Below are 72089 nucleotides of genomic sequence, written 5' to 3' on the forward strand. Positions count from 1 at the left end.
GTATTTTTTTATAGACAACCCTATAATCTTAATTCAATTTGGTGTACCAACTTCATCTTTTAAAGTACTTGTTATTGGTATAGAAAACGAAGCCGAAAAATAATCTTCACGAAATCAAATCTCTGTTTTTTGGCCGTAAAAGTTTTGTGCAGGTATGAAAGTTTAACTCGGACATTTCCGCAAGACATTGCAAACCTATTGTTTGAATTGAATATGCAGCTCAATTTATTTATTAATTTGGAATTTTTTGGAGCTTACATTGAGTACAAAACGATTGGGCTTACAATTTAATAAATTATTTGTCAAAACTTTATTTTTTTAACTGAAATGTTTCAGGTTTCCAAACAAAATTTCCCATGGGACATTTCCGAACATCATATTCATTTCAAAATGTCTATGCATATTTTAAATGGAGACAGCAATGTAAACCAATACTGAAATATATCACGTCATAGAACATTCATGCAAAAGTTTGAAGAGTTGCGTGAACATTTCGCCAATTTTTGGAGTTTTATGTTTCGAGTTTGTTGCATGGGACAACGCTTTAAGTTAACGTTTTTTTTTCTGTTAATCTGTGTCTTCCGAAGCCTATAAATGTCTTATGTTTATTCTTTCTCTATCTTAATGTGAACAATAAATCTTTATTTTTATATATAATTTAAATTTCAGCATTTCTAAGAAAATTTCCCCGTTAAATATTTACTTAGCGCTATTTTTCGTGGTAGTAGCAATATCTAACGTTGCGTCACGGTCGTGGCTTTAGAAAGGTTAAACTTGTGTTTTGAACTTGAACAGATTTTACAATACTGTATTTAGGCTTCATGGTTCATTAGACAAAATACCTCACGGCTGTTTATTGGGAATAGTTCTTTTGTTCTAATTTGTGAACAGTTTATCACTGATAAGTGAGGGAATTCATTTCGAATTACTAGTTACACTAAACAGGCTGTTCACTTAGGTTACATATCACTTTGGTTGGAAAGTCTCTTGCATTAGGTAGGTTTTATTCTTTCTTTAATGATAACATGTTAACAAATTAAGGAAAAGTGATAGAAGTGTTGTACAAAATGAATGTCAAGTTTATTTTGGTGGCTGTCGAAAACGAGTTTATAATTAGATAATCCATAGAGAAGATTTAATATTCAGATTTCATAATTCAATAATCTGCTTTGAATTTGTTACACTATTATATTTTCCCTGGCGGGTCTACTCGACCCGCACGGCATGCATGTCAGTTTTTTTTTGTGTAAATCGATTTGAAATAACATATCTTTTCAGGTTGGGAACAACCCCTCAAATGAGGGGTAACCTCTCAATGTAATGACTATCCCTATTAAGATGGGTACACTTCAAGTGATATAAAAAAAATTGTTTTGTAAAAACCACTTAGTACAAATGAGCACATATTTATATTATTTGAAGAAACTTTACCCAAAGAACCATAGGCGGATTCAAGGGGGGACCTGAGCCCTCCCTTTCTTTGGAAAAATTTGGTTGATTATATAGAAAATCACTGAAGCAAGACTGGGGCAGGGCCCCCTTAGGACAGTCAGTGGGCCTCCCCTTATGAAAAGTTCTGGATCCACCACTGAGAACTCTACAACTATCTGGTATTATATGGTAAAACATGTCCAAACATTTTTCCCCTTTTAAGTTAAAAAGTCTGAAGTTTTTCTACAACAGTAAAATGTCACCCCATTGACTGATGGACAGTCCCTAATTTAAGGGGTATCTCCACCTGGGGTGGCAACCTGTATGTATACATTTGTGTAGGTCCTGCCAAAAACATGAATGATACAACAAAATCATATTTTATGGTCACTATGGAAATGAGCTACGTGCACAATATGTGAGGTAAGTTAAGAATTATTTTGAATTAATTAACTTGGCATGGTTTTTTTTCCATATGCTCTCTCTGTCTAAAAATGTCAAGCAAGCTATATATAGTCATGAAATTATAAATTTAACCTAATGAAAAGGAACAAATTACTAAAATGTCCAGGCACTGGTCATCAACAAAAATAACTTTTCAGGAGAACTAGATAAGTTTATTTAACATGACTTCATGGGAGAAAGTTTTAAACATTTTCCTTGTTAAATTTGGTGCAATGAAAGACCAAGTGTATTTCATCTTTTACCTCACCTAATCCACACTGGAAAATAAAAAAAAGAATGAATTTCTGCATTCAATTTCAAAGAATTAAGTCTCAATAAACCAATTAATTAAAAATCCTTGCCTTATTAAAACTCAAATTATTTTATATTTCACAAAAGTAAACACTTTCCTGAAAGAAATTCTTTTTGTCTGATAATATAAACCACCTGAATTTTAATAATAAAGTCAACTTATTTACACTGCTTGAGTTTCTGTGCAGAAAAAAAACTAAAAGTACTTTTTATTATAAAAGAAACTCGCGTCTTAAAATTTATAAAACCAAAATTTTAATCAGACTGATAATGCAATATGTTTTTAAGTGCTTCATGGAAGACCACAATTTGGCACTATATTAAGCACTGACGCCTCCAAATTATTTGGAAGATTTTTCAATGTCTTAATGACAATATAACATGGATGAAGAGATAATCCCAATGATGGCAGTCCAATGCATTGGAGTGGTACCGCAATGATACTATTATATTTGTTAATTTTTTCTGCACCACCTACAATAGTAGAGGGGCATTATAATTCCTGGTCTGTGCGTCCATTTTCATTGTCTGTCTTTTTGTTTGTCTGTTATGATAATGATAGTACGAATCCATGTACTTTGGACGCATTCTTGTTTTTGTCGAGCCTGTGACTTTTGTTGCAGAAAGCTCGACATAGGGATAGTTAGCGATCCGGCGGCAGCATTAGCTAACTTCTTAACAGCTTTATATTTTAGAAGGTTGAAGACTTGGATGCCTCATGTTACGAAGTTTCTGTCAGTCACATGTCCAATGTCCTTGACCTAATGTTTATGGTTCAGTGACTCCTGGAATAAAAAGTTAAGATTTTTATAATGTTAAATTCTAAGGTGTACATGTCTAGCTGGCAGGTGTCATATGACCTTGACCTCATTTTCATGGTTCAGTGGTCAAAGTCAATTTTTTGAGTTTTGGTCTTTTTTTCTAATACTATATGCAATTGGTCAACTATATTTGGTGCATGGAAATATTTTATGATCTATATGTCAGTCATGCAGGTTTTATTTGACCTTTATGTCAGTCATGCAGGTTTTATTTGACCTTTATGTCAGTCATGCAGGTTTTATTTGACCTTGACCTCATGTTCAATAGCAATATAAGCAATAGGTCAATTATATTTGTTGTACAGAAGAATTGTTAGCTGTACATGCCTGCCTGGCATGGTTCATCTGACCTTGACCTCATTGTCATGATTCATTGGTCAATGTTTAGTTTTCTTGGTTAATGTTTAAGTTTATGTTACAGTTGTAATAAAGCTTTATATTTAGGACTATCAACATAATATCAATGATTAGTAAAGAAGGCCAGACATTTCAGCATGTATACTCTTGTTAATCTTTTAAAAGTTTTTTTTCCCCTCTAAACTTTAATTTATATCTTTTAGTATCATTACAAAGTTAAAAAGCATGGAATTTGATAAGAAAGTGTTTTTGGTAATTGAAAAAGCACATCAATCCAACTGAACAATGTACTAAATCTTTTAAAAAAAATTTGTATGATGTTCAATGAGACAAACTTTCACCAGAGACCAAATTTGTTGAGGTTTGTAACCAACACAGTTCACACACAGTATGGCCTTCAACACAGAGCAATATATCCCATATACATAAAGATCTGATTGCTATTATATTTTTCTCCCCCCCCCCCCCCCTTGGGTGACTAGGGACTAGAAATATCAGGTCACCATAGGGCTTTCTCAAACTGGAAGTAAAACCCTCGCCAGAATGGGATATTCATATCACTGTGCAGTAAAAATATGAATGTTAAATATGATGCATTGTGTAAATACAAAAAAAATGTAGTTCAGAACTCTGTGAATTAAAAACCGTTGCTTTAACATTAACTTTTTGAGAGATTAGTAGGTGGCATAAAATGTTTTTCATAGATTTTATTTTTCTAACATTTCAAAAATAATATTGGTCACTAGTAAAAAAAATACTTTCTCCTGCCAAGAATTGAAATTTTGGAAAAAAACATTTTTTTTTTATTCTCTTGCTACCCTTTTTTAGCTCACCTGGCCCAAAGGGCCAAGTGAGCTTTTCCCATCACTTGGCGTCCGGCGTCGTCGTCCTGCGTCCATCGTCGTTAACTTTTACAAAAATCTTCTCTAAAACTACCAGGCCAAATTTTACCAAACTTGGCCACAATCATCATTGGGGTATCTAGTTTAAAAAATGTGTCCGGTGACCCGGTCAACCAACCAAGATGGCCGCCATGGCTAAAAATAGAACATAGGGGTAAAATGCGGTTTTTGGCTTATAACTCAAAAACCAAAGCATTTAGAGCAAATCTGACATGGGGGTAAAATTGTTCATCAGGTCAAGATCTATCTGCCCTGAAATTTTCAGATGAATCGGACAACCCATTGTTGGGTTGCTGCCCCTGAATTGGTAATTTTATGGAAATTTTACTGTTTTGGTTTATTATCTTGAATATTATTATAGATAGAGATAAACTGTAAACAGCAATAATGTTCAGGAAAGTAAGATTTACAAATAAGTCAACATGACCGCAATGGTCAGTTGACCCCTTTAGGAGTTATTGCCCTTTATAGTCAATTTTTAACCATTTTTTGTAAATCTTGGTAATCTTTTACAAAAATCTTCTCCTCTGAAACTACCGGGCCAAATTAATCCAAACTTGGCCACAATAATCATTGGGGTATCTAGTTTAAAAAATTTGTCTGGTGACCCAGTCAACCAACCAAGATGGCTACCATGGCTAAAAATAAAGCATGGGGGTAAAATGCAGTTTTTGGCTTATAACTCAAAAACTAAAGCATTTAGACCAAATATAACCGAGGTAAAATTGTTCATCAGGTCAAGATCTATCTGCCCTTAAATTTTCAGATATATCGGACAACCCGTTGTTGGGTTGCTGCCCCTGAATTGGTAATTTTATGGAGATTTTACTGTTTTGGGTTATTATCTTGAATATTATTATAGATAGAGATAAACTGTAAACAGCAATAATGTTCAGCAAAGTAAGATTTATAAATAAGTCAACATGACCGAAATGGTCAGTTGACCCCTTTAGGAGTTATTGCCCTTTATAGTCAATTTTTAACCATTTTCATAAAATTTGTGAATTTTTACTAACATTTTCCACTGAAACTACTGGGCCAAGTTCATTATAGATAGAGATAATTGTAAGCAGCAAGAATGTTCAGTAAAGTAAGATGTACAAACACATCACTATCACCAATACACAATTTTGTCATGAATCTATTTGCTTCTTTTGTTTAATGCATTTGTATTCACATATACCAAGGTGAGCGACACAGGCTATTTAGAGCCTCTAGTTTTTGAGAAGTGTCAGAAGAACTAGAAATTAATAAGTTGTGGCCTTAAGCTTATAATGTTTCCTGAAAATTGTAAATTATGGGCCATGCATGAATATCAAAACTTTTATTTTAGATCATTTGAATTCTCATTGGACTGTTTACTCATATTTATTAATGTCTTTTAGCTGCATGTAGGGTCTGAACACTTTTCATTGGCTTGTGATGACCAGAAGGTTTATTTGAAATACCACATCCTCCAGACATATTGTCATTACACAGGCTGTCTTATAGTTGTTAATTTCTGTGTCATTTGGTCTCTTGTGGAGAGTTGTCTCATCATACCCCATCTTTTTATTTTTATACACCTGTTTAAGGGACGTATTATGGTATACCTTGTCCAACAATAACTCCAAAATGCTTTAACCAATTTCCATTAAATCTTTGATGAATTATTTTTAAAATCTTTTGACATAATTAAGCTCCCTTTCAATTTTTATAAGTTTTAAATTTTGTGTTTTGTAAGTCATGAGATTTTATTCATAAAAAATTGGGGATTTTCCCATTTTTCAGACAATAACTCAAGTGCTTTGAGCAGTTTTCATGAAACTTTGGTGACTGGTTTCTACCTAACCTATTAAATAAAACCTCCTATAATTCTTTTTTATTTATAAAATTAAAACAGTGAGGACTTATGGAACTTTATTCTTTAAAAAGCGTCCAGCATATCATGCGCTAGTGGCAGTCAGCTCTTAATTATCTAACCATTGACAATTTGGAAACCTTTTCTCTAATTTCGTCTAACTGATTGAAAGAAAGATACTGATTGTCAATTTGGATATCTTCATATTACTTTAATTTAAGTATATTTTTATTTCAATTTACTATAACTGTTGTCTCATAAATATAAGAATAATTTTATTTTGTATTACAGATGGATGAGCCCAGATGAAAGTTCAGTCCTAGACCTGAAGGAAGACGGTTTCATTTTAGTTGCCCGATAATGATGATGTAAGTATATGATGGTCATTACAATTGTATTTGAAACTATGTTAAAATTTGTTAGATAATAAAAAAAATAGTTTTCAAATTGGTTGGAGAAACAGCTTGAAAAGAAGTTTTCAAATTAGTTGGAGAAACAGCTTGAAAAATCATTACAAATTAGTCCAAAATTTCTTTTTCAAATTTATACTTGAATGAAATATATTTTATAATTTATATAAAATATATACAGTAATACAATTCTTTATAATTACTTAATGTCTATAATATATGTTCTAATAACTTGAAATCTTAGATTTCAATAAATATTAAGATAATTGGTCCGAGTACACAGTTATTATAGAAAACTTCATCATCTCTAACTCAAAATATGGAAAATTTTATGTTAAGGGGGTCTTGAAATCTTTTGACAGCTTCCGAAGTGCTAATTTTTAACCTTTTTCAACTGGACCAAATCACTTCTTTACTCTAAAATTCATTACCCAAATTTTTTTACAGTGTCATTTCATCCCTTGACTTACTATATGAGGCATAAAACATGGAGAAATATATTTGGTAGGGGTATAAACAAAATTGGCAGTAACACACTGTCCACACTAGGGACTACATTCGTGGACAATGAAAATCAAGGGACAATAACTGTGTAATCGGACCAATTTCTACTCATTATACCCCCGCTTTGAAAAAGGGGGCGGGGGTAGGTAATACTGTTTTCAGTGGCGGATCCAGAAATTTTCCTGAGTGGGGGCCCACTGACTGCCTAAGAGGGGGCCCGCTCCAGTCACTCATCAGTGATTCTCTATATAAGCAACCAAATTTTTTCCCAAAAAGGGGGAGCCCAGGCCACCTAAATCCGCCTCTGGTTTTACCTCTGTCTGTCCATCCATCAGTTGATCCCATGAACATTTTTTGTCACATTTTTCTTAGGAACTACAATACAAGGATTTCTGAGAAAAAAAATTTTCAGGGTTTATATATATCAACTATACAGTGTGATGCGTTTTCAGATTCATCACCCAGCAACTTCCTGTTTACCGAATACGTGTATCATTTTACACCTGATACTTAGCCAAGTTGAAAATTTTCGTCACTTTTTTCCTAGGAACTCCAATACAAGAATTTCTGAAATTTGGTTTCAGGGTTTATACAAGTCGGCTATACTGTGTGATACATTTTCAGATTAATCACTCAACAACTTCCTATTTAACGAACACTTACATATTTTTAAGGTGGGTGTATCATCAGTGACCAGTAGCTCACAGTTTCACTTGTTCTGTCATCTGTAATTATAATGTACTATGTATAATTGATGCTCCTGTAGCGCAGTTACTGCGTCTGAGTTTGTTTAATAAAGAATAATAAGAATGTATTGTAATTTACTAATTGTAAATAAACAACTTGTCCTAGAATTAAGTATTTGACATAAACCATGCTTTCACATTAATTTCTAAATTAATTTCAACAGCAAATAGTCTCTTAGCAATGACAATTTGAAAACCTATTCTCTTATAAGTCTTACTAAAATTATCTGAATGCAAGTAAAGTTTCTGATTGTCAATATTTTTTTTAAGTAATTTGAAAAATATGACTTGATTAAGATTGTTTGAAATTCAGTTGATATTGAATCATTTTTGATCAAAGTATATATCAGATTGTTTTGGTTAGCCACCAACTTCTGATAATTTGACATGCACATTAATTTTAAAATACTGATTATATCATCTGATTGAAATCTATATTTAAAATGAAAATAGTCAATGATAAGTAAACAAAAGGGCAATTGACCAATGATGCATATGTAGCTGATTTAAAGCCACTTCTTTTTGTTAAGCCTACGACTTTTGTCGAAAAAGCGAGACATAGCAATCCTACATTCCGTCGTTGATGGCGTCATCCACAAACATTCACTCTGTGGTTAAAGTTTTTGTCGAGCATGCGACTTAGGGATAGTGATCTGGTGGCGGCGGCGTTAGCTTAGCTATTTTCTCAAAAGCTTTATATTTTAGAAAGGGAAGACCTGGATGTTTCATACTTTGTATATAGATGCCTCATGTTATGAAGTTTCCATCAGTCACATGTCCAATGTCCTTGACCTCATTTTCATGGTTCAGTGACTACTTTTTGTAAATTCTCCCTTATTATAAGTAATGAGATAACGGTAACTATATTTGGTATGTTCGTACCTTGCGAGGTCCTCATGCTAGTCAGACATTTTTCTCTTGATCTTGACATTTCATGGAACATTGAACAAGGTTAAGTTTTGCCGGTCAAGTCCATATCTCTAATACTATAAGCAATTATAGGTCTAGTATATTCAGTGATTGGAAGGACTGCAAGGTGTACATGTCCAACTGGCAGGTGTCATCTGACCTTGACCTCATTTTCATGGTTCAGTGGTTATAGATAAGTTTTTGTGTTTTAGTCTTGTTTTTCTTATACTGTTTGCAATAGGTCTACTATATTTGGTGTATGAAATATTGTAAGGTGTACATGTCTAGCTGGCAGGTGTCATATGACCTTGACCTCATTTTCATGATTCACTGGTCAAAGTTAAGTTTTTGAGTTTTGATCTTTTTTTCTTATACTATATGCAATAGGTCAACTATATTTGGTGTATGGAAATATTTTATGATCAATATGTCAGTCGCGCAGGTTTTATTTGACCTTGACCTCATTTTCACAGTTCATTGCTCATTTTTAAGTTCTTGTGTTTTAGTCTGATTTTCTTTAACTGTAAGCAATAGGTCAATTATATTTGTTGGAAGAATTGTTAGCAGTACATGTCTGCCTGTCATTGTAATTAATAATAATGTTTATCTATTTCCTTTTATATGTTTTTCATGTGTTTGGTTGTTTTTTTCCCTTTCTATTCTATAGGTAATTTCAAATAATTGATATGGAGGTTGGTTTATCTATTTCGTTTTATATGTTTTCATGTGTATGGTTGTGTGGAAAGACCTATAGGTTATCTCCTGATTATTTTTTCTTTTTTTTTCTTCTGCCTAATTTTTTCCTTAGCTGTTGTGTTGTTTCGCAAGATGTCGCTTAGATATTTGGAACGTGATATACAGTTTGTACACTTTTGTAACTACTACTGCCTAACCAAATACTTTTCCATGTAAGAGTTATCTCCCCAAACACTGTTTCTATTGTTATTTCGAAAACATTGCAACTGTATAAGAAACCAACAAACTTATTTTTCCAATTTGCTCTTTATATCCTCAGGATGTTTTCGTTTAATTTTGACCAAAGCTGTATAAAGATTCTATATGAGAGTTATTTCCCCTTTTGTATTTGATATGTTCAAAATTTTGATTTTGGCTTGTTTAGGCCACGGTTTTTTAATTTGTTGGTTTACGGATTTTCTCCATGAAAAAGTTGGGTCGGTCGTTTTTTTTTATTATCTATGAAACAAGAAAATATCAAATAATTTGTTAAAATTCAGTACTTTAACTTAATGTCTTGAACTTCCACCTGTCCACATTTGGACAAGTCTATTTCTATGAGAACATGCATCTTACGGACTGGTGACATATAAGGGAAACAAACTTATTGTGTAATTGGTTTTAAACACAGGTTTCGTTCCGCAAAATTATATGTGCAAACGACATTTCAAGGTCATGAATAATTGATTTGTTTATTTTTAGAAACGTAAACTGGAAGTTTTATTTTTTCACAACAGAAAGTGTCATCACTTTTGTTAGTGATTAATGCATTTCATTTCATAAAAAAAGGATCTTTTAATTAATTTTCAGGGATAATGCATTTGTTAGGGTCGGCCGGAATAAAAAAGCCTGAAAAGTCGATTTTATTTTTATTCTGGAAATCGACAAAATCTGGTCAGTAGATCTGTAAACCAACAAATTAAAAAATCCTGGCCTTATATTACAAACTTTCAAAAATCTTAGTTATAAGATATCAACAAAACATTTTTAAGAATTATTAGTTGCGACATGTCCTAATACATAAATTTGAGTTGAAAAAGTAGTCACTTAATGAGAGTTTTTTCCCCTGTAATATCTAAAATTACAGGTATGGTTATATAATTCATTTATCATATATAATTAAAACATAGGGTCTTTTGATTTGAGGCCCTTGTTTCGGACCTTTCACATTCTATAATTTGACCTTTGCTTTTTATATCTCATGTGTATACATAATAAAGTCGTGGGACTTTTTGCATTAGGTTGCAATCCATTTAACCTTGAAAAAAACAACCGGAAGTGACCTTTTCTAAACTGGAAGTAGCTATTTTTTCACTAAATTAATGTAAAAGTATATAGAACCATATATTTTTTAAATCAGTGTCAAGTAAACTATCAAACAATACCGGAAGTGACATTTTTCAAAGTAAAAAAATCTTTTTTTTTATGTTTCTTGGCTGCGCACATACTTTTTCAATCTAAAATATACGTAAAATTTGATGAAAAAACATAATATGCAAGTTAAGTCATGATTTGTTGCCAAGGTAACTTGTTCAATATCAAATTTGTTTTGTTTTTCTTAGTACCTTATACCTTAGTCAAGTTTTCAGTTATTTTAGACTATGTATGATAACTTTTAAATTTGCAGTAATTTTTGGGCCACAAAAAGGCCTTATTGCCCCTTAGTAACTCCTTTATTTCATTTTATGTTATAGGTTACTTCAAAGAATTGATAGTGAAGTATGGTTATCTATTTCATTTTATGTTTTAGGTGGCGTCCAAGGATCTGACTGGAAGGTATGTTAAGATAAGATTGTGTATATGTTTGTATGCCTTTTTGTTCAAATTTCCTCTAGGTGGCATCCCAAGGATCGGAACGGCAGGTATGTTAAGATAAGATTGTGTATATGTTTGTATGCTTTTTTGTCCAAGTTTCCTCTAGGTGGCGTCCAAGGATCGGACAGCAGGTATGTTAAGATAAGATTGTGTATATGTTTGTATGCCTTTTTGTCCAAGTTTCCTCTAGGTGGCGTCCAAGGATCGGACAGCAGGTATGTTAAGATAAGATTGTGTATATGTTTGTATGCCTTTTTGTCCAAGTTTCCTCTAGGTGGCGTCCAAGAATCGGACAGCAGGTATGTTAAGATAAGATTGTGTATATGTGTGTATGCCTTTTTGTCCAAATTTCCTCTAGGTGGCGTCCAAGGATCGGACAGCAGGTATGTTAAGATAAGATTGTGTATATGTTTGTATACTTTTTTGTCCAAGTTTCCTCTAGGTGGCGTCCAAGGATCGGACAGCAGGTATGTTAAGATAAGATTGTGTATATGTTTGTATGCCTTTTTGTCCAAGTTTCCTCTAGGTGGCGTCCAAGGATCGGACAGCAGGTATGTTAAGATAAGATTGTGTATATATTTGTATGCCTTTTTGTCCAAGTTTCCTCTAGGTGGCGTCCAAGGATCAGACAGCAGGTATGTTAAGATAAGATTGTGGCGTCCAAGGATCGGACAGCAGGTATGTTAAGATAAGATTGTGTATATATTTGTATGCCTTTTTGTCCAAGTTTCCTCTAGGTGGTGTCCAAGGATCAGACAGCAGGTATGTTAAGATAAGATTGTGTATATGTTTGTATGCCTTTTTGTCCAATTTCCTCTAGGTGGCGTCCAAGGATCGGACAGCAGGTATGTTAAGATAAGATTGTGTATATGTTTGTATGCCTTTTTGTCCAAGTTTCCTCTAGGTGGCGTCCAAGGATCATCGGACAGCAGGTATGTTAAGATAAGATTGTGTATATGTTTGTATGCCTTTTTGTCCAAGTTTCCTCTAGGTGGCGTCCAAGGATCGGACAGCAGGTATGTTAAGATAAGATTGTGTATATGTTTGTATGCCTTTTTGTCCAAGTTTCCTCTAGGTGGCGTCCAAGGATCGGACAGCAGGTATGTTAAGATAAGATTGTGTATATATTTGTATGCCTTTTTGTCCAAGTTTCCTCTAGGTGGCGTCCAAGGATCGGACAGCAGGTATGTTAAGATAAGATTGTGGCGTCCAAGGATCGGACAGCAGGTATGTTAAGATAAGATTGTGTATATATTTGTATGCCTTTTTGTCCAAGTTTCCTCTAGGTGGCGTCCAAGGATCAGACAGCAGGTATGTTAAGATAAGATTGTGTATATGTTTGTATGCCTTTTTGTCTAATTTCCTCTAGGTGGCGTCCAAGGATCGGACAGCAGGTATGTTAAGATAAGATTGTGTATATGTTTGTATGCCTTTTTGTCCAAGTTTCCTCTAGGTGGCGTCCAAGGATCATCGGACAGCAGGTATGTTAAGATAAGATTGTGTATATGTTTGTATGCCTTTTTGTCCAAGTTTCCTTTAGGTGGCGTCCAAGGATCGGACAGCAGGTATGTTAAGATGAGATTGTGTATATGTGTGTATGCCTTTTTGTCCAAGTTTCCTCTAGGTGGCGTCCAAGGATCGGACAGCAGGTATGTTAAGATAAGATTGTGTATATGTTTGTATGCCTTTTTGTCCAAGTTTCCTCTAGGTGGCGTCCAAGTATGGGACAGCAGGTATGTTAAGATAAGATTGTGTATATGTTTGTATGCCTTTTTGTCCAAATTTCCTCTAGGTGGCGTCCAAGGATCGGACAGCAGGTATGTTAAGATAAGATTGTGTATATGTGTGTATGCCTTTTTGTCCAAGTTTCCTCTAGGTGGCGTCCAAGGATCGGACAGGAGGTATGTTAAGATAAGATTGTGTATATGTTTGTATGCCTTTTTGTCCAAGTTTCCTCTAGGTGGCGTCCAAGGATCGGACAGCAGGTATGTTAAGATAAGATTGTGTATATGTTTGTATGCCTTTTTGTCCAAGTTTCCTCTAGGTGGCGTACAAGGATCAGACAGCAGGTATGTTAAGATAAGATTGTGTGCATGTGTGTATTCTTTTTTGTCCAAATTTCCTCTAGGTGGCGTCCCAAGGATTTGAACAGCAGGTATGTTAAGATAAGATTGTGTATATGTTTGTATGCCTTTTTGTCCAAATTTCCTCTAGGTGGTGTCCAAGGATCGGTCAGCAGGTATGTTAAGATAAGATTGTGTATATGTTTGTATGCTTTTTTGTCCAAGTTTCCTCTAGGTGGCGTCCAAGGATCGGACAGCAGGTATGTTAAGATAAGATTGTGTATATGTGTGTATGCCTTTTTGTCCAAGTTTCCTCTAGGTGGCGTCCAAGGATCGGACAGCAGGTATGTTAAGATAAGATTGTGTATATGTTTGTATGCCTTTTTGTCCAAGTTTCCTCTAGGTGGCGTCCAAGGATCAGACAGCAGGTATGTTAAGATAAGATTGTGTATATGTGTGTATGCCTTTTTGTCCAAATTTCCTCTAGGTGGCGTCCAAGGATCGAACAGCAGGTATGTTAAGATAAGATTGTGTATATGTTTGTATGCCTTTTTGTCCAAGTTTCCTCTAGGTGGCGTCCAAGGATCGGACAGCAGGTATGTTAAGATAAGATTGTGTATATATTTGTATGCCTTTTTGTCCAAGTTTCCTCTAGGTGGCGTCCAAGGATCGGACAGCAGGTATGTTAAGATAAGATTGTGGCGTCCAAGGATCGGACAGCAGGTATGTTAAGATAAGATTGTGTATATATTTGTATGCCTTTTTGTCCAAGTTTCCTCTAGGTGGCGTCCAAGGATCAGACAGCAGGTATGTTAAGATAAGATTGTGTATATGTTTGTATGCCTTTTTGTCTAATTTCCTCTAGGTGGCGTCCAAGGATCGGACAGCAGGTATGTTAAGATAAGATTGTGTATATGTTTGTATGCCTTTTTGTCCAAGTTTCCTCTAGGTGGCGTCCAAGGATCATCGGACAGCAGGTATGTTAAGATAAGATTGTGTATATGTTTGTATGCCTTTTTGTCCAAGTTTCCTTTAGGTGGCGTCCAAGGATCGGACAGCAGGTATGTTAAGATGAGATTGTGTATATGTGTGTATGCCTTTTTGTCCAAGTTTCCTCTAGGTGGCGTCCAAGGATCGGACAGCAGGTATGTTAAGATAAGATTGTGTATATGTTTGTATGCCTTTTTGTCCAAGTTTCCTCTAGGTGGCGTCCAAGTATGGGACAGCAGGTATGTTAAGATAAGATTGTGTATATGTTTGTATGCCTTTTTGTCCAAGTTTCCTCTAGGTGGCGTCCAAGGATCGGACAGCAGGTATGTTAAGATAAGATTGTGTATATGTGTGTATGCCTTTTTGTCCAAGTTTCCTCTAGGTGGCGTCCAAGGATCGGACAGCAGGTATGTTAAGATAAGATTGTGTATATGTTTGTATGCCTTTTTGTCCAAGTTTCCTCTAGGTGGCGTCCAAGGATCGGACAGCAGGTATGTTAAGATAAGATTGTGTATATGTTTGTATGCCTTTTTGTCCAAGTTTCCTCTAGGTGGCGTACAAGGATCAGACAGCAGGTATGTTAAGATAAGATTGTGTGCATGTGTGTATTCTTTTTTGTCCAAATTTCCTCTAGGTGGCGTCCCAAGGATTTGAACAGCAGGTATGTTAAGATAAGATTGTGTATATGTTTGTATGCCTTTTTGTCCAAATTTCCTCTAGGTGGTGTCCAAGGATCGGTCAGCAGGTATGTTAAGATAAGATTGTGTATATGTTTGTATGCTTTTTTGTCCAAGTTTCCTCTAGGTGGCGTCCAAGGATCGGACAGCAGGTATGTTAAGATAAGATTGTGTATATGTGTGTATGCCTTTTTGTCCAAGTTTCCTCTAGGTGGCGTCCAAGGATCGGACAGCAGGTATGTTAAGATAAGATTGTGTATATGTTTGTATGCCTTTTTGTCCAAGTTTCCTCTAGGTGGCGTCCAAGGATCAGACAGCAGGTATGTTAAGATAAGATTGTGTATATGTGTGTATGCCTTTTTGTCCAAATTTCCTCTAGGTGGCGTCCAAGGATCGAACAGCAGGTATGTTAAGATAAGATTGTGTATAAGTTTGTATGCTTTTTTGTCCAAGTTTCCTCTAGGTGGCGTCCCAAGGATTGGACAGCAGGTATGTTAAGATAAGATTGTGTATATGTTTGTATGCCTTTTTGTCCAAGTTTCTTCTAGGTGGCGTCCAAGGATCTGAACAGCAGGTATGTTAAGATAAGATTGTGTGCATATTTGTATGCCTTTTTGTCCAAATTTCCTCTAGGTGGTGTCCAAGGATTGGTCAGCAGGTATGTTAAGATAAGATTGTGTATATGTTTGTATGCTTTTTTGTCCAAGTTTCCTCTAGGTGGCGTCCAAGGATCGGACAGCAGGTATGTTAAGATAAGATTGTGTATATGTGTGTATGCCTTTTTGTCCAAGTTTCCTCTAGGTGGCGTCCAAGGATCGGACAGCAGGTATGTCAAGATAAGATTGTGTATATGTTTGTATGCCTTTTTGTCCAAGTTTCCTCTAGGTGGCGTCCAAGGATCAGACAGCAGGTATGTTAAGATAAGATTGTGTATATGTGTGTATGCCTTTTTGTCCAAATTTCCTCTAGGTGGCGTCCAAGGATCGGACAGCAGGTATGTTAAGATAAGATTGTGTATAAGTTTGTATGCTTTTTTGTCCAAGTTTCCTCTAGGTGGCGTCCCAAGGATTGGACAGCAGGTATGTTAAGATAAGATTGTGTATATGTTTGTATGCCTTTTTGTCCAAGTTTCTTCTAGGTGGCGTCCAAGGATCTGAACAGCAGGTATGTTAAGATAAGATTGTGTGCATATTTGTATGCCTTTTTGTCCAAATTTCCTCTAGGTGCCGTCAAAGGATCCAAAGGAAAGGTATGTTAAGATAAGATTGTGTGCATGTTTGTCTTATATTAAGATGATTTAAGTTTGTATTACAGATGGAGGAGCACAGATGAAAGTTCAGAAATAGACCTGAAGGAAAATTTTCATTATATTTGCCAGCTAATGATGATGTAAGTATTTGGTCATTACAATTAAATTTGTGTTTAAAACTATCTAAAAAAAAAAATTAGGTAATAAAAATCACTTTTCCTTTGAAAGACCTGTGACTTGAAATTTTATTACAAAATTGTCCATAATTTCTTGTTCAAATTTATTTGCTAATGAAATATAATTTTAAAAGAATCATTGTAATTGTATATGTAGACTGATCCCCCAATTTAGGATTTGAAATAAAACATCACATTTATTTCTGAGTTAATTATTACAACAAATATACTCTTAATATTGACAATTTGGATATTTACATAATTATTTACATTTTAATTGGGAAAATATGACTTTGTTTAGATCGTTTGTTCAAAATTGATACATCAGATTGTTTTAGTTAGCCACCACATTCTGATAATTATCTGCATACATTAATTTCAGAAATAATGATGTTATCATTAAACAGTCTTCATAATACTGAATTAAAGTTAAAATGAAAATGGTTAATGAATTATAGGCAAAAAGAGCATAGACACAGAAAATTGCGCCATTGACAAAGATCTGGAAAGAAGCTTAAAGGAAGGACCAAGTGTCAGTCGAGATGGCAGATGAGAAGCAACTCGATGGAAGATGTTTACTTAGATCTTCAACCAAGTCCAAGGCTTTGCCATGTAAGCAATCAAGCAGCAAGGATAGCAGCTGGAATGAAGATTAATTATTACATTGATCTTCAACCAAGTCTGAGGCTTTGTCATGAAAGAAATAATGCAAGTATATTCAAGCCAATTAATTCTGTACATTATCAGGAAAAATGTGATAGAGTCTATAAGCATTATCGATAAGGCAACACACATTTTTGTTATTTTGCACATTTACAACACACAAAAAAAGATATTTATCAGTTTGCTAAATGTTTTCCAGTACACGAATAAAATGTTATTCCATGAAAAGTAAATCCTGATAGAATTTTTACTTCATTAAGGGAGACTAGTACAATAAACAGCAAGAATGTTTCTTTCAGTGGGAGATAACTCACTATTACGCAATCAGAATACAGAGTAGATTAATAAAAATTTAGGCTGGCAATTTAACAAATTTGTAAAATATATAATTTGTGTCAATTTTAATTCCTTTTTAGGTAATAAAACAGTGCCAATGTTTTCATGAAGGGGAGTAAGACTTGTGGTATAAGATGTCTTAAATACAAGTATGTATATAACTCCTCTATTTAAACAAATTTTATCATCATCAAATAAGTTTACAGGGAAAATACGTTCACTAGGCTTAAAGTTGTAATTTTTAGGTCAAATGGTTTTTTGTTGTTGACTAAAGGTTCTAAAATTTTGACTTGATCACTCTGGTGTCATTGTAAAGACTTGTATGCAGGATTTGGAAAAATGTGATAAAGTTTATACTCAGAGTTTATAAGGATTATATATAAGTCAACACACATTTTTGTTTTTTTGCACATTTACAACACACCAAAAAAGATATTTATCAGTTTAATCAATGTTTACTTGTACACGAATAAAATTTGATGCCATAAAAAGTAAATCCTGATAGAATTTTGATCTCAAGGGAGACTAGTATAATAAACAGCAAGAATGTTTCTTTCAGTGGGAGATAACCTTCTATTGCCCAATCAGAATACAGAATAGATTAATAAAAATTTAGGCTGGCAATTTAACAAATTTGTAAAATATATAATTTGTGTCAATTTTAATTCCTTTTTAGGTAATTAAACAGTGGCAATGTTTTCATGAAGGGGAGTAAGACTTGTGGTATAAGATATCTTAAATACAAGTATGTATATAAATCCTCTATTTAAACAAATTTTATCGTCATAAAATAAGTTTACAGGGAAAAAACCTGCACTAGGCTTAAAGTTGTAAGAGGTCAAATGGTTTTTTGTTGTTGACTAAAGGTTCTAAAATTTTGACTTGATCACACTGATGTCATTGTAAAGACTAATGTATGCAGACTTTGGCCAAACCACAAAATGAAGTACCAACAAAATTACAATTGTTCACCAAATAAGACGCTGAAAATGGCTCCATTGATGCAGGTTAGGATATGAAGCTTGAAGGAATGTCTATTTCATTTATATTGACCAACAGCAGTCTTATAAATATAATCTAATTTATAGTTTTAGTTTTTGTTCCAGTAGCCGGCCGGTACCAAGTTTCAGTCCAGATGGCAGATGAGTAGCAACTCCATGGAAGATGTTTACTTAGATCTTCAACCAAGTCCAAGGCTTTACCATGTAAGCAATCAAGCAGCAAGGATGGCAGCTGGAATGAAGATTATTAATACATTGATCTTCAACCAAGTCTGAGGCTTTGCCATGTAAGCAATCAAGCAGCAAGGATAGCAGCTGGAATGAAGATTAATTATTACATTGATCTTCAACCAAGTCTGAGGCTTTGTCATGAAAGAAATAATGCAAGTATATTCAAGCCAATTAATTCTATACATTATCAGGAAAAATGTGATAAAGTCTATAAGCATAATCTATAAGTCAACACACATTTTTGTTATTTTGCACATTTACAACACACCAAAAAAGATATTTATCAGTTTGATAGATGTTTTTCCGGTACACGAATGAAATTTAATGCCATGAAAAGTAAATCCTGATAGAATTTTTACTTCAAGGGAGACTAATATAATAAACAGCAAGAATGTTTCTTTCAGTGGGAGATAACTCACTATTACCCAATCAGAATACAGAATAGATTAATAATAAATTAGGCTGACAATTTAACAACTTTGTAAAATATATAATTTGTGTCAATTTTAATTCTTTTTTAGGTAATAAAACAGTGGCAATGTTTTCATGAAGGGGAGTAAGACTTGTGGTATAAGATATCTTCAATACAAGTATGTATATAAATCCTCTATTTAAACAAATTTTATCATCATAATATAAGTTTACAGGGAAAAAATGTGCCCTAGGCTTAAAGTTGTAAGAGGTCAAATGGTTTTTTGTTGTTGACTTAAGGTTCTAAAATTTTGACTTGATCACACTGATGTCATTGTAAAGACTTGTATGCAGGCTTTTGCTAAACCACGAAATGAAGTACCAAAAACATTACAATTGTTCACCAAATAAGACGCTGAAAATGGCTCCATTGATGCAGGTCAGGATATGAAGCTTGAAGGAATGTCTATTTCATTTATATTGACCAACAGCAGTCTTATAAATATAATCTAATTGATGATTTTAGTTTTTGTTCCAGTAGCTGGCCAGTACCAAGTTTCAGTCCAGATGGCAGATGAGTAGCTACTTCGTTACAAGATGTTTACTAGATCTTCAACTGAGGCTTTGCCATGTTAGCAATCAAGCAGCAAAGGAAAGCAGCTGAAATGAAGATTAATTATTACATTGATCTTCAACCAAGTCTGAGGCTTTGTCATGAAAGAAATAATGCAAGTATATTCAAGCCAATTAATTCTGTACATTATCAGGGAAAATGTGATAAAGTCTAAGGATTATCCATAAGGCAACACACATTTTTGTTATTTTGCACATTTACAACACACAAAAATAGATATTTATACTGCAATCAGCTATTTTACTATACAGATAAAGCTATACGTATAAACATTAGCTTTATACGTCAATGACCTCAACTCACCTATAAGCCCCGCCTACTTACAACGTCACGTCACAACCATGACAACGTGTAGTAACAATGGTCAAACTTTTATGAATTTAAACCTGTTATGTCTTCAAATTGGTAATTTATATACTATGTTTATTAAATGCTATTAATTAAATTCATTTTCCCTTTCTAATTCCGTAAATTGTCAATGCTTACCGCCTAGACTACGCTCATAGGGAAATACCCCAAAATGGTACCCCAAGAGGGAAATTCCAAACACTTTTTTTTTGATAATATTTGTTTCATATTTTTATTATTTTTTTATTATTTTATCGATTTCAGTATAAAAACAATATACGTATAGTGTCTTGAAATATGAAATTTATTTGTGTTCGGCACGAAACGGGAAAATGCTCGGTAGAACCTCGCATTTTCCCGTTTCTAAGCCTCATACAAATAAATTTCATATTTCAAGACACTATACGTATATTGTCTAATTATCAGTTTGATAAATGTTTTTCCGGTACATGAATAAAATTTAATACCATGAAAAGTAAATCCTGATAGAATTTTTACTTCAAGGGAGACTACTAGTACAATAAACTGCAAGAATGTCTCTTTCAGTGGGAGATAACTCACTATTACCCAATCAGAATACAGAATAGATTAATAAAAATTTAGGCTGGCAATTTAACAAATTTGTAAAATATATAATTTGTGTCAATTTTAATTCCTTTTTAGGTTATAAAACAGTGCCAATGTTTTCATGAAAGGGAGTAAGACTTGTGGTATAAGATATCTTAAATACAAGTATGTATATAATTCCTTTATTTAAACAAGTTTTATTATACTGTCAATAAAAAGAAACAAACAATCAGCTACCCCTGGGCTTGAAAACTTTTGGTCAGTTGTTTTAATGTTTAATTTATTAGTACTGGTAATTGAAAATGTCAACTCCAACTAGATAGAGATCTTTGTCTGGTTTTATTGGTGTTTTGTAGATAAGTTTGTGTACAGGTCATATATTTAACTTCAAAATGTCATTAACGCAAAATCTCCCCCTAAGCTGTCAAGGCTGAGAGGGATTCTCACTGTTTGAGGTTTCAGAGGTTGGAAAGTATGTCATATTTGTTAGTGATGTTGGGATGTTGTCACATTGATGTTTTCTCTGCATCTTCTTTTACCTTAAAATGTTTATATCTATTTCTATATATAATGTACATAAGTATACCAACAGTGATTCCTTTTTCTACTATTTTGAATGACTTAGCATTTTATTTTTCAGGTTAGCATTACAGCGTGTCCTTACAGATTGATGTTGGAAATGGCTATAAGAGTTGACTTTTAAAGGTAAGAAAGAACTATTTTATAGATTTATAAAATTTTCGATTTAAGATCATGTGATTTTTATAATCTTTTTATAATTTAATATTTTCTGGAATGACCTGTCAAGTTTAAGGAAGGGAAAAATTACTGTTTTCAAAAGTTTCTCTGCTTTAATTGTTATTCCCAGTTTGCTATCTTCTTTTACCTTAAAATGTTTATATCTATTTCTATATATAATGTACATAAGTATACTAACAGTGATTCCTTTTTTACTATTTTCATTGACTAAGCATTTTATTTTTCAGGTTAGCATTACAGCTTGTTCTTACAGATTGATGTTGGAAATGGCTATTAGAGTTGACTTTTAAAGGTAAGAAAGAACTATTTTATAGATTTATAAAATTTTCGATTTAAGATCATGTGATTTTTATAATCTTTTTACAATTTAATATTTTCTGGAATGACTTGTCAAGTTTAAGGAAGGGAAAAATTACTGTTTTCAAAAGTTTCTCTGCTTTAATTGTTATTCCCAGTTTGCTATTTTTTGCCTATTTCAGTTTCTTAAAATATGACAGAAAATTGAAAAGTGTATTTCTTTTTCAGATTATGTGAATGTTCTTAACATGTTGACAGCTGAGCACTCTCTTCACAAGACATCAGATTTAACATCCTCATTCTGACACTGGACATGGCTGCCAATTTGTACATTCTGCACTACCAAACAGACGCCTTACATTTGCAAGGATTTTACTGCCAGTCTGAAGAAGACCAAGAGTGACCATATTTCCCTTTGCGGTCTTTCTAACTCTATGGAACAGTTTCCAATATGAATGGTTCATATAAATCTTGCATAAACAAGAGAAAGAATGTAGTTGATAAATTCTAAAATAATTAATGTAAAGATTCTCCATTTTCAACAAGAGTGGAAGTTTTAATTAAGGTTAGTGTATTGTGTTTTGAATTTTCACTCAACTTTCTTTTCCTCTCTACCATTAAATGCTATGGATTTTTTTTAACTTGTGGCTCAACAGATAAAATGGTTCTTATTAAGTTAAAATTTACATTTGTTAAGAATGGAGAATCTAAAAATAACAAAAATATTGTAAATATTTTTAGTATTAGCAATGGTTTTATATGGAAATCAAAAATATTATTGTCAAAATTGGTATAATGATACATTCAAGAGATTACACGTAGCAATATGTAAGTAATCCTTATTACTACCAGTCACAGCCATTTCTTGACTAAATATCAAGTCTATTGCTACAGGTACTCAACTCTGTTGTAATGGATCACAAGTCTAACAGGGTCAAGGGGAGGTAATGCACCTGTTTAATGCCTCATACTAGAAGTTTCTTTAGTGCACAGTTTACCAATATAACTTAGACATTCTCTTCTGTAATTTGAGCAGTACCAGAGTACTGGATCTGTTTTACAAAGCATCTATTAAACTTTTCATGCATTGACTGAATTTTTGACAAGTCCAAAAAATAGGAGAATATTGATAAAACAATGTCCTTACTTTCAGGGAATGTAAAATAATATAGTTTCTGTAAAACAATAATTTGTGTACTATATCTACTTAATATAATGTAAAATGTTGTATATTATTGTCGAGCCTTCGACTTTAGTCGAAAAAGCGAGACATAGCAATCCTACTTTTCGTCGGTGTCGTCGGCGGCGGCGTCGTCCACAAATATTCACTCTGTGGTTAAAGTTTTTGAAATTTTAATAACTTTCTTAAACTATCCTGGAAATGTACAAAACTTGGCCAGAAGCTTGTTTATGATCAGGAGATAGTATCCAGAAGTAAATTTTGTAAAAATAAAATTCCATTTTTTCCGTATTTTACTTATAAATGGACTTAGTTTTTCTTCCAGTTAACATTACATACAGTCTGCAGTTAAAGTATTTAAAAATAGCCTGGATTTTTACCAAACGTTGACAGACGCTTCTGACAATCAAAAGATAGTATCGAGAGGAATAATTTTATTAATTTTTTTTCATCATTTTTGATGAGTGTGTGATTAACAGCAAAAGTAGGCGAGACACTGGGTTCCGGGGAACCCTTACAAATTTTTGAATTATAGACCACCTTAACGTATAATTGTCCATATTTTGAGTTAAAGAGTCGATAGACTTTTCTATAATTTTGATATAATTTGTCCCATAAGTAGTGCACTACACCTTAAAAAACTGTTAAAACAAGTGTGCTTTTTTTATTTGTGTTTATTGTCTAAAAGAAATGCACTTTGAAATAACTGTTCTTGGGCCTAAGAGTTCAGTAAATGTAGATTCTGCAAATTCCCTGATCAGTAAATGTAGATTCTGCAATTTTCCTGATAAGGAGCTATGTACATAAAAGTCGAATTAGTTGAATTCCATTTTAAAGAGTTCACTTAGTCAGTAAAACAAATCACTTTACAAAGATTGCAGTGTACCTTTTTCCTTTCATATGAAACTTTTTTCTTCTTCTGTAGGATAGTTAGTGGTTCAAATATATGCCTGTTGAGAATAAAATTACATGCAAGTTTTCCAATAAAAAATGAAAATAAAATTTGCATCAGACTATACTGTCATCCAAAAAGGTCCAATGAAAGGGTCTTGTTGCGCTCAGACTTTTTGTATCATGTCAATTTAACATAGAAATTACCAAAAAGAAACAAATTGCTCTTTCCCATAGTTTCTATATGCACTTTTATATGTAAATATGTGTTACGGCCTAAATTGACCCCAACTTATTTTTAGTCTTGCATAGCCTATAGGACCATGTTATTACTGTGTGGTGTGCTATTTTTAACTTTTCATTCCAGTTAAAGCACATTGAAATATAAGAAAGAATTATTTATAGCAAAATTGCTTCACAAATTCTAATTCTGTTGAAAAATATCACAATTTGTTATAAGCACACCCCCCCCCCCCCAAAAAAAAAATTTTTATAAGTAATTTAGTTGCTGTTTTCCAGATTCCCTACAACATTATATATTTCACTTTCTATTCTTTGTCTGATATTATATCACAACACATTATTGTCATATTCTATGACTCTCCTCCCTTTCTTGAAGCCAAAACTAAACAGTATTTGATCGCTATATTGTTGACCATCAGAACTTCCCTTTTTATTATCCTTACAAAAATACGATGCTTTTCAATTAAAGATGACTTAAATTTGTACTTTTATTGACAATTACCCAGTGACTGGAATTCACGTGAACTACTTTTAACAAATGCGAACACAGATTTATGATTTTTTGCATCTTGTTTACATGTTTGTACTAGAATTATAGTATGCAGCTTATATCTGGAAACTTTTTAATTGAGAACAATTTTTACAAAACAAAAGCGAATTGTTTTACACCATGTACACTTAGGCGTTTTATAGCGGACTATAATATGGGCTTTGCTCATTGTTAAAGGCTGAACCTTGACCTAAAGTTGTTAATTTCTGTGTCATTTGGTCTCTTGTGGAGAGGTGTCTCAAAATCATACCACATCGTCTTTTTTATATATATTAAGTGAAAATACTTCTGGATCTTGAAGATGCCTAGGCATAAATTCCATTAAAAAAATATCCACAAAAAGATTGATCTTTTAAAAGCATAATTATGCCATGTGAATAAATTTATCAGTTTTCAAGAGTAAACTTGACAACATGTCATCCGTATATGTTAAAAGCAAGTAATTAAAATGACTGGTGCCACATATTTTTACATCCAAGATAATAGGTAGAAGTAAATTTATTTTCTGCTGCCCTGTAAACTAGAAATAGCGAGAACACTGGAGGAAACTCTCGGTGATGAGCAAAATTATTCTGTGTTCCATATGTGTTTTGCAGTTTTATTTACACCCAAAAGTGTTAAAAATTCAGAATTTGACAGATATTTCAAAAATCTTTACTTGTGAAAACGCAGAACCCAAAAAGGCTATCATTGTCGCCTATGTAAATAAATACTTCATTTAAACCTAAAGCGAAATAACAATTTCTGGTACATCACTATATTTTTCGAGATATATTAGAATTAGGATAGGTTAATCAATAAGCTACTAGGTAGTAAACTTTATCAGAAGAAAATTGCTGATCATAATGAACATATACCGGTCTATATCAAATTTTTACTGTTTTTTTATTCTTATGTTCTCTGTAAGAACCAGTATTCTGTCAAGGACCTTGTCTTTAGGCATTTCTCTTTGCATGTATTAAGGCATATAAAAAAGGAGGGGGGGGCATATTATTGCTAATTTAGTGACATTTGTGTATTTCTTATTGCATTATGTTTTCAAAATCTCCATAAAATATTAAAATAAGTTAAAAATTAAGAGGCTCTAAATTTTCTTAGTAACGTCAAATTGAATTTTCTGTACACGGTTTACATAAAACACATAACAGCTGTGATAAAATCTTAATTTCATCCTTTTCATATTTCATATAATTTTTATTTGCTCATACATTGGTGACAAACATATATAAATGAGTTATTAAATCATCAGCTTTAAGTTTTTAAATAGACCTAAATCAAACTTGATTTATCAAACACCTTGTTTTAAACTTAGCAGAACAGTTGAAATATGATGGTCAATGCCCCATGTCCTCTGCAAATGGGATAACTGTTAAGAAAGTCATTAAATGATGAACAATTGTTTCTTTGATCTAAAAAATTGAATATAAAAAGTAGGGATATACAGTAATCAACTAATGCAAAGGTTATCTGATTTTATTTCAGAAATAGTCAGTAAAATGGCTTTCATATGATTGACAAAATAAGGGGGTATAAAGGGGAGATAATTCTGACATAGTAGAAATTAGAATCCTGACTGCAAAAGTAGTAGTTTGATATGAAAATTTCCATATTATTTTCCAAAAGAGCATGCTAGGTTTATTTTGAATGGAAAATTTACAAAATAGTGTAAATTTCAAAAGTTATTGTTAATTGAAAAAATGAATGAGAGGTTTCCTGATGTTGATGTTAACTTGATCTTTTGAGGAATATTTTTTATGCATTTGGTTCTTGCATAACCTCAATAAGTAAATTCACAGTTTCCAATTTCTGTTGAAATTGATTGCATATAAGATAGACAAGTTTTGGTTCCTACGGCACCCTCATTAGTATTAAAACTACAGAAGAGTACAAAATTCCCAAGTGATAATGTGCACTTCACAATTTGTCACCATAAGAAGAAATTATAAATAGAAAGTGAAAGTAGGTATGAAAGTAAACTGGATCAAGAATGTTAAATGAAATTTGTTTTTGCAAATTTGGACGACAATTAATTGCAATTATGTACCATTTCAACAATAGAAGTAGTATAGACTTGCAAATCCGTACCATTACATCACAGGAAGTAGTATGGTTGTCTGAGTGAAGCCAATTGGAAGTATGTACCTCTTAGTGAAGCTAATTGGGAGCACACCCTCTGTCTTGTTGCGAAGCTAATTGGAAGCAGTACATATATACCTCTGTCTGCAAAAGCTAATTAGAAGCAGTACCCCTGGCAGAGTGGTCCCAATTAGAAGCACGTAACTCTGAGGGAAGCCAATTGGAAGCATGTACCTCTGCAAAATTTGATTAAACATTATTCAACAAATTTTATTTAACATTCTTTTTAAAGTTTAATTTCATACCAACTCTCATTTTATATTTATAATTACTCCCCTTGTTGACATTGTGACATGCAAATTATCACTTCACCATTTTGTACTCGCCTGTGGTTTTCATCCTGATGAAGATGCACTAGAAACAGAAACACGTAGATTTAAATTACTACAGCACACCCTCAAGTATTGTTATAATTAAGGGCCAAATTTTTTAAATTCAAAGGTGCATAATTTTAGTTTATGCACCTTTAAATGATAACTTAACTTACTGTAACTTTTTGACAGCCAAGGTTCCTCAAGATCTATAGGGAGGCTGATATAAGTTTGCTGTCAAGGGCATATGATACAGTAACAGGGGAGGTAATGATGTCGCTAATGTTAAATGTTACTTTTTACCATGTCAAATAGTTACATATTAAGAAAAGATTATTTTTTTGACTGATTTTTATCATTCAGACTGATTTAACTTGAAAATAAGTTCATGAACCCCTCTTTTTAAAAATGACATTAGGCTTGAAAATATATCAAGATTATTTGTGCCAATTTGAAGAAAACACCAATGGAAATTTTTTAAATAAGATAAATATACAGCCAAAAATGATGTTTTTTCTTTTACTAAAATCCGGCCTAAAGATCATTTGTGCCAATTTGAAGAAATCACCAATGATATATTTTAAATTAGATAATATATAAAATATCCAAAAATGACGTTTTTATTTTACTAAAATAATGAAAACATGAAAATGAATTATTTCAAAAGAATTGTTACACAAATTTAACTCAAAATACTCTTAATATGTAGAGATGATATTCCAGTTTTTTTTTTTTTTTTACAAAACTCCGCTTGTGTTTATCTTTTAAAACAAAAAAGTTAAGTATATTTTTCCATTAGAGGGAAATGTCCAAGAAACCAAAATGTCTAAAAATTTGACCCCATTTGTCTATAAAAGTAGCACATGAAGGTATATTTGTTATTACATAATTGAATTGACTAGGTGAATAAATAGCTTGTAAGCACAGTAATATAAAACTTAGGGTTTTTTATTATCAATAAATTAATTTTTATGCCCCAACTACGTAGTAGAGGGGCATTATGTTTTCTGGTCTGTGCATCAGTTCGCCCATTTGTCTGTTTATTCGTTCATCTGTTCGTCCGTCTGTTCATTCGTTCATCTGTTTGTCCGTCTGTCCCGCTTTAGGTTTAAGTTTTTGGTCAAAGTAGTTTTTGATGTAGTTGCAGTCCAATCAACTTGAAACTTAGTACCCCTGGTCCCAAATGATATAATCTTTTCAAATTTTAACGCCAAATTAAAGTTTTGACCCCAATTTCACTGGCCAGTGAACATAGAAATTGAAAGTTCAGGTTAAAGTTTTTGGTCAAGGTAGTTTTTGATGAAGTTGAAGTCCATTTAACTTGAAACTTAGTACACATGCTCCCCATGATATGATCTTTCTAATTTTAATGCCAAATTAAAGTTTTGATCCCAATTTCACGGTCCACTGAACATGGAAAATTATATTGTGAGTGGGGCATCCGTGTACTATGGACACATTCTTGTTTTAAGTTAAATTGTCAGAGGATGGGGTAGAATCATTGGTTCTTAAGTTAATGAATTCATAAGAACAGACTCTGTAAGCATATATATCAGTTTGTTAATTAATATTTGTGGTCTTGAAAAATCGTGATATCTTTGAAAATAAAATTATTACTCATGGTACCAAAAAGATTTTACTAGAAATTATTTTGTTATGTTTAAGTGAAAATGGAAACCCTTATTATTTCTTTGAACAGTTTTGAATTATGAACCTCATATATACTTTAAAAATTTGATTTTAATAAATGAAGAAAAAAGTTGTGATAATTTTCAGTATAAATTCAAATTGTAGATTTGACATGATAAATTACGAAATTTGTTATTTTTTCTAAACAACTCCCTAGTAAGCTTTAGATTAGAAAATCTTGAAAAAGAAAAAGAAAAAAAGTGTACTGGCAGTGAAAGGAATTTAATCACTTTAGAATGAATTAAAAATTTTCCAATGTTTATAGCTGCATACTAGGAATTGGTATTTGTTTACTTGACATAAAGAGGATTTTTATTTTTAGTCTTCGGGTCATGTATTAAAAAATGGATTTCCTGCAAGTTGGCTTTTGAGGCTTGAACTTCTTTTCTTTACTGAACTTCTTTTCTTTACACTATTGAACCTCAACCAAAAAGATACACTAGTTTTCTCTGCCAATTAAAAGTGGTGTGTTAACAAACAACTCGAAAAGATTTGCTATTTCAGTTAGTGTTTGGATATTAAATACTCTTTTACTTTGATAGAAACAGAAATCATCACAAATTCAATATCTCAAAACGGACATCATAAGGACTCTCCTGTGAGAATGTGGGAGCCCTACACTTTTCACTCTGTTCATCGGTCTAAATGCAAAATCTCCAAAAATATAGATAATAAACTGGATCAAGAATGTTAAATAAAATATGTTTTTGCAAATTTGGACGACAATTAATTGCAATTATGTACCATTTCAACAATAGAAGTAGTATAGACTTGCAAATCCATACCATTACATCACAGGAAGTAGTATGGTTGTCTGAGCGAAGCCAATTGGAAGTATGTACCTCTTAGTGAAGCTAATTGGGAGCACACCCTCTGTCTTGTTGCGAAGCTAATTGGAAGCAGTACATATATACCTCTGTCTGCAAAAGCTAATTAGAAGCAGTACCCCTGACAGAGTGGTCCCAATTAGAAGCACGTAACTCTGAGGGAAGCCAATTGGAAGCATGTACCTCTGCAAAATTTGATTAAACATTATTCAACAAATTTTATTTAACATTCTTTTTAAAGTTTAATTTCATACCAACTCTCATTTTATATTTATAATTACTCCCCTTGTTGACATTGTGACATGCAAATTATAACTCCACCATTTTGTACTCGCCTGTGGATTTCATCCTGATGAAGATGCACTAGAAACAGAAACACGTAGATTTAAATTACTACAGCACACCCTCAAGTATTGTTATAATTAAGGGCCAAAACCCCAAACCAAACAGATACACTAGTTTTCTCTGCCAATTAAAAGTGGTGTGTTTACAAACAACTCGAAAAGACTTGCTATTTCAGTTATTGTTTGGATACAAAAAATCAGACGATGATGATGGAAAACCAAGGAAAAAGAGTGCATGTGCACCAAAAAAGAAAAAATGCTATGATTTATAAATACAAACTTGCTTATAGGTGATTTGAACATCAAAAACTAAAACATTGTACAACACTTCATTAATTAATATTTACTTCAAACTAAAAGACAAAAAATAGCGTTGTTTTCATCCCTGAAAATATCAACTACAGATATTGAAACATATCCTTTAAATCAATATTGGCCTTACCCCCATAATTAAAATCATTAGTGTTCCTTACTGAAAATACCTATAAAAATATAACTGCTGAATGCCTCGCTTTTTTGTTATCAAATTTTTAGTGTAAAACATCACTCAAAGACCTTTGATATACTACTCTCATAAATTTTTTATACAACCGCAATTTTTATTATGTTCTTTAGTCATATATAGGTATCAAGTCGTCAGCGTCATCCAAAACCAGATGGTTTCCGGATAATAACATAAGTATAAGTAAATAGAAATCAATAAAATTTTAAACTATAACCACTGAAGGAAGGTTAAGATCAATTTTGGAGGTTTTTATCCCAACAGTTTAGGACCAAGGGGTCCAAAAGGGGTCAAAATAAGTATTTTTATAGTTTCAAGACAATAATTTGTGAATCTCTCTGGAATTGTACCACAAGGTTCCATTCCAAAAAAGAAAGTTTGATCTTGGGATTTATGGCCCCACTGTTCAGGAATTAGGGGCCAAAAACTATACTATTCTTATACTTTGTATAAATTGCTTATTTCTCGATGAATTTCAATAGGGTTTTATTCTTGAATTCTTGGAGTTCTTAAATATGGTAAATCTAACAGTGTATAAAGTTTTTGGAATTTGGTCTTCATTTTTTAAATGGGTCCAAAGAGTCCAAAATTAAACTTATTTGATTTCATCAAAAATTGAACTGTTGAAGTTCTTTGATATGCCAAATCTAATCGTGTATTTAAATATTTAATCTTGGGTCTCTTTTTCAAATTGGTCTACATTATGGTCCAAAGGGTGCAAAATAAAATTTATATAGTGTAGTTATTTTTATTGTCTTCACCTCGGAATAGCTGACCCTGTTAACATCTGCAGTCCACCAAATGGTGGCAGATATAGTGTAGTTATTTTTATTGTATTGTAACTTTGGAATAGCTGACCGTGTTAACATCTGCAGTCCAATAAATAGTGGCAGATATAGTGTAGTTATTTTTATTGTATTCACTTTGAAATAGCTGACCGTGTTAACATCTGCAGTCCAATGGTGGCAGATATAAGGTAGTTATTTTTATTGTCTTCACTTCGGAATACCTGACCGTGTTTACATCTGCAGTCCACCAAATGGTGGCAGATATTAGTGTAGTTATATTTATTGTATTGTAACTTTGGAATAACTGACCATGTTCACATCTGCAGTCCACCAACTGGTGGCAGATATAGTGTAGTTATATTTATTGTATTGTAACTTTGGAATAACTGACCATGTTCACATCTGCAGTCCATCAAATGGTGGCAGATATAAGGTGGTTATATTTATTGTATTGTAACTTTGGAATAGCTGACCGTGTTAACATCTGCAGTCCACCAAATGGTGGCAGATATAAGGTGATTATATTTATTGTGTTGTAACTTTGGAATAGCTGACGGTGTTTACATCTGCAGTCCACCAAATGGTGGCAGATATAAGGTGGTTATATTTATTGTATTGTAACTTTGGAATAACTGACCATGTTTACATCTGCAGTTCACCAAATGGTGGCAGATATAAGGTAGTTATATTTTTTGTTTAGTCTAATTGGAATAGCTGAATACCATTTTAACATTTGCAGTCCACCAAATGGTGGCAGATGTCATTAAACGTTGCAAGCCACATATTGGTGGCTAATGTCATAAATCATGTAAATATTTCCTTTTTGAATTTCCTAAGGAATCTTTCTTTATAAGTAATGTTTCTGTAAAAGATAATTTCAATCTTGCCATTCCTACAAATATTATTGCATTGTATGAATCTCCAGTTAAGATAATGTATATTGTGTAGTTAGATTCTAAGAGTTCCATTCCTCATCTGCAGTCCACCAAATAGTGGCAGGTGCTACATTTTACCATGTATTATTATTTATTTATACTGGTTTTTTTTCCAATATAGCTATTTAAACCTCAACATATGATATTCAAAACATTTCTAAATTTTCTATTATAGCTTTAGGTTTTACAATAGATATTTTACATTTTGTTTTTTTTATGCATAATACAAGGTATGTTTGTCATTTTATTACACATGTTACTGTACATATGTTTATTTCATATCATTTTTCAATTCGTCCCTTTATAAACAAACTAGCATCTTTTCTCTTATTAATTAAATATAATTTTATCAAATTATTTCTCACAATATCTTTTTATTGTTGCTTTAAAGCAAACTACAATTGCTTTAATTTATTTAAAATTATTCAACTTATTCAGACTTTAATTGTAAACAATTTTAAAGATTTAAATAATTCATTTCCATATATTGAAAAAAAACCCAAGGAAATAAATTTCCCTGAATGCGTACCAACACAAATGCAAGTCCATTATCAAACTCACACATTGACCTCAATAATCACACATCAAATCATATACATTTTGTACCATCAAGCTTCAGTTTCTATAGAACTTCCTTGAAATTTTATCTCTATTTTTTGCATCATGTCAGCATTAATAAAAACCATGGCCACTTCTCCTAAAAAACATGATAGTTCATCATGCCAAAATTAAAGTTACTTGCATATTTCACAAATTGTTTAGATCAATAAAATTCAGTAAAGATAAAACTATGCCTTTCAATGAAATAAAGACGATTGGTCATTATTAAAAAAACAAATCCCTGTATAAAAATTGTGCTTATTTTTATAAAAAAAAATAAAACCTGACAACCAACAATCTAAAACTAACGGCAATCCTATCAATTAATAGAGAAACACATTTTACTAGGAACAAACTTATTATATCAAACAGTACAAACTATAACCATACAAAATCAGAACCTTTATCATATTTATAGTCTATTATCTTTTGATCAGTTAGCAACTTAGCAGTATTATTCCTTCAAAGAAAATTTTAATTGTTCCAATTATATAATTCATTCATTTTGTTTTACATAAACTCTTATTAAATCATCCACAAGTACTGCTACAATCCACTATTCAACCATATATTATGTAAAAAACCACATGTTTTTGTTAAACTAAAATTTGAAATGAATGAGCCATCAACACATGTCTAATCTATAAAAGTATTCAAATGTAACTTGAAAAGATGTACTAAAGGGACGAAACTCACAAGGCCAAACCGACACATTAAATTGATTATCCCATTAAAATGTTTTGTTCATTATTTCATAAATGTAATTTATGTTTATCACATATTCAAAATTTTCTCTAAAACAATTTTTCACTATTTAGACTTTTCCACATTTTAGACTTAGTCAACTCGGCCTTGGGGGTATAGGCAGTACTAACTTTTCAAAGTTTGCGATCAAATTCTTATTTCTTTTATTTGCGCAGTCACCAGAAACTGATTCACTGGATTTCAACCAATTGAGTTATATTTTTTTGTTGTTAATAATATTGATGTGTGAAACACCTACTGATGAGTCCTTTTCACACATCCATATTATAATACTTTGTTACCAATTTCTATTAATTCCAGATTTTGATCTTTTACAACCTTACTACCACCTATATAATTAACATTTTGCAATAATTTTCCCCTGAAACATGCATAATAAAACAGTACCTATAGTCTGACCTATAGTCTAACGAATGCCATTAAACACGTATTATATCAATAACTGCATTAAACAGTTTCTAATCATTATTCATTCAAAACCATTTTTTTATACCACTGTCTCATACCCAACTTATTATAGTATACTGTTGTCCATCCGTCCATCATCCACACTTCAGACAATTAATAGAAAACACTTCCCACTACTTTCATGAAACTTTGTTGAAATATTGACCTAAGGTCCCTTTTGATTTTAATAAATTTCAGATTTTATGTTTCTGTGTTATGATGTTTTATATATGCTCAAAAAGGAGGGATTTTTTGGTTTCTGGACGCCTACAGGTGCAGGAGTTTCTCGCTACATTGAAAACCCATTAGTGGCCTTCGCTGTTGTCTGCTCTATGGTCGGGTTGTTGTCGCTTTGACACTCACCCCATTTCCTATCTCAATTATTCTCATAACACTTTCACAAAATTTTATGAAACTTTGGTTAATTATCTATGTCTTTTGACTTCAGCTACCTTTCAAAAATTACAACAAGATTAACAACTACAGGTCCTCGAATAGCCTTCAACAATGACAAAAGCTCAAACAGCACAGTCAGCTATAAAGAGCCTAAAATGACAAATATAAAACAAATCAAATGAGAAAACTAATAGCCTAATAAATGTACAAAAAAAATCTGTTAAACCTTTAAGCAAGCCTAAAAGGAATCAGGCACATAATGCGCCTACAGTGCAGCTATTTATTACAGAGATTTATTAACAAACTCCATATTCAAACTCTCAACAATTTAATTCATAGAGGGGGGTGGAAGTTGAAGCCCCCTTTTCCTATCAGTCAATCATTTGAATGAAGACGTGTACACATCGACTAAGTTTGTTAATACACATTTCCAGTCTAGCTTTCAATGCATTTGTAACAACCTTTAACCCCACTGACTATTTGCATCTGTGTCCATACTTGTTTGGATATAAAATACTCTTTTACTTTGATAGAAACAAATCATCACAAATTCAATATCTCAAAACGGACATCATAAGGACTCCCCTGTGAGAATGTGGGAGCCCTACAGTTTTCACTTTATTCGTCGGTCTACAATTTTTGTAAATGCTAAATCTCCAAAAATATAGATAGGTATATTTTTCACAGTTTTTTTGATGTGCATCATATGTCAATATGTGCATATTTATTTTTGGTGGGAAAAAAAAATCACAAATTTTGAAAAACATTTTTTTAAGCCCCACCTACGATAGTAGAGGGGCATTATGTTTTCTGGTCTGTGCCTACGTTCGTTCGTTTGTTTGTTCGTCTGTCCTTCCATTCGTTTGTCCCGCTTCAGGTTACAGTTTTTGGTCGAGGTAGTTTTTGATGAAGTTGAAGTCCAATCAACTTGAAACTCAGTACACATGATATAATCTTTCTAATTTAAATGCCAAATAAGTGTTTTGACCCCAATTTCACGGTTCACTGAAAATAGAAAATGATAGTGCAAATTTCAGGGTAAAGTTTTTGGTCAAGGTAGTTTTTGATGAAGTTGAAGTCCAATCGACTTGAAACTTAGTATACATGTTCCCTGTGATATGATCTTTCTAGTTTAAATGCTAAATTAGAGTTTTTACCCCAATTTCACGGTCCACTAAACACAGAAAATGATAGTGTGAGTGGGGCATCTGTGTACTATGGACACATTCCTCTATTAAATTAATTGCCAATGTGAAAGGGTCAGGTTCCATAAGTGCCTTTAATGATCCTTAGGATGAAAAGTGTTTCTAGTTGATGCTTATGTGCCAGAAAGTGAAATACTATTAAAACTTTGCCAGTAGCATCCTAATTATGTTGAAAATAGGTTTTTTTTGTGATAGTTAATTTCAACAACAATGAGGCCAAGGAAATAAAGGAATTAGGGTTCCACAAACTATATTCAAGTCTATAATTAATTTGTTATAACAAACACAATGTGTAGAAGTAGGTTTTGTTGATGCATCGAAACCTTTTTAAATGTATAACTTTGTTTGTATTGTATCAGAATTATTTATTTGCTTATGTGACATGTGCCACACAAAATGTTCTTGCCCAGCCTGAAACTGTCATTTTTCTAGCTTTTTTTTCTAAAAACCAGACTGAGTGCTGGTATGCAGCAAATAAGAATGAATCAACAATAAATACTGCAATGTATTTTGTACAACTAGTATTTTCCTAATGATACCTTTAAGTGACCTTATCCTTGGTGTAATTAAATCCTTTTCTTCCTTTTAATTGTAAGATGATATACTTCAGTGGCAAAAAATGTAGTTGCAATTTGAGATTTTTTAATATAGTGGAAGCAGATTAGTTGTCATTTAAGTATTTTGTAGCATGATGTATTGTAATTAAATTTTGCTTGTCTTTCATAGATTTATGGTTGAAAATATTTTGAAAACTTTCACTTTCTACCCAGAGTGTCAAGTTTCTTTTTATATACTCTAAATTATATATTTTAACATGATCGTGTATGTTGTTTTGATTAGTTCTCCTTTTTTTTATACTGTCCAAAGTATACCTCCTGACACAGTTCTTCCAAGCAATTAGTTATAAAGCAGGTTTCCAACATTTTCCACTACATATTTATTTAATCTCGTTTTAAATACAGTTTACAAGTAATTATATATTTTTCAGCGTTTCGCAGTATAGCGAAAAAATACTGTCTTAAATTTTCTTTCATATTTTGTATGGGTCAATGATGTATGATTTGATCGTTCATGTGACCTAATGTTTTGTTATGCTAATTTGTTTTTCGCGGGTTTGTGAGAAAAAAATGTCTAGGTGGTCATTCTAGTCGTAGACATTGACAGTTAAAACTTCCTTTTATGTATAAAAATTTGTCTTTTTATATAATTATAATCATGATGGAGTACGGCATCATTACCCAGAAACAGTTCTTGCATTGCTCCGTGACGCAGGTTTCCAAACTATTTGGTTTTTCCTGGGCGGCGAGTGTCTGTTTATGACGGGTATTCAAAATATGATATTTAATATTTGGAATGTTCTTGGATGTTAATAGATTTACCAGTATTACTATTGTTGCAGAAAGTATATATTTTTTTTTCTCTCCAACTTATGTGTAAACTACTAATTAGTATATATATACTATTACTGTGTTATATGATGTTTGCATATGTATATGAGATTATTGTATTGTATTACATTACAAATTTGATTAAATGCTGGCTCAAGTCTGTCTGCACGGCAAAATGCATATTTGAGTTGAGTCTATTTAGATGGCCAAAATTATTGTGTAGTTAGGACCATTAATTATCATTATAATGATTTTCTTTATGTGTATATGTTTATGCTTATGAGTTGTATTCATGTATATTGTATGTAATAATTTCCTAGACATAAAAGTATAACAGGAATTGTTTGTCTTCTTGCATATTTGTGATACATGTAGGCATAGGAATTTTAGCACCAAAAAATTTGGATTGTAACATGTGAAAAGTGACATCTTAATGTATTTATTTGTAGCCTGAACTTGTCCTTGTCCTAATGATAAAAAGATTTCTTTTTTACTTACACATTTACAAACAAAATTATGTTTTTTTTTTTCTCATTTGCCTAGTGAGGTCCAATGCTCGAGTTTCGCTTGCATTGACAAATATAGTTTGTATAGTTATTCAAATGCATAAGGTTGAAATGAGATTATTTCTCTAGTACACAAGTTACTGAATTCATATTGCATTACATGTATGTTTATATTGATAATTTGTCTTATTAAATCGGCAGCTAACAATATGCAGTACTTCAGCTAGTCAACAAAATAAGTTTGTGTTGTGTTTTTCTTTGAGGAGTTAAAGGTTAAATGTATTTACGGTAGTTGAAAGAAGACTTATTTTAAGATCTGATGTCCTTCAAGCTGTCTGAGTTGTTGATAAAAATAAGAGGAGGTACGATTGCCATTTAGACTCAACTCTCCACAAGAGACCAAATGACACTGAAATTAGCAATCATAGGTCACGGTACAGCCTTCAATAATGAGCAAAACCCATACCGCATAGTCAGCTATAAAAGGCCTTGAAATGACAAATGTAAAACAATTCAAACATTTGTTTTGTTTATATTAAAAAGTAGATGTGGTATGATTGCCAATGAGACAACTCGTTCTTCACAAGAGACTAAAATGACACAGAAGTTAACAACTATAGGTCACTGTACGGCCTTCAACAATGAGCAAAGCCCATACCGCTTAGTCGGCCTATATATTTGAGGGAAAGAAGTTAAGGTTATAGTTATCAAAGGTTCCAGGCTTCTAATTTAATATGCCAGATGTGAGAATATGTATACCATCTTTTCCGCAAGTTTATTGTTTCCTGTTTTCTGTTTGATTAAATTGATAACTAAGATCCATTTTATTGTTGAGCCTGTAACCTTTGTTGCAGAAAGCTCGACATAGGGATAGTGATCCGGCAGCTGCTACGGCGAACTTCTTAAAAGACCTTATATTTTTGAAGGTGGAAGACCTGGATGCTTCATACTTTGTATATAGATGTTTCATGTTACGAAGTTTCCGTCAATTACATGTTCAATGTCCTTGACCTCATTTTCATGGTACAGTGACTACTTGAAAAATAGATTTTTTTGTTATGTTTAATTCTTTCTTATTAATAGGATAGCTATATTTGGTATGTGCATACCTTGCAAGGTCATCATGCTCGTCAGCCAGTTTTCACTTGACCTCGACCTCATTTCATGGATCAGTGAAAGTCAAGTCCAGTTCTCAGATATTATAAGCAATAGGTCTAGTATATTCGGTGTATGGAATGATTTTAAAGTGTACATGTCTGGCTGACAGGTGTCATCTGACCTTGACCTCATTTCATGGTTCAGTGGTCAAAATTAAGTTTTTGAATTTTGGTAATTTTTTCTAATACTATATGTAATAGGTCAACTATATTTGGTGTATGGAAATATTTTATGATCTATGTTAGTCGCACAGGTTTTATTTGACCTTGACCTCATTTTTGCAGTTCATTGCTGGTTGTTAATTTATAAGCAATAGGTAACCATATTTGTTGTATGGAATAATTGTTAGCTGTACATGTCTGCCTGGCAGGGTTCATCTGACCTTGACCAATGTTTAGTTTTCTTGGTTAATGTTGAGTTTATGTGATAGTTGTAATAAAGCTTTATATTAAGGACTATCAACATAATATCAATGATTAGTAAAGAAGGTGAGACATTTCAGCAGGTAACAATGTACCAAATAAAATTACATGGGCGTAGCCATTTTATGAAGGGAACATGACATAGAGATAAAAATAGATGGCTCTCTGTGATTGGTTGTTATATCTTTTATATATTTTTCTTCTGGAAAGCATTATGAATGAAGTTTCATGCAAGCACAAATTTGTCCTTAAATGTATAGTATGAAGGGCCGGAAATATTTTTTTTATGTTGCTCAAAATTTTGGAAATTGTTCTGTGAAATCGTCAGGTATCGTGAAAAACTCCAAAATTCACCAAGAAAAGCCATGGGACCATATATATTTGAGTGCGGTAAAATCGCAAATAGATATCGAGCTTCAATTAGACAACAGCAGTTTTTCCGTAATTAGTTTATTAAAAGCGCCTTTCAAGGAGATAATTGCTAAAAATAGCATTGCCGGCAATGGGGCCACCATTTAGTACTTCTATATCCAGCATGTGCACTCTTGTTACATCTAGTGAGCTGTTTATTTAGCAATTCGGCAAATGGCAGTTAGCAGGGTTTAAGAACATGCCTTGTTCAACCTGTTAGTCAAATGCGTTTTGTTAAAATATACTTTTTTACTGTTTTGGTCTTTTAGAAAATGCTGTTTGTGCTGTATTTAGACGCCTCTGCCAAGAAATTTGTTTTGCATGCACACTTAAAGTCGTATAAAAATTGCGTTTTTTATCCAACGCAATCATGTTTGAAATTTGTTTTCAATTTAGACTTGTTTATATTGATTTGACAAAACCTATCATGTTAATACCCCTGCTATAAAGAGCGGTATATAGTGATGGCAGATGCACATGTCCATCCATCCCTATAACAGTACTTCTGAAAACAGTAGAGCAATGTTTGTGAAAGAAGCACTTCTCATGAATATTCAAAGAATAGACTCACAAATACATCACTGAGTCTATTCTCCAAAAACTGGAAACAAACTTTTTTTTCCTAAAAAATCCTCCCCAGAAAATCAAATGGTTGCTGCCTAAGGGCTAAGGTGTCAACAATTGATAAGTGTCATATCGCATCTCTTCGTTGAGCTTCTGATGTTTTAGAACATATGAGATAGTCGTTGAATATTGATTAGTGGCATAATTGATCAGATGGATGTTTGTATCCCAAGCTAAGTTTTGACGATTTTGAAAGGGAGATAATCACGATAATTTTCATGTATTAATGAATTTATATACGATTTTCTTTGTGAATTGTAATTTTAACAAATGTGATATTTTTTCATTACTATTTGCACACGTGTGTCCCAATGCAGACTAGTTCTAGTCCATTTTCTTGTGTCAATCTGTAACTTTCTTATGACGAAGTAAAACCCATTTTTCCAAGCACTAGCTAGTGCTACTATGTTAAAGAAAGTTGCACACAGCGTGTTCCTGGGGAAATGAACCGTTGCTTTATACATGTATTTCCGCCTTATGTTTGTAGGTATTTTTCCGTAATCCTTCCAAGCACAAGCTAGTGCTAATGTGTATCGATTATTAGCACATAACAAGTACCTGGAAACATTTTGGACATGGGTGGTACCTTTTGAGTTCTTCTGTATTCCTGTGGTGAAGTTATTTCCGACTCCTCTCCAAGCACAGGCTAGTGCTAATGCTTGTTTATCATTTGCACATAACAAGTACTTGGGAATATATCAGATTGATCTGTAAATCTGTCGACTTTGTCTTCGTCTTCGTCTTGCTTTTCTTTTCCATTATCTCTTGATGCTGTGATGTTAAAAACCTTTGATCTCTCTCCAAGCACAGGCTAGTGCTAATGCTGTATTTTCATAAGCACATAACAAGTACCTGGAAAGATCTCAATGTAATTTTCTCGGCTTCTCTGATGTTATCAAATTTTCATCTGTTTTTTTCTTCTTCCTCTAAGATGCAAATTGCCAATCCCCTCTCCAAGCACAGACTAGTGCTAATGTAAATTTATCATTAGCACTTAGTAAGTACCCGGGAAGATCTCAGCTTTATTTTCGACTTTCTTCTTCTGATGAAATGTTGGTTCTGACAATCTTACATCAAGTCTTTGTATTTAAGGGCTAAGGTGTCAACAATTGATAAGTGTCATATCGCATCTCTTCGTTGAGCTTCTGATGTTTTAGAACATATGAGATAGTCGTTGAATATTGATTAGTGGCATAATTGATCAGATGGATGTTTGTATCCCAAGCTAAGTTTTGACGATTTTGAAAGGGAGATAATCACGATAATTTTCATGTATTAATGAATTTATATACGATTTTCTTTGTGAATTGTAATTTTAACAAATGTGATATTTTTTCATTACTATTTGCACACGTGTGTCCCAATGCAGACTAGTTCTAGTCCATTTTCTTGTGTCAATCTGTAACTTTCTTATGACGAAGTAAAACCCATTTTTCCAAGCACAAGCTAGTGCTACTATGTTAAAGAAAGTTGCACACAGCGTGTTCCTGGGGAAATGAACCGTTGCTTTATACATGTATTTCTGCCTTATGTTTGTAGGTATTTTTCCGTAATCCTTCCAAGTACAAGCTAGTGCTAATGTGTATCGACTATTAGCACATAACAAGTACCTTGAAACATTTTGGACATGGGTGGTACCTTTTGAGTTCTTCTGTATTCCTGTGGTGAAGTTATTTCCGACTCCTCTCCAAGCACAGGCTAGTGCTAATGCTTGTTTATCATTTGCACATAACAAGTACTTGGGAAGATATCAGATTGATCTGTAAATCTGTCGACTTTGTCTTCGTCTTCGTCTTGCTTTTCTTTTCCATTATCTCTTGATGCTGTGATGTTAAAAACCTTTGATCTCTCTCCAAGCACAGGCTAGTGCTAATGCTGTATTTTCATAAGCACATAACAAGTACCTGGAAAGATCTCAATGTAATTTTCTCGGCTTCTCTGATGTTATCAAATTTTCATCTGTTTTTTTCTTCTTCCTCTAAGATGCAAATTGCCAATCCCCTCTCCAAGCACAGACTAGTGCTAATGTAAATTTATCATTAGCACTTAGTAAGTACCCGGGAAGATCTCAGCTTTATTTTCGACTTTCTTCTTCTGATGAAATGTTGGTTCTGACAATCTTACATCAAGTCTTTGTATTTAAGGGCTAAGGTGTCAACAATTGATAAGTGTCATATCGCATCTCTTCGTTGAGCTTCTGATGTTTTAGAACATATGAGATAGTCGTTGAATATTGATTAGTGGCATAATTGATCAGATGGATGTTTGTATCCCAAGCTAAGTTTTGACGATTTTGAAAGGGAGATAATCACGATAATTTTCATGTATTAATGAATTTATATACGATTTTCTTTGTGAATTGTAATTTTAACAAATGTGATATTTTTTCATTACTATTTGCACACGTGTGTCCCAATGCAGACTAGTTCTAGTCCATTTTCTTGTGTCAATCTGTAACTTTCTTATGACGAAGTAAAACCCATTTTTCCAAGCACAAGCTAGTGCTACTATGTTAAAGAAAGTTGCACACAGCGTGTTCCTGGGGAAATGAACCGTTGCTTTATACATGTATTTCTGCCTTATGTTTGTAGGTATTTTTCCGTAATCCTTCCAAGTACAAGCTAGTGCTAATGTGTATCGACTATTAGCACATAACAAGTACCTTGAAACATTTTGGACATGGGTGGTACCTTTTGAGTTCTTCTGTATTCCTGTGGTGAAGTTATTTCCGACTCCTCTCCAAGCACAGGCTAGTGCTAATGCTTGTTTATCATTTGCACATAACAAGTACTTGGGAAGATATCAGATTGATCTGTAAATCTGTCGACTTTGTCTTCGTCTTCGTCTTGCTTTTCTTTTCCATTATCTCTTGATGCTGTGATGTTAAAAACCTTTGATCTCTCTCCAAGCACAGGCTAGTGCTAATGCTGTATTTTCATAAGCACATAACAAGTACCTGGAAAGATCTCAATGTAATTTTCTCGGCTTCTCTGATGTTATCAAATTTTCATCTGTTTTTTTCTTCTTCCTCTAAGATGCAAATTGCCAATCCCCTCTCCAAGCACAGACTAGTGCTAATGTAAATTTATCATTAGCACTTAGTAAGTACCCGGGAAGATCTCAGCTTTATTTTCGACTTTCTTCTTCTGATGAAATGTTGGTTCTGACAATCTTACATCAAGTCTTTGTATTTAAGGGCTAAGGTGTCAACAATTGATAAGTGTCATATCGCATCTCTTCGTTGAGCTTCTGATGTTTTAGAACATATGAGATAGTCGTTGAATATTGATTAGTGGCATAATTGATCAGATGGATGTTTGTATCCCAAGCTAAGTTTTGACGATTTTGAAAGGGAGATAATCACGATAATTTTCATGTATTAATGAATTTATATACGATTTTCTTTGTGAATTGTAATTTTAACAAATGTGATATTTTTTCATTACTATTTGCACACGTGTGTCCCAATGCAGACTAGTTCTAGTCCATTTTCTTGTGTCAATCTGTAACTTTCTTATGACGAAGTAAAACCCATTTTTCCAAGCACAAGCTAGTGCTACTATGTTAAAGAAAGTTGCACACAGCGTGTTCCTGGGGAAATGAACCGTTGCTTTATACATGTATTTCTGCCTTATGTTTGTAGGTATTTTTCCGTAATCCTTCCAAGCACAAGCTAGTGCTAATGTGTATCGATTATTAGCACATAACAAGTACCTGGAAACATTTTGGACATGGGTGGTACCTTTTGAGTTCTTCTGTATTCCTGTGGTGAAGTTATTTCCGACTCCTCTCCAAGCACAGGCTAGTGCTAATGCTTGTTTATCATTTGCACATGACAAGTACTTGGGAATATATCAGATTGATCTGTAAATCTGTCGACTTTGTCTTCGTCTTCGTCTTGCTTTTCTTTTCCATTATCTCTTGATGCTGTGATGTTAAAAACCTTTGATCTCTCTCCAAGCACAGGCTAGTGCTAATGCTGTATTTTCATAAGCACATAACAAGTACCTGGAAAGATCTCAATGTAATTTTCTCGGCTTCTCTGATGTTATCAAATTTTCATCTGTTTTTTTCTTCTTCCTCTAAGATGCAAATTGCCAATCCCCTCTCCAAGCACAGACTAGTGCTAATGTAAATTTATCATTAGCACTTAGTAAGTACCCGGGAAGATCTCAGCTTTATTTTCGACTTTCTTCTTCTGATGAAATGTTGGTTCTGACAATCTTACATCAAGTCTTTGTATTTAAGGGCTAAGGTGTCAACAATTGATAAGTGTCATATCGCATCTCTTCGTTGAGCTTCTGATGTTTTAGAACATATGAGATAGTCGTTGAATATTGATTAGTGGCATAATTGATCAGATGGATGTTTGTATCCCAAGCTAAGTTTTGACGATTTTGAAAGGGAGATAATCACGATAATTTTCATGTATTAATGAATTTATATACGATTTTCTTTGTGAATTGTAATTTTAACAAATGTGATATTTTTTCATTACTATTTGCACACGTGTGTCCCAATGCAGACTAGTTCTAGTCCATTTTCTTGTGTCAATCTGTAACTTTCTTATGACGAAGTAAAACCCATTTTTCCAAGCACAAGCTAGTGCTACTATGTTAAAGAAAGTTGCACACAGCGTGTTACTGGGGAAATGAACCGTTGCTTTATACATGTATTTCTGCCTTATGTTTGTAGGTATTTTTCCGTAATCCTTCCAAGCACAAGCTAGTGCTAATGTGTATCGATTATTAGCACATAACAAGTACCTGGAAACATTTTGGACATGGGTGGTACCTTTTGAGTTCTTCTGTATTCCTGTGGTGAAGTTATTTCCGACTCCTCTCCAAGCACAGGCTAGTGCTAATGCTTGTTTATCATTTGCACATAACAAGTACTTGGGAATATATCAGATTGATCTGTAAATCTGTTGACTTTGTCTTCGTCTTCGTCTTGCTTTTCTTTTCCATTATCTCTTGATGCTGTGATGTTAAAAACCTTTGATCTCTCTCCAAGCACAGGCTAGTGCTAATGCTGTATTTTCATAAGCACATAACAAGTACCTGGAAAGATCTCAATGTAATTTTCTCGGCTTCTCTGATGTTATCAAATTTTCATCTGTTTTTTTCTTCTTCCTCTAAGATGCAAATTGCCAATCCCCTCTCCAAGCACAGACTAGTGCTAATGTAAATTTATCATTAGCACTTAGTAAGTACCCGGGAAGATCTCAGCTTTATTTTCGACTTTCTTCTTCTGATGAAATGTTGGTTCTGACAATCTTACATCAAGTCTTTGTATTTAAGGGCTAAGGTGTCAACAATTGATAAGTGTCATATCGCATCTCTTCGTTGAGCTTCTGATGTTTTAGAACATATGAGATAGTCGTTGAATATTGATTAGTGGCATAATTGATCAGATGGATGTTTGTATCCCAAGCTAAGTTTTGACGATTTTGAAAGGGAGATAATCACGATAATTTTCATGTATTAATGAATTTATATACGATTTTCTTTGTGAATTGTAATTTTAACAAATGTGATATTTTTTCATTACTATTTGCACACGTGTGTCCCAATGCAGACTAGTTCTAGTCCATTTTCTTGTGTCAATCTGTAACTTTCTTATGACGAAGTAAAACCCATTTTTCCAAGCACTAGCTAGTGCTACTATGTTAAAGAAAGTTGCACACAGCGTGTTCCTGGGGAAATGAACCGTTGCTTTATACATGTATTTCCGCCTTATGTTTGTAGGTATTTTTCCGTAATCCTTCCAAGCACAAGCTAGTGCTAATGTGTATCGATTATTAGCACATAACAAGTACCTGGAAACATTTTGGACATGGGTGGTACCTTTTGAGTTCTTCTGTATTCCTGTGGTGAAGTTATTTCCGACTCCTCTCCAAGCACAGGCTAGTGCTAATGCTTGTTTATCATTTGCACATAACAAGTACTTGGGAATATATCAGATTGATCTGTAAATCTGTCGACTTTGTCTTCGTCTTCGTCTTGCTTTTCTTTTCCATTATCTCTTGATGCTGTGATGTTAAAAACCTTTGATCTCTCTCCAAGCACAGGCTAGTGCTAATGCTGTATTTTCATAAGCACATAACAAGTACCTGGAAAGATCTCAATGTAATTTTCTCGGCTTCTCTGATGTTATCAAATTTTCATCTGTTTTTTTCTTCTTCCTCTAAGATGCAAATTGCCAATCCCCTCTCCAAGCACAGACTAGTGCTAATGTAAATTTATCATTAGCACTTAGTAAGTACCCGGGAAGATCTCAGCTTTATTTTCGACTTTCTTCTTCTGATGAAATGTTGGTTCTGACAATCTTACATCAAGTCTTTGTATTTAAGGGCTAAGGTGTCAACAATTGATAAGTGTCATATCGCATCTCTTCGTTGAGCTTCTGATGTTTTAGAACATATGAGATAGTCGTTGAATATTGATTAGTGGCATAATTGATCAGATGGATGTTTGTATCCCAAGCTAAGTTTTGACGATTTTGAAAGGGAGATAATCACGATAATTTTCATGTATTAATGAATTTATATACGATTTTCTTTGTGAATTGTAATTTTAACAAATGTGATATTTTTTCATTACTATTTGCACACGTGTGTCCCAATGCAGACTAGTTCTAGTCCATTTTCTTGTGTCAATCTGTAACTTTCTTATGACGAAGTAAAACCCATTTTTCCAAGCACAAGCTAGTGCTACTATGTTAAAGAAAGTTGCACACAGCGTGTTCCTGGGGAAATGAACCGTTGCTTTATACATGTATTTCTGCCTTATGTTTGTAGGTATTTTTCCGTAATCCTTCCAAGTACAAGCTAGTGCTAATGTGTATCGACTATTAGCACATAACAAGTACCTTGAAACATTTTGGACATGGGTGGTACCTTTTGAGTTCTTCTGTATTCCTGTGGTGAAGTTATTTCCGACTCCTCTCCAAGCACAGGCTAGTGCTAATGCTTGTTTATCATTTGCACATAACAAGTACTTGGGAAGATATCAGATTGATCTGTAAATCTGTCGACTTTGTCTTCGTCTTCGTCTTGCTTTTCTTTTCCATTATCTCTTGATGCTGTGATGTTAAAAACCTTTGATCTCTCTCCAAGCACAGGCTAGTGCTAATGCTGTATTTTCATAAGCACATAACAAGTACCTGGAAAGATCTCAATGTAATTTTCTCGGCTTCTCTGATGTTATCAAATTTTCATCTGTTTTTTTCTTCTTCCTCTAAGATGCAAATTGCCAATCCCCTCTCCAAGCACAGACTAGTGCTAATGTAAATTTATCATTAGCACTTAGTAAGTACCCGGGAAGATCTCAGCTTTATTTTCGACTTTCTTCTTCTGATGAAATGTTGGTTCTGACAATCTTACATCAAGTCTTTGTATTTAAGGGCTAAGGTGTCAACAATTGATAAGTGTCATATCGCATCTCTTCGTTGAGCTTCTGATGTTTTAGAACATATGAGATAGTCGTTGAATATTGATTAGTGGCATAATTGATCAGATGGATGTTTGTATCCCAAGCTAAGTTTTGACGATTTTGAAAGGGAGATAATCACGATAATTTTCATGTATTAATGAATTTATATACGATTTTCTTTGTGAATTGTAATTTTAACAAATGTGATATTTTTTCATTACTATTTGCACACGTGTGTCCCAATGCAGACTAGTTCTAGTCCATTTTCTTGTGTCAATCTGTAACTTTCTTATGACGAAGTAAAACCCATTTTTCCAAGCACAAGCTAGTGCTACTATGTTAAAGAAAGTTGCACACAGCGTGTTCCTGGGGAAATGAACCGTTGCTTTATACATGTATTTCTGCCTTATGTTTGTAGGTATTTTTCCGTAATCCTTCCAAGTACAAGCTAGTGCTAATGTGTATCGACTATTAGCACATAACAAGTACCTTGAAACATTTTGGACATGGGTGGTACCTTTTGAGTTCTTCTGTATTCCTGTGGTGAAGTTATTTCCGACTCCTCTCCAAGCACAGGCTAGTGCTAATGCTTGTTTATCATTTGCACATAACAAGTACTTGGGAAGATATCAGATTGATCTGTAAATCTGTCGACTTTGTCTTCGTCTTCGTCTTGCTTTTCTTTTCCATTATCTCTTGATGCTGTGATGTTAAAAACCTTTGATCTCTCTCCAAGCACAGGCTAGTGCTAATGCTGTATTTTCATAAGCACATAACAAGTACCTGGAAAGATCTCAATGTAATTTTCTCGGCTTCTCTGATGTTATCAAATTTTCATCTGTTTTTTTCTTCTTCCTCTAAGATGCAAATTGCCAATCCCCTCTCCAAGCACAGACTAGTGCTAATGTAAATTTATCATTAGCACTTAGTAAGTACCCGGGAAGATCTCAGCTTTATTTTCGACTTTCTTCTTCTGATGAAATGTTGGTTCTGACAATCTTACATCAAGTCTTTGTATTTAAGGGCTAAGGTGTCAACAATTGATAAGTGTCATATCGCATCTCTTCGTTGAGCTTCTGATGTTTTAGAACATATGAGATAGTCGTTGAATATTGATTAGTGGCATAATTGATCAGATGGATGTTTGTATCCCAAGCTAAGTTTTGACGATTTTGAAAGGGAGATAATCACGATAATTTTCATGTATTAATGAATTTATATACGATTTTCTTTGTGAATTGTAATTTTAACAAATGTGATATTTTTTCATTACTATTTGCACACGTGTGTCCCAATGCAGACTAGTTCTAGTCCATTTTCTTGTGTCAATCTGTAACTTTCTTATGACGAAGTAAAACCCATTTTTCCAAGCACAAGCTAGTGCTACTATGTTAAAGAAAGTTGCACACAGCGTGTTCCTGGGGAAATGAACCGTTGCTTTATACATGTATTTCTGCCTTATGTTTGTAGGTATTTTTCCGTAATCCTTCCAAGCACAAGCTAGTGCTAATGTGTATCGATTATTAGCACATAACAAGTACCTGGAAACATTTTGGACATGGGTGGTACCTTTTGAGTTCTTCTGTATTCCTGTGGTGAAGTTATTTCCGACTCCTCTCCAAGCACAGGCTAGTGCTAATGCTTGTTTATCATTTGCACATAACAAGTACTTGGGAATATATCAGATTGATCTGTAAATCTGTCGACTTTGTCTTCGTCTTCGTCTTGCTTTTCTTTTCCATTATCTCTTGATGCTGTGATGTTAAAAACCTTTGATCTCTCTCCAAGCACAGGCTAGTGCTAATGCTGTATTTTCATAAGCACATAACAAGTACCTGGAAAGATCTCAATGTAATTTTCTCGGCTTCTCTGATGTTATCAAATTTTCATCTGTTTTTTTCTTCTTCCTCTAAGATGCAAATTGCCAATCCCCTCTCCAAGCACAGACTAGTGCTAATGTAAATTTATCATTAGCACTTAGTAAGTACCCGGGAAGATCTCAGCTTTATTTTCGACTTTCTTCTTCTGATGAAATGTTGGTTCTGACAATCTTACATCAAGTCTTTGTATTTAAGGGCTAAGGTGTCAACAATTGATAAGTGTCATATCGCATCTCTTCGTTGAGCTTCTGATGTTTTAGAACATATGAGATAGTCGTTGAATATTGATTAGTGGCATAATTGATCAGATGGATGTTTGTATCCCAAGCTAAGTTTTGACGATTTTGAAAGGGAGATAATCACGATAATTTTCATGTATTAATGAATTTATATACGATTTTCTTTGTGAATTGTAATTTTAACAAATGTGATATTTTTTCATTACTATTTGCACACGTGTGTCCCAATGCAGACTAGTTCTAGTCCATTTTCTTGTGTCAATCTGTAACTTTCTTATGACGAAGTAAAACCCATTTTTCCAAGCACAAGCTAGTGCTACTATGTTAAAGAAAGTTGCACACAGCGTGTTCCTGGGGAAATGAACCGTTGCTTTATACATGTATTTCTGCCTTATGTTTGTAGGTATTTTTCCGTAATCCTTCCAAGCACAAGCTAGTGCTAATGTGTATCGATTATTAGCACATAACAAGTACCTGGAAACATTTTGGACATGGGTGGTACCTTTTGAGTTCTTCTGTATTCCTGTGGTGAAGTTATTTCCGACTCCTCTCCAAGCACAGGCTAGTGCTAATGCTTGTTTATCATTTGCACATAACAAGTACTTGGGAATATATCAGATTGATCTGTAAATCTGTCGACTTTGTCTTCGTCTTCGTCTTGCTTTTCTTTTCCATTATCTCTTGATGCTGTGATGTTAAAAACCTTTGATCTCTCTCCAAGCACAGGCTAGTGCTAATGCTGTATTTTCATAAGCACATAACAAGTACCTGGAAAGATCTCAATGTAATTTTCTCGGCTTCTCTGATGTTATCAAATTTTCATCTGTTTTTTTCTTCTTCCTCTAAGATGCAAATTGCCAATCCCCTCTCCAAGCACAGACTAGTGCTAATGTAAATTTATCATTAGCACTTAGTAAGTACCCGGGAAGATCTCAGCTTTATTTTCGACTTTCTTCTTCTGATGAAATGTTGGTTCTGACAATCTTACATCAAGTCTTTGTATTTAAGGGCTAAGGTGTCAACAATTGATAAGTGTCATATCGCATCTCTTCGTTGAGCTTCTGATGTTTTAGAACATATGAGATAGTCGTTGAATATTGATTAGTGGCATAATTGATCAGATGGATGTTTGTATCCCAAGCTAAGTTTTGACGATTTTGAAAGGGAGATAATCACGATAATTTTCATGTATTAATGAATTTATATACGATTTTCTTTGTGAATTGTAATTTTAACAAATGTGATATTTTTTCATTACTATTTGCACACGTGTTTCCCAATGCAGACTAGTTCTAGTCCATTTTCTTGTGTCAATCTGTAACTTTCTTATGACGAAGTAAAACCCATTTTTCCAAGCACAAGCTAGTGCTACTATGTTAAAGAAAGTTGCACACAGCGTGTTCCTGGGGAAATGAACCGTTGCTTTATACATGTATTTCTGCCTTATGTTTGTAGGTATTTTTCCGTAATCCTTCCAAGCACAAACTAGTGCTAATGTGTATCGATTATTAGCACATAACAAGTACCTGGAAACATTTTGGACATGGGTGGTACCTTTTGAGTTCTTCTGTATTCCTGTGGTGAAGTTATTTCCGACTCCTCTCCAAGCACAGGCTAGTGCTAATGCTTGTTTATCATTTGCACATAACAAGTACTTGGGAATATATCAGATTGATCTGTAAATCTGTCGACTTTGTCTTCGTCTTCGTCTTGTTTTTCTTTTCCATTATCTCTTGATGCTGTGATGTTAAAAACCTTTGATCTCTCTCCAAGCACAGGCTAGTGCTAATGCTGTATTTTCATAAGCACATAACAAGTACCTGGAAAGATCTCAATGTAATTTTCTCGGCTTCTCTGATGTTATCAAATTTTCATCTGTTTTTTTCTTCTTCCTCTAAGATGCAAATTGCCAATCCCCTCTCCAAGCACAGACTAGTGCTAATGTAAATTTATCATTAGCACTTAGTAAGTACCCGGGAAGATCTCAGCTTTATTTTCGACTTTCTTCTTCTGATGAAATGTTGGTTCTGACAATCTTACATCAAGTCTTTGTATTTAAGGGCTAAGGTGTCAACAATTGATAAGTGTCATATCGCATCTCTTCGTTGAGCTTCTGATGTTTTAGAACATATGAGATAGTCGTTGAATATTGATTAGTGGCATAATTGATCAGATGGATGTTTGTATCCCAAGCTAAGTTTTGACGATTTTGAAAGGGAGATAATCACGATAATTTTCATGTATTAATGAATTTATATACGATTTTCTTTGTGAATTGTAATTTTAACAAATGTGATATTTTTTCATTACTATTTGCACACGTGTGTCCCAATGCAGACTAGTTCTAGTCCATTTTCTTGTGTCAATCTGTAACTTTCTTATGACGAAGTAAAACCCATTTTTCCAAGCACAAGCTAGTGCTACTATGTTAAAGAAAGTTGCACACAGCGTGTTCCTGGGGAAATGAACCGTTGCTTTATACATGTATTTCTGCCTTATGTTTGTAGGTATTTTTCCGTAATCCTTCCAAGCACAAGCTAGTGCTAATGTGTATCGACTATTAGCACATAACAAGTACCTGGAAACATTTTGGACATGGGTGGTACCTTTTGAGTTCTTCTGTATTCCTGTGGTGAAGTTATTTCCGACTCCTCTCCAAGCACAGGCTAGTGCTAATGCTTGTTTATCATTTGCACATAACAAGTACTTGGGAATATATCAGATTGATCTGTAAATCTGTCGACTTTGTCTTCGTCTTCGTCTTGCTTTTCTTTTCCATTATCTCTTGATGCTGTGATGTTAAAAACCTTTGATCTCTCTCCAAGCACAGGCTAGTGCTAATGCTGTATTTTCATAAGCACATAACAAGTACCTGGAAAGATCTCAATGTAATTTTCTCGGCTTCTCTGATGTTATCAAATTTTCATCTGTTTTTTTCTTCTTCCTCTAAGATGCAAATTGCCAATCCCCTCTCCAAGCACAGACTAGTGCTAATGTAAATTTATCATTAGCACTTAGTAAGTACCCGGGAAGATCTCAGCTTTATTTTCGACTTTCTTCTTCTGATGAAATGTTGGTTCTGACAATCTTACATCAAGTCTTTGTATTTAAGGGCTAAGGTGTCAACAATTGATAAGTGTCATATCGCATCTCTTCGTTGAGCTTCTGATGTTTTAGAACATATGAGATAGTCGTTGAATATTGATTAGTGGCATAATTGATCAGATGGATGTTTGTATCCCAAGCTAAGTTTTGACGATTTTGAAAGGGAGATAATCACGATAATTTTCATGTATTAATGAATTTATATACGATTTTCTTTGTGAATTGTAATTTTAACAAATGTGATATTTTTTCATTACTATTTGCACACGTGTGTCCCAATGCAGACTAGTTCTAGTCCATTTTCTTGTGTCAATCTGTAACTTTCTTATGACGAAGTAAAACCCATTTTTCCAAGCACAAGCTAGTGCTACTATGTTAAAGAAAGTTGCACACAGCGTGTTCCTGGGGAAATGAACCGTTGCTTTATACATGTATTTCTGCCTTATGTTTGTAGGTATTTTTCCGTAATCCTTCCAAGCACAAGCTAGTGCTAATGTGTATCGATTATTAGCACATAACAAGTACCTGGAAACATTTTGGACATGGGTGGTACCTTTTGAGTTCTTCTGTATTCCTGTGGTGAAGTTATTTCCGACTCCTCTCCAAGCACAGGCTAGTGCTAATGCTTGTTTATCATTTGCACATAACAAGTACTTGGGAATATATCAGATTGATCTGTAAATCTGTCGACTTTGTCTTCGTCTTCGTCTTGTTTTTCTTTTCCATTATCTCTTGATGCTGTGATGTTAAAAACCTTTGATCTCTCTCCAAGCACAGGCTAGTGCTAATGCTGTATTTTCATAAGCACATAACAAGTACCTGGAAAGATCTCAATGTAATTTTCTCGGCTTCTCTGATGTTATCAAATTTTCATCTGTTTTTTTCTTCTTCCTCTAAGATGCAAATTGCCAATCCCCTCTCCAAGCACAGACTAGTGCTAATGTAAATTTATCATTAGCACTTAGTAAGTACCCGGGAAGATCTCAGCTTTATTTTCGACTTTCTTCTTCTGATGAAATGTTGGTTCTGACAATCTTACATCAAGTCTTTGTATTTAAGGGCTAAGGTGTCAACAATTGATAAGTGTCATATCGCATCTCTTCGTTGAGCTTCTGATGTTTTAGAACATATGAGATAGTCGTTGAATATTGATTAGTGGCATAATTGATCAGATGGATGTTTGTATCCCAAGCTAAGTTTTGACGATTTTGAAAGGGAGATAATCACGATAATTTTCATGTATTAATGAATTTATATACGATTTTCTTTGTGAATTGTAATTTTAACAAATGTGATATTTTTTCATTACTATTTGCACACGTGTGTCCCAATGCAGACTAGTTCTAGTCCATTTTCTTGTGTCAATCTGTAACTTTCTCATGACGAAGTAAAACCCATTTTTCCAAGCACAAGCTAGTGCTACTATGTTAAAGAAAGTTGCACACAGCGTGTTCCTGGGGAAATGAACCGTTGCTTTATACATGTATTTCTGCCTTATGTTTGTAGGTATTTTTCCGTAATCCTTCCAAGCACAAGCTAGTGCTAATGTGTATCGATTATTAGCACATAACAAGTACCTGGAAACATTTTGGACATGGGTGGTACCTTTTGAGTTCTTCTGTATTCCTGTGGTGAAGTTATTTCCGACTCCTCTCCAAGCACAGGCTAGTGCTAATGCTTGTTTATCATTTGCACATAACAAGTACTTGGGAATATATCAGATTGATCTGTAAATCTGTCGACTTTGTCTTCGTCTTCGTCTTGCTTTTCTTTTCCATTATCTCTTGATGCTGTGATGTTAAAAACCTTTGATCTCTCTCCAAGCACAGGCTAGTGCTAATGCTGTATTTTCATAAGCACATAACAAGTACCTGGAAAGATCTCAATGTAATTTTCTCGGCTTCTCTGATGTTATCAAATTTTCATCTGTCTTTTTCTTCTTCCTCTAAGATGCAAATTGCCAATCCCCTCTCCAAGCACAGACTAGTGCTAATGTAAATTTATCATTAGCACTTAGTAAGTACCCGGGAAGATCTCAGCTTTATTTTCGACTTTCTTCTTCTGATGAAATGTTAGTTCTGACAATCTTACATCAAGTCTTTGTATTTAAGGGCTAAGGTGTCAACAATTGATAAGTGTCATATCGCATCTCTTCGTTGAGCTTCTGATGTTTTAGAACATATGAGATAGTCGTTGAATATTGATTAGTGGCATAATTGATCAGATGGATGTTTGTATCCCAAGCTAAGTTTTGACGATTTTGAAAGGGAGATAATCACGATAATTTTCATGTATTAATGAATTTATATACGATTTTCTTTGTGAATTGTAATTTTAACAAATGTGATATTTTTTCATTACTATTTGCACACGTGTGTCCCAATGCAGACTAGTTCTAGTCCATTTTCTTGTGTCAATCTGTAACTTTCTTATGACGAAGTAAAACCCATTTTTCCAAGCACAAGCTAGTGCTACTATGTTAAAGAAAGTTGCACACAGCGTGTTCCTGGGGAAATGAACCGTTGCTTTATACATGTATTTCTGCCTTATGTTTGTAGGTATTTTTCCGTAATCCTTCCAAGCACAAGCTAGTGCTAATGTGTATCGATTATTAGCACATAACAAGTACCTGGAAACATTTTGGACATGGGTGGTACCTTTTGAGTTCTTCTGTATTCCTGTGGTGAAGTTATTTCCGACTCCTCTCCAAGCACAGGCTAGTGCTAATGCTTGTTTATCATTTGCACATAACAAGTACTTGGGAATATATCAGATTGATCTGTAAATCTGTCGACTTTGTCTTCGTCTTCGTCTTGCTTTTCTTTTCCATTATCTCTTGATGCTGTGATGTTAAAAACCTTTGATCTCTCTCCAAGCACAGGCTAGTGCTAATGCTGTATTTTCTTAAGCACATAACAAGTACCTGGAAAGATCTCAATGTAATTTTCTCGGCTTCTCTGATGTTATCAAATTTTCATCTGTTTTTTTTCTTCTTCCTCTAAGATGCAAATTGCCAATCCCCTCTCCAAGCACAGACTAGTGCTAATGTAAATTTATCATTAGCACTTAGTAAGTACCCGTGAAGATCTCAGCTTTATTTTCGACTTTCTTCTTCTGATGAAATGTTGGTTCTGACAATCTTACATCAAGTCTTTGTATTTAAGGGCTAAGGTGTCAACAATTGATAAGTGTCATATCGCATCTCTTCGTTGAGCTTCTGATGTTTTAGAACATATGAGATAGTCGTTGAATATTGATTAGTGGCATAATTGATCAGATGGATGTTTGTATCCCAAGCTAAGTTTTGACGATTTTGAAAGGGAGATAATCACGATAATTTTCATGTATTAATGAATTTATATACGATTTTCTTTGTGAATTGTAATTTTAACAAATGTGATATTTTTTCATTACTATTTGCACACGTGTGTCCCAATGCAGACTAGTTCTAGTCCATTTTCTTGTGTCAATCTGTAACTTTCTTATGACGAAGTAAAACCCATTTTTCCAAGCACAAGCTAGTGCTACTATGTTAAAGAAAGTTGCACACAGCGTGTTCCTGGGGAAATGAACCGTTGCTTTATACATGTATTTCTGCCTTATGTTTGTAGGTATTTTTCCGTAATCCTTCCAAGCACAAGCTAGTGCTAATGTGTATCGACTATTAGCACATAACAAGTACCTGGAAACATTTTGGACATGGGTGGTACCTTTTGAGTTCTTCTGTATTCCTGTGGTGAAGTTATTTCCGACTCCTCTCCAAGCACAGGCTAGTGCTAATGCTTGTTTATCATTTGCACATAACAAGTACTTGGGAATATATCAGATTGATCTGTAAATCTGTCGACTTTGTCTTCGTCTTCGTCTTGCTTTTCTTTTCCATTATCTCTTGATGCTGTGATGTTAAAAACCTTTGATCTCTCTCCAAGCACAGGCTAGTGCTAATGCTGTATTTTCATAAGCACATAACAAGTACCTGGAAAGATCTCAATGTAATTTTCTCGGCTTCTCTGATGTTATCAAATTTTCATCTGTTTTTTTCTTCTTCCTCTAAGATGCAAATTGCCAATCCCCTCTCCAAGCACAGACTAGTGCTAATGTAAATTTATCATTAGCACTTAGTAAGTACCCGGGAAGATCTCAGCTTTATTTTCGACTTTCTTCTTCTGATGAAATGTTGGTTCTGACAATCTTACATCAAGTCTTTGTATTTAAGGGCTAAGGTGTCAACAATTGATAAGTGTCATATCGCATCTCTTCGTTGAGCTTCTGATGTTTTAGAACATATGAGATAGTCGTTGAATATTGATTAGTGGCATAATTGATCAGATGGATGTTTGTATCCCAAGCTAAGTTTTGACGATTTTGAAAGGGAGATAATCACGATAATTTTCATGTATTAATGAATTTATATACGATTTTCTTTGTGAATTGTAATTTTAACAAATGTGATATTTTTTCATTACTATTTGCACACGTGTGTCCCAATGCAGACTAGTTCTAGTCCATTTTCTTGTGTCAATCTGTAACTTTCTTATGACGAAGTAAAACCCATTTTTCCAAGCACAAGCTAGTGCTACTATGTTAAAGAAAGTTGCACACAGCGTGTTCCTGGGGAAATGAACCGTTGCTTTATACATGTATTTCTGCCTTATGTTTGTAGGTATTTTTCCGTAATCCTTCCAAGCACAAGCTAGTGCTAATGTGTATCGATTATTAGCACATAACAAGTACCTGGAAACATTTTGGACATGGGTGGTACCTTTTGAGTTCTTCTGTATTCCTGTGGTGAAGTTATTTCCGACTCCTCTCCAAGCACAGGCTAGTGCTAATGCTTGTTTATCATTTGCACATAACAAGTACTTGGGAATATATCAGATTGATCTGTAAATCTGTCGACTTTGTCTTCGTCTTCGTCTTGTTTTTCTTTTCCATTATCTCTTGATGCTGTGATGTTAAAAACCTTTGATCTCTCTCCAAGCACAGGCTAGTGCTAATGCTGTATTTTCATAAGCACATAACAAGTACCTGGAAAGATCTCAATGTAATTTTCTCGGCTTCTCTGATGTTATCAAATTTTCATCTGTTTTTTTCTTCTTCCTCTAAGATGCAAATTGCCAATCCCCTCTCCAAGCACAGACTAGTGCTAATGTAAATTTATCATTAGCACTTAGTAAGTACCCGGGAAGATCTCAGCTTTATTTTCGACTTTCTTCTTCTGATGAAATGTTGGTTCTGACAATCTTACATCAAGTCTTTGTATTTAAGGGCTAAGGTGTCAACAATTGATAAGTGTCATATCGCATCTCTTCGTTGAGCTTCTGATGTTTTAGAACATATGAGATAGTCGTTGAATATTGATTAGTGGCATAATTGATCAGATGGATGTTTGTATCCCAAGCTAAGTTTTGACGATTTTGAAAGGGAGATAATCACGATAATTTTCATGTATTAATGAATTTATATACGATTTTCTTTGTGAATTGTAATTTTAACAAATGTGATATTTTTTCATTACTATTTGCACACGTGTGTCCCAATGCAGACTAGTTCTAGTCCATTTTCTTGTGTCAATCTGTAACTTTCTCATGACGAAGTAAAACCCATTTTTCCAAGCACAAGCTAGTGCTACTATGTTAAAGAAAGTTGCACACAGCGTGTTCCTGGGGAAATGAACCGTTGCTTTATACATGTATTTCTGCCTTATGTTTGTAGGTATTTTTCCGTAATCCTTCCAAGCACAAGCTAGTGCTAATGTGTATCGATTATTAGCACATAACAAGTACCTGGAAACATTTTGGACATGGGTGGTACCTTTTGAGTTCTTCTGTATTCCTGTGGTGAAGTTATTTCCGACTCCTCTCCAAGCACAGGCTAGTGCTAATGCTTGTTTATCATTTGCACATAACAAGTACTTGGGAATATATCAGATTGATCTGTAAATCTGTCGACTTTGTCTTCGTCTTCGTCTTGCTTTTCTTTTCCATTATCTCTTGATGCTGTGATGTTAAAAACCTTTGATCTCTCTCCAAGCACAGGCTAGTGCTAATGCTGTATTTTCTTAAGCACATAACAAGTACCTGGAAAGATCTCAATGTAATTTTCTCGGCTTCTCTGATGTTATCAAATTTTCATCTGTTTTTTTTCTTCTTCCTCTAAGATGCAAATTGCCAATCCCCTCTCCAAGCACAGACTAGTGCTAATGTAAATTTATCATTAGCACTTAGTAAGTACCCGTGAAGATCTCAGCTTTATTTTCGACTTTCTTCTTCTGATGAAATGTTGGTTCTGACAATCTTACATCAAGTCTTTGTATTTAAGGGCTAAGGTGTCAACAATTGATAAGTGTCATATCGCATCTCTTCGTTGAGCTTCTGATGTTTTAGAACATATGAGATAGTCGTTGAATATTGATTAGTGGCATAATTGATCAGATGGATGTTTGTATCCCAAGCTAAGTTTTGACGATTTTGAAAGGGAGATAATCACGATAATTTTCATGTATTAATGAATTTATATACGATTTTCTTTGTGAATTGTAATTTTAACAAATGTGATATTTTTTCATTACTATTTGCACACGTGTGTCCCAATGCAGACTAGTTCTAGTCCATTTTCTTGTGTCAATCTGTAACTTTCTTATGACGAAGTAAAACCCATTTTTCCAAGCACAAGCTAGTGCTACTATGTTAAAGAAAGTTGCACACAGCGTGTTCCTGGGGAAATGAACCGTTGCTTTATACATGTATTTCTGCCTTATGTTTGTAGGTATTTTTCCGTAATCCTTCCAAGCACAAGCTAGTGCTAATGTGTATCGACTATTAGCACATAACAAGTACCTGGAAACATTTTGGACATGGGTGGTACCTTTTGAGTTCTTCTGTATTCCTGTGGTGAAGTTATTTCCGACTCCTCTCCAAGCACAGGCTAGTGCTAATGCTTGTTTATCATTTGCACATAACAAGTACTTGGGAAGATATCAGATTGATCTGTAAATCTGTCGACTTTGTCTTCGTCTTCGTCTTGCTTTTCTTTTCCATTATCTCTTGATGCTGTGATGTTAAAAACCTTTGATCTCTCTCCAAGCACAGGCTAGTGCTAATGCTGGATTTTCATAAGCACATAACAAGTACCTGGAAAGATCTCAATGTAATTTTCTCGGCTTCTCTGATGTTATCAAATTTTCATCTGTTCTTTTCTTCTTCCTCTAAGATGCAAATTGCCAATCCCCTCTCCAAGCACAGACTAGTGCTAATGTAAATTTATCATTAGCACTTAGTAAGTACCCGGGAAGATCTCAGCTTTATTTTCGACTTTCTTCTTCTGATGAAATGTTGGTTCTGACAATCTTACATCAAGTCTTTGTATTTAAGGGCTAAGGTGTCAACAATTGATAAGTGTCATATCGCATCTCTTCGTTGAGCTTCTGATGTTTTAGAACATATGAGATAGTCGTTGAATATTGATTAGTGGCATAATTGATCAGATGGATGTTTGTATCCCAAGCTAAGTTTTGACGATTTTGAAAGGGAGATAATCACGATAATTTTCATGTATTAATGAATTTATATACGATTTTCTTTGTGAATTGTAATTTTAACAAATGTGATATTTTTTCATTACTATTTGCACACGTGTGTCCCAATGCAGACTAGTTCTAGTCCATTTTATTGTGTCAATCTGTAACTTTCTTATGACGAAGTAAAACCCATTTTTCCAAGCACAAGCTAGTGCTACTATGTTAAAGAAAGTTGCACACAGCGTGTTCCTGGGGAAATGAACCGTTGCTTTATACATGTATTTCTGCCTTATGTTTGTAGGTATTTTTCCGTAATCCTTCCAAGCACAAGCTAGTGCTAATGTGTATCGATTATTAGCACATAACAAGTACCTGGAAACATTTTGGACATGGGTGGTACCTTTTGAGTTCTTCTGTATTCCTGTGGTGAAGTTATTTCCGACTCCTCTCCAAGCACAGGCTAGTGCTAATGCTTGTTTATCATTTGCACATAACAAGTACTTGGGAATATATCAGATTGATCTGTAAATCTGTCGACTTTGTCTTCGTCTTCGTCTTGCTTTTCTTTTCCATTATCTCTTGATGCTGTGATGTTAAAAACCTTTGATCTCTCTCCAAGCACAGGCTAGTGCTAATGCTGTATTTTCATAAGCACATAACAAGTACCTGGAAAGATCTCAATGTAATTTTCTCGGCTTCTCTGATGTTATCAAATTTTCATCTGTTTTTTTCTTCTTCCTCTAAGATGCAAATTGCCAATCCCCTCTCCAAGCACAGACTAGTGCTAATGTAAATTTATCATTAGCACTTAGTAAGTACCCGGGAAGATCTCAGCTTTATTTTCGACTTTCTTCTTCTGATGAAATGTTGGTTCTAACAATCTTACATCAAGTCTTTGTATTTAAGGGCTAAGGTGTCAACAATTGATAAGTGTCATATCGCATCTCTTCGTTGAGCTTCTGATGTTTTAGAACATATGAGATAGTCGTTGAATATTGATTAGTGGCATAATTGATCAGATGGATGTTTGTATCCCAAGCTAAGTTTTGACGATTTTGAAAGGGAGATAATCACGATAATTTTCATGTATTAATGAATTTATATACGATTTTCTTTGTGAATTGTAATTTTAACAAATGTGATATTTTTTCATTACTATTTGCACATGTGTGTCCCAATGCAGACTAGTTCTAGTTCATTTTCTTGTGTCAATCTGTAACTTTCTTATGACGAAGTAAAACCCATTTTTCCAAGCACAAGCTAGTGCTACTATGTTAAAGAAAGTTGCACACAGCGTGTTCCGGGGGAAATGAACCGTTGCTTTATACATGTATTTCTGCCTTATGTTTGTAGGTATTTTTCCGTAATCCTTCCAAGCACAAGCTAGTGCTAATGTGTATCGATTATTAGCACATAACAAGTACCTGGAAACATTTTGGACATGGGTGGTACCTTTTGAGTTCTTCTGTATTCCTGTGGTGAAGTTATTTCCGACTCCTCTCCAAGCACAGGCTAGTGCTAATGCTTGTTTATCATTTGCACATAACAAGTACTTGGGAAGATATCAGATTGATCTGTAAATCTATCGACTTTGTCTTCGTCTTCGTCTTGCTTTTCTTTTCCATTATCTCTTGATGCTGTGATTTTAAAAACCTTTGATCTCTCTCCAAGCACAGGCTAGTGCTAATGCTGTATTTTCATAAGCACATAACAAGTACCTGGAAAGATCTCAATGTAATTTTCTCGGCTTCTCTGATGTTATCAAATTTTCGTCTGTTTTTTTCTTCTTCCTCTAAGATGCAAATTGCCAATCCCCTCTCCAAGCACAGACTAGTGCTAATGTAAATTTATCATTAGCACTTAGTAAGTACCCGGGAAGATCTCAGCTTTATTTTCGACTTTCTTCTTCTGATGAAATGTTGGTTCTGACAATCTTACATCAAGTCTTTGTATTTAAGGGCTATGGTGTCAACAATTGATAAGTGTCATATCGCATCTCTTCGTTGAGCTTCTGATGTTTTAGAACATATGAGATAGTCGTTGAATATTGATTAGTGGCATAATTGATCAGATGGATGTTTGTATCCCAAGCTAAGTTTTGACGATTTTGAAAGGGAGATAATCACGATAATTTTCATGTATTAATGAATTTATATACGATTTTCTTTGTGAATTGTAATTTTAACAAATGTGATATTTTTTCATTACTATTTGCACACGTGTGTCCCAATGCAGACTAGTTCTAGTCCATTTTCTTGTGTCAATCTGTAACTTTCTTATGACGAAGTAAAACCCATTTTTCCAAGCACAAGCTAGTGCTACTATGTTAAAGAAAGTTGCACACAGCGTGTTCCTGGGGAAATGAACCGTTGCTTTATACATGTATTTCCGCCTTATGTTTGTAGGTATTTTTCCGTAATCCTTCCAAGCACAAGCTAGTGCTAATGTGTATCGATTATTAGCACATAACAAGTACCTGGAAACATTTTGGACATGGGTGGTACCTTTTGAGTTCTTCTGTATTCCTGTGGTGAAGTTATTTCCGACTCCTCTCCAAGCACAGGCTAGTGCTAATGCTTGTTTATCATTTGCACATAACAAGTACTTGGGAATATATCAGATTGATCTGTAAATCTGTCGACTTTGTCTTCGTCTTCGTCTTGCTTTTCTTTTCCATTATCTCTTGATGCTGTGATGTTAAAAACCTTTGATCTCTCTCCAAGCACAGGCTAGTGCTAATGCTGTATTTTCATAAGCACATAACAAGTACCTGGAAAGATCTCAATGTAATTTTCTCGTCTTCTCTGATGTTATCAAATTTTCATCTGTTTTTTTCTTCTTCCTCTAAGATGCAAATTGCCAATCCCCTCTCCAAGCACAGACTAGTGCTAATGTAAATTTATCATTAGCACTTAGTAAGTACCCGAGAAGATCTCAGCTTTATTTTCGACTTTCTTCTTCTGATGAAATGTTGGTTCTGACAATCTTACATCAAGTCTTTGTATTTAAGGGCTAAGGTGTCAACAATTGATAAGTGTCATATCGCATCTCTTCGTTGAGCTTCTGATGTTTTAGAACATATGAGATAGTCGTTGAATATTGATTAGTGGCATAATTGATCAGATGGATGTTTGTATCCCAAGCTAAGTTTTGACGATTTTGAAAGGGAGATAATCACGATAATTTTCATGTATTAATGAATTTATATACGATTTTCTTTGTGAATTGTAATTTTAACAAATGTGATATTTTTTCATTACTATTTGCACATGTGTGTCCCAATGCAGACTAGTTCTAGTTCATTTTCTTGTGTCAATCTGTAACTTTCTTATGACGAAGTAAAACCCATTTTTCCAAGCACAAGCTAGTGCTACTATGTTAAAGAAAGTTGCACACAGCGTGTTCCGGGGGAAATGAACCGTTGCTTTATACATGTATTTCTGCCTTATGTTTGTAGGTATTTTTCCGTAATCCTTCCAAGCACAAGCTAGTGCTAATGTGTATCGATTATTAGCACATAACAAGTACCTGGAAACATTTTGGACATGGGTGGTACCTTTTGAGTTCTTCTGTATTCCTGTGGTGAAGTTATTTCCGACTCCTCTCCAAGCACAGGCTAGTGCTAATGCTTGTTTATCATTTGCACATAACAAGTACTTGGGAAGATATCAGATTGATCTGTAAATCTATCGACTTTGTCTTCGTCTTCGTCTTGCTTTTCTTTTCCATTATCTCTTGATGCTGTGATTTTAAAAACCTTTGATCTCTCTCCAAGCACAGGCTAGTGCTAATGCTGTATTTTCATAAGCACATAACAAGTACCTGGAAAGATCTCAATGTAATTTTCTCGGCTTCTCTGATGTTATCAAATTTTCGTCTGTTTTTTTCTTCTTCCTCTAAGATGCAAATTGCCAATCCCCTCTCCAAGCACAGACTAGTGCTAATGTAAATTTATCATTAGCACTTAGTAAGTACCCGGGAAGATCTCAGCTTTATTTTCGACTTTCTTCTTCTGATGAAATGTTGGTTCTGACAATCTTACATCAAGTCTTTGTATTTAAGGGCTATGGTGTCAACAATTGATAAGTGTCATATCGCATCTCTTCGTTGAGCTTCTGATGTTTTAGAACATATGAGATAGTCGTTGAATATTGATTAGTGGCATAATTGATCAGATGGATGTTTGTATCCCAAGCTAAGTTTTGACGATTTTGAAAGGGAGATAATCACGATAATTTTCATGTATTAATGAATTTATATACGATTTTCTTTGTGAATTGTAATTTTAACAAATGTGATATTTTTTCATTACTATTTGCACACGTGTGTCCCAATGCAGACTAGTTCTAGTCCATTTTCTTGTGTCAATCTGTAACTTTCTTATGACGAAGTAAAACCCATTTTTCCAAGCACAAGCTAGTGCTACTATGTTAAAGAAAGTTGCACACAGCGTGTTCCTGGGGAAATGAACCGTTGCTTTATACATGTATTTCCGCCTTATGTTTGTAGGTATTTTTCCGTAATCCTTCCAAGCACAAGCTAGTGCTAATGTGTATCGATTATTAGCACATAACAAGTACCTGGAAACATTTTGGACATGGGTGGTACCTTTTGAGTTCTTCTGTATTCCTGTGGTGAAGTTATTTCCGACTCCTCTCCAAGCACAGGCTAGTGCTAATGCTTGTTTATCATTTGCACATAACAAGTACTTGGGAATATATCAGATTGATCTGTAAATCTGTCGACTTTGTCTTCGTCTTCGTCTTGCTTTTCTTTTCCATTATCTCTTGATGCTGTGATGTTAAAAACCTTTGATCTCTCTCCAAGCACAGGCTAGTGCTAATGCTGTATTTTCATAAGCACATAACAAGTACCTGGAAAGATCTCAATGTAATTTTCTCGTCTTCTCTGATGTTATCAAATTTTCATCTGTTTTTTTCTTCTTCCTCTAAGATGCAAATTGCCAATCCCCTCTCCAAGCACAGACTAGTGCTAATGTAAATTTATCATTAGCACTTAGTAAGTACCCGAGAAGATCTCAGCTTTATTTTCGACTTTCTTCTTCTGATGAAATGTTGGTTCTGACAATCTTACATCAAGTCTTTGTATTTAAGGGCTAAGGTGTCAACAATTGATAAGTGTCATATCGCATCTCTTCGTTGAGCTTCTGATGTTTTAGAACATATGAGATAGTCGTTGAATATTGATTAGTGGCATAATTGATCAGATGGATGTTTGTATCCCAAGCTAAGTTTTGACGATTTTGAAAGGGAGATAATCACGATAATTTTCATGTATTAATGAATTTATATACGATTTTCTTTGTGAATTGTAATTTTAACAAATGTGATATTTTTTCATTACTATTTGCACACGTGTGTCCCAATGCAGACTAGTTCTAGTCCATTTTCTTGTGTCAATCTGTAACTTTCTTATGACGAAGTAAAACCCATTTTTCCAAGCACAAGCTAGTGCTACTATGTTAAAGAAAGTTGCACACAGCGTGTTCCTGGGGAAATGAACCGTTGCTTTATACATGTATTTCTGCCTTATGTTTGTAGGTATTTTTCCGTAATCCTTCCAAGCACAAGCTAGTGCTAATGTGTATCGATTATTAGCACATAACAAGTACCTGGAAACATTTTGGACATGGGTGGTACCTTTTGAGTTCTTCTGTATTCCTGTGGTGAAGTTATTTCCGACTCCTCTCCAAGCACAGGCTAGTGCTAATGCTTGTTTATCATTTGCACATAACAAGTACTTGGGAATATATCAGATTGATCTGTAAATCTGTCGACTTTGTCTTCGTCTTCGTCTTGCTTTTCTTTTCCATTATCTCTTGATGCTGTGATGTTAAAAACCTTTGATCTCTCTCCAAGCACAGGCTAGTGCTAATGCTGTATTTTCATAAGCACATAACAAGTACCTGGAAAGATCTCAATGTAATTTTCTCGTCTTCTCTGATGTTATCAAATTTTCATCTGTTTTTTTCTTCTTCCTCTAAGATGCAAATTACCAATCCCCTCTCCAACCACAGACTAGTGCTAATGTAAATTTATCATTAGCACTTAGTAAGTACCCGAGAAGATCTCAGCTTTATTTTCGACTTTCTTCTTCTGATGAAATGTTGGTTCTGACAATCTTACATCAAGTCTTTGTATTTAAGGGCTAAGGTGTCAACAATTGATAAGTGTCATATCGCATCTCTTCGTTGAGCTTCTGATGTTTTAGAACATATGAGATAGTCGTTGAATATTGATTAGTGGCATAATTGATCAGATGGATGTTTGTATCCCAAGCTAAGTTTTGACGATTTTGAAAGGGAGATAATCACGATAATTTTCATGTATTAATGAATTTATATACGATTTTCTTTGTGAATTGTAATTTTAACAAATGTGATATTTTTTCATTACTATTTGCACACGTGTGTCCCAATGCAGACTAGTTCTAGTCCATTTTCTTGTGTCAATCTGTAACTTTCTTATGACGAAGTAAAACCCATTTTTCCAAGCACAAGCTAGTGCTACTATGTTAAAGAAAGTTGCACACAGCGTGTTCCTGGGGAAATGAACCGTTGCTTTATACATGTATTTCTGCCTTATGTTTGTAGGTATTTTTCCGTAATCCTTCCAAGCACAAGCTAGTGCTAATGTGTATCGATTATTAGCACATAACAAGTACCTGGAAACATTTTGGACATGGGTGGTACCTTTTGAGTTCTTCTGTATTCCTGTGGTGAAGTTATTTCCGACTCCTCTCCAAGCACAGGCTAGTGCTAATGCTTGTTTATCATTTGCACATAACAAGTACTTGGGAATATATCAGATTGATCTGTAAATCTGTCGACTTTGTCTTCGTCTTCGTCTTGCTTTTCTTTTCCATTATCTCTTGATGCTGTGATGTTAAAAACCTTTGATCTCTCTCCAAGCACAGGCTAGTGCTAATGCTGTATTTTCATAAGCACATAACAAGTACCTGGAAAGATCTCAATGTAATTTTCTCGTCTTCTCTGATGTTATCAAATTTTCATCTGTTTTTTTCTTCTTCCTCTAAGATGCAAATTACCAATCCCCTCTCCAACCACAGACTAGTGCTAATGTAAATTTATCATTAGCACTTAGTAAGTACCCGAGAAGATCTCAGCTTTATTTTCGACTTTCTTCTTCTGATGAAATGTTGGTTCTGACAATCTTACATCAAGTCTTTGTATTTAAGGGCTAAGGTGTCAACAATTGATAAGTGTCATATCGCATCTCTTCGTTGAGCTTCTGATGTTTTAGAACATATGAGATAGTCGTTGAATATTGATTAGTGGCATAATTGATCAGATGGATGTTTGTATCCCAAGCTAAGTTTTGACGATTTTGAAAGGGAGATAATCACGATAATTTTCATGTATTAATGAATTTATATACGATTTTCTTTGTGAATTGTAATTTTAACAAATGTGATATTTTTTCATTACTATTTGCACACGTGTGTCCCAATGCAGACTAGTTCTAGTCCATTTTCTTGTGTCAATCTGTAACTTTCTTATGACGAAGTAAAACCCATTTTTCCAAGCACAAGCTAGTGCTACTATGTTAAAGAAAGTTGCACACAGCGTGTTCCTGGGGAAATGAACCGTTGCTTTATACATGTATTTCTGCCTTATGTTTGTAGGTATTTTTCCGTAATCCTTCCAAGCACAAGCTAGTGCTAATGTGTATCGATTATTAGCACATAACAAGTACCTGGAAACATTTTGGACATGGGTGGTACCTTTTGAGTTCTTCTGTATTCCTGTGGTGAAGTTATTTCCGACTCCTCTCCAAGCACAGGCTAGTGCTAATACTTGTTTATCATTTGCACATAACAAGTACTTGGGAATATATCAGATTGATCTGTAAATCTGTCGACTTTGTCTTCGTCTTCGTCTTGCTTTTCTTTTCCATTATCTCTTGATGCTGTGATGTTAAAAACCTTTGATCTCTCTCCAAGCACAGGCTAGTGCTAATGCTGTATTTTCATAAGCACATAACAAGTACCTGGAAAGATCTCAATGTAATTTTCTCGGCTTCTCTGATGTTATCAAATTTTCATCTGTTTTTTTCTTCTTCCTCTAAGATGCAAATTGCCAATCCCCTCTCCAAGCACAGACTAGTGCTAATGTAAATTTATCATTAGCACTTAGTAAGTACCCGGGAAGATCTCAGCTTTATTTTCGACTTTCTTCTTCTGATGAAATGTTGGTTCTGACAATCTTACATCAAGTCTTTGTATTTAAGGGCTAAGGTGTCAACAATTGATAAGTGTCATATCGCATCTCTTCGTTGAGCTTCTGATGTTTTAGAACATATGAGATAGTCGTTGAATATTGATTAGTGGCATAATTGATCAGATGGATGTTTGTATCCCAAGCTAAGTTTTGACGATTTTGAAAGGGAGATAATCACGATAATTTTCATGTATTAATGAATTTATATACGATTTTCTTTGTGAATTGTAATTTTAACAAATGTGATATTTTTTCATTACTATTTGCACACGTGTGTCCCAATGCAGACTAGTTCTAGTCCATTTTCTTGTGTCAATCTGTAACTTTCTTATGACGAAGTAAAACCCATTTTTCCAAGCACAAGCTAGTGCTACTATGTTAAAGAAAGTTGCACACAGCGTGTTCCTGGGGAAATGAACCGTTGCTTTATACATGTATTTCTGCCTTATGTTTGTAGGTATTTTTCCGTAATCCTTCCAAGCACAAGCTAGTGCTAATGTGTATCGATTATTAGCACATAACAAGTACCTGGAAACATTTTGGACATGGGTGGTACCTTTTGAGTTCTTCTGTATTCCTGTGGTGAAGTTATTTCCGACTCCTCTCCAAGCACAGGCTAGTGCTAATGCTTGTTTATCATTTGCACATGACAAGTACTTGGGAATATATCAGATTGATCTGTAAATCTGTCGACTTTGTCTTCGTCTTCGTCTTGCTTTTCTTTTCCATTATCTCTTGATGCTGTGATGTTAAAAACCTTTGATCTCTCTCCAAGCACAGGCTAGTGCTAATGCTGTATTTTCATAAGCACATAACAAGTACCTGGAAAGATCTCAATGTAATTTTCTCGGCTTCTCTGATGTTATCAAATTTTCATCTGTTTTTTTCTTCTTCCTCTAAGATGCAAATTGCCAATCCCCTCTCCAAGCACAGACTAGTGCTAATGTAAATTTATCATTAGCACTTAGTAAGTACCCGGGAAGATCTCAGCTTTATTTTCGACTTTCTTCTTCTGATGAAATGTTGGTTCTGACAATCTTACATCAAGTCTTTGTATTTAAGGGCTAAGGTGTCAACAATTGATAAGTGTCATATCGCATCTCTTCGTTGAGCTTCTGATGTTTTAGAACATATGAGATAGTCGTTGAATATTGATTAGTGGCATAATTGATCAGATGGATGTTTGTATCCCAAGCTAAGTTTTGACGATTTTGAAAGGGAGATAATCACGATAATTTTCATGTATTAATGAATTTATATACGATTTTCTTTGTGAATTGTAATTTTAACAAATGTGATATTTTTTCATTACTATTTGCACACGTGTGTCCCAATGCAGACTAGTTCTAGTCCATTTTCTTGTGTCAATCTGTAACTTTCTTATGACGAAGTAAAACCCATTTTTCCAAGCACAAGCTAGTGCTACTATGTTAAAGAAAGTTGCACACAGCGTGTTACTGGGGAAATGAACCGTTGCTTTATACATGTATTTCTGCCTTATGTTTGTAGGTATTTTTCCGTAATCCTTCCAAGCACAAGCTAGTGCTAATGTGTATCGATTATTAGCACATAACAAGTACCTGGAAACATTTTGGACATGGGTGGTACCTTTTGAGTTCTTCTGTATTCCTGTGGTGAAGTTATTTCCGACTCCTCTCCAAGCACAGGCTAGTGCTAATGCTTGTTTATCATTTGCACATAACAAGTACTTGGGAATATATCAGATTGATCTGTAAATCTGTCGACTTTGTCTTCGTCTTCGTCTTGCTTTTCTTTTCCATTATCTCTTGATGCTGTGATGTTAAAAACCTTTGATCTCTCTCCAAGCACAGGCTAGTGCTAATGCTGTATTTTCATAAGCACATAACAAGTACCTGGAAAGATCTCAATGTAATTTTCTCGTCTTCTCTGATGTTATCAAATTTTCATCTGTTTTTTTCTTCTTCCTCTAAGATGCAAATTGCCAATCCCCTCTCCAACCACAGACTAGTGCTAATGTAAATTTATCATTAGCACTTAGTAAGTACCCGAGAAGATCTCAGCTTTATTTTCGACTTTCTTCTTCTGATGAAATGTTGGTTCTGACAATCTTACATCAAGTCTTTGTATTTAAGGGCTAAGGTGTCAACAATTGATAAGTGTCATATCGCATCTCTTCGTTGAGCTTCTGATGTTTTAGAACATATGAGATAGTCGTTGAATATTGATTAGTGGCATAATTGATCAGATGGATGTTTGTATCCCAAGCTAAGTTTTGACGATTTTGAAAGGGAGATAATCACGATAATTTTCATGTATTAATGAATTTATATACGATTTTCTTTGTGAATTGTAATTTTAACAAATGTGATATTTTTTCATTACTATTTGCACACGTGTGTCCCAATGCAGACTAGTTCTAGTCCATTTTCTTGTGTCAATCTGTAACTTTCTTATGACGAAGTAAAACCCATTTTTCCAAGCACAAGCTAGTGCTACTATGTTAAAGAAAGTTGCACACAGCGTTTTCCTGGGGAAATGAACCGTTGCTTTATACATGTATTTCTGCCTTATGTTTGTAGGTATTTTTCCGTAATCCTTCCAAGCACAAGCTAGTGCTAATGTGTATCGATTATTAGCACATAACAAGTACCTGGAAACATTTTGGACATGGGTGGTACCTTTTGAGTTCTTCTGTATTCCTGTGGTGAAGTTATTTCCGACTCCTCTCCAAGCACAGGCTAGTGCTAATGCTTGTTTATCATTTGCACATAACAAGTACTTGGGAATATATCAGATTGATCTGTAAATCTGTCGACTTTGTCTTCGTCTTCGTCTTGCTTTTCTTTTCCATTATCTCTTGATGCTGTGATGTTAAAAACCTTTGATCTCTCTCCAAGCACAGGCTAGTGCTAATGCTGTATTTTCATAAGCACATAACAAGTACCTGGAAAGATCTCAATGTAATTTTCTCGGCTTCTCTGATGTTATCAAATTTTCATCTGTTTTTTTCTTCTTCCTCTAAGATGCAAATTGCCAATCCCCTCTCCAAGCACAGACTAGTGCTAATGTAAATTTATCATTAGCACTTAGTAAGTACCCGGGAAGATCTCAGCTTTATTTTCGACTTTCTTCTTCTGATGAAATGTTGGTTCTGACAATCTTACATCAAGTCTTTGTATTTAAGGGCTAAGGTGTCAACAATTGATAAGTGTCATATCGCATCTCTTCGTTGAGCTTCTGATGTTTTAGAACATATGAGATAGTCGTTGAATATTGATTAGTGGCATAATTGATCAGATGGATGTTTGTATCCCAAGCTAAGTTTTGACGATTTTGAAAGGGAGATAATCACGATAATTTTCATGTATTAATGAATTTATATACGATTTTCTTTGTGAATTGTAATTTTAACAAATGTGATATTTTTTCATTACTATTTGCACACGTGTGTCCCAATGCAGACTAGTTCTAGTCCATTTTCTTGTGTCAATCTGTAACTTTCTTATGACGAAGTAAAACCCATTTTTCCAAGCACAAGCTAGTGCTACTATGTTAAAGAAAGTTGCACACAGCGTGTTACTGGGGAAATGAACCGTTGCTTTATACATGTATTTCTGCCTTATGTTTGTAGGTATTTTTCCGTAATCCTTCCAAGCACAAGCTAGTGCTAATGTGTATCGATTATTAGCACATAACAAGTACCTGGAAACATTTTGGACATGGGT

The 72089-nt window shown here is 34.1% G+C and overlaps 3 long non-coding RNA genes across 3 annotated transcripts; 2 read left to right on the top strand and 1 right to left on the bottom strand.

Moving 5' to 3' along the window:
• The first annotated feature begins 859 nt into the window (after positions 1-859).
• On the top strand, positions 860-11589 carry LOC143072405 (uncharacterized). The gene is made up of 3 exons (XR_012977166.1): positions 860-996; positions 6399-6475; positions 11162-11589. It is a non-coding gene; the product is annotated as an uncharacterized LOC143072405 (long non-coding RNA).
• On the bottom strand, positions 2328-23760 carry LOC143072407 (uncharacterized). The gene is made up of 3 exons (XR_012977168.1): positions 23695-23760; positions 7685-7746; positions 2328-2972 (listed from the first exon to the last, which is right to left on the bottom strand). It is a non-coding gene; the product is annotated as an uncharacterized LOC143072407 (long non-coding RNA).
• LOC143072406 (uncharacterized) lies at positions 17753-19069 on the top strand. The gene is made up of 2 exons (XR_012977167.1): positions 17753-18125; positions 18475-19069. It is a non-coding gene; the product is annotated as an uncharacterized LOC143072406 (long non-coding RNA).
• Positions 23761-72089: the final 48329 nt, after the last annotated feature.

The sequence above is a fragment of the Mytilus galloprovincialis genome, chromosome 4 (assembly GCF_965363235.1).
Source record: "Mytilus galloprovincialis chromosome 4, xbMytGall1.hap1.1, whole genome shotgun sequence".
Taxonomy (NCBI): domain Eukaryota; kingdom Metazoa; phylum Mollusca; class Bivalvia; order Mytilida; family Mytilidae; genus Mytilus; species Mytilus galloprovincialis.